Source organism: Malus domestica, chromosome 17, assembly GCF_042453785.1.
Source record: "Malus domestica chromosome 17, GDT2T_hap1".
Taxonomy (NCBI): domain Eukaryota; kingdom Viridiplantae; phylum Streptophyta; class Magnoliopsida; order Rosales; family Rosaceae; genus Malus; species Malus domestica.
Genome location: NC_091677.1, coordinates 15,571,302 through 15,643,390, shown reverse-complemented (window position 1 = coordinate 15,643,390; position 72,089 = coordinate 15,571,302). Strand labels below are relative to the sequence as shown.

Genomic DNA, 72,089 nt, shown 5'->3' with positions numbered 1-72,089 from the left:
TGTTTGATTTAAGTGTTAGGGGGGGTAACCAAGTTGTTTTGCATAAAATTCGTAGAAGTTTATCACCCATTACTTCTAGTGTTGTTCCTTGCTGTTTTTAAGCTGTTTTGGAGTGTTTTACTGTGTTTTGACATAAAAATCCAAAAATCTCATAAAAATTTGAAAAATTGTTTTGAAAAACCCAAAAAAAGAGTTGTTTTTTTGTGTTTATTTATGTCTTAGGGTACCTTCCAACACAATGATGAGGATTTGGTTTTTAATTACATGACTGTTAAAGAGAGTTATAAACATGGATAAAAATTTGATTTACTCTTTGGTGTATGCTTGGTTGTGGTTATAATTTATGAATTCACATGCAATCATAAAGGAAAAATCAGTTTTTGTAACATGCTTGAAGGAAGGAACTCAAATGAACGCTACAACCTTGAGAGACTTGAGGCTAAACGTTTATTTGGAGAGTTAATAATCTGTGCATCATTATTTTCTAAAGTCGTTGCATGATCTCATTATTCTTTGCTTGGTTTCTACTTAGAAGGCGTTTCATCATTTAGTTCCAAATGCTAGAACTCATGCCTATTTCATTCAAAGCATGCTATTGATTTGCATAACACATATTCAAGATGAAGTTGTGTAGTGACCACCAAAGCCAAATTGCCGTGCCTCTATTTCATTATGTGTTTAAGTTTAACCCGTTGAAGCTTGTTAAGCCTATGTTCTTTGTTAACCCACACTATCTTTACCTAGCCCAGTTTTAGGACCATCCATACCCTTGATAGGAGCATATTTATGCGCCTTAGTTTAGCCTGTTCTTGTGCATTTATAAGTGTTTTTCCTTAGTAAAGTAGTCTTTTAAGCTAGTTTTATGTGTTTTCAGGTTTTAAAGGCATATTACATAAAACGAAGCATTTTGAAGCCTTTTGGAGCACATTTGAGCTTGGAATGGATGTCATATGCTTGGAGCCAAGAGGATGGACGAAATTGAAGATTTGAAGATGATGTTTCCTACTTTAACAAAGTTTCCTAGTTGAAGTGGGAAAGTCCCTAAGTGAAGATGGAATCCTAGTTGAATTAGGATTCCTAGTCAAAATGGGTTTCCTAGTTGCATTAGGATTCCTTGAAGATGAAGATTCCTACTCAAACAAGGTTTCCTACTTGATGTAGGAAAGTCAAAATCCAAATGGTCTCAAGTGAAGCAACAAAGAAGTTTTCCAAGTCCAAGAAGGAAGAGGAGTCCAAGATGAAGAAGGAATGACAAAGACAAGGTTTCCTAATCCAAATAGGCAAAGTTTCCAAGTGCAATGAGGAATCCTTATCCATTTAGGGCACCTTATCCATTTAGGACACCTAAACCTTATCCTTATCCCTTTGGTGCCGCACCCTAGCTTCTAGATACCCTAATTCCTTGCCTTGCAAGGCATTCTAGAAACCTTATCACCTTATCCCATTGCTGCCACACCCTTATCCCTTTCCTTGCAAAATCTGATTGTTTAGACCTATTTCCTTGTGGATTTGGATTATCCAAATCCATATCTGATTACCCTAGGGTTTTAAGTGCCTATATATACTCATATTAACCCCTAAATCAGATGACCACTCACCACAATTCATAAATCACGCCAGAAATCTGCCCTAGCCTTTGCCGCACCCTTCCACCACCATTCTCCCAAATTTTTGCCTAAAAACAACCCTAGCCGCACCACCCATCAACCCTAAAGCCTTCCATACCATTCCCCATCCATTCTACACCACAAATAACCCCAAAAACCTGTCTAAAGTTCTCTGCCGCAGCAAGGAGGAAGGAGGATTCTTGGATGCACTTGCTGCCACGTTGGAGCATTCTAGGTGTTTTCTTTCCTTTGATTTTAATTTCTAAACTTATGTATCGTTGCTTTGCGAGTATGAGGAACTAAACCCCCCTTGGCTAGGGGGGATTCGAAATACATGTTTATGCTTGCGATATGATTTGATTACTTCTAATTGCGTTTCATAAGTTGTGAATTCAATTTACTTATCTATGTGAATTACATTGATTTGTGTGTGTTGGTTGAGAGTGCACGCTTAATTATCATGCATAAATTGAATGCTAGGATATAAGGAAATTTCACCTAATCGTTATGGACTTATATTCACAAGTAGTAAAGGTTGATGATCTCAATCGTGTTAAGTAAATTCTTGGCATAAGTTTCATGCAATCATAGTAACAAGTGCTTCGTCAATGCTTATGGTTTTCATAGAACTTAATGATTCTTGCTTGTATCTCTATTATGCAATCATGTAGGGGACTTGTGGTGAATGCTTTGGGTTGTCGTATGCAATCTTTACCTAGCCCAGTTTTAGGACCATCCATACCCTTATTCTTGAAGCATAGTAAAACATGAATTAAAATGAACTCTTTTTTATCAATGTATTGCAGAAAGCAAGTATGGGGGAAGTGATTCTTGTGTGTGTGTGTGTGTGCCAAAGTCCTTAATAAGGCACGGGTAGAAAAGAAAAAAAAAGAATTGAAAAAGTATGAAAAAGAGCTCTAAAGTGTTGTTTGTTAAAGAAAGGGTTCAAAACATTGAATTCGGCCCTAAGTATTGCATGAATCTTCCCTTTGCATTTAAAATTTGATTCTGCATTCTAAAGTGATTTCCAAGTGTTTATTTCATTGATTTACTTGCTATCGCTTTAAGAACGTTTGTTATCCTTATCCTTTCTTTGTTAACCATTACCCCCAAGCCCTGTTACAACTCTTGACTTCAATCTTGAGTATTGTGTGTTTCAATTTGTGGAGTTCGAAATTGGTATGAGCATATGGTGTCACTGGTTCTCGCATCTAAGTAGTAGCATTCCATTCATGAGATCATATCTAAACATGCTTAATAACTCCAGAAAATTGCTTTCTTTGTTATAACATATGTGAGTCCTAGTCTTTCGTGTTTACATCAATCTTCTCACATATACTAGTGTAGGGTGTGTAGTCAGAAAATGTATGTGAAAATAGAGAGTATCTTGTACGGAATTGAGGAAATTCTCTAAGGCATGTTACTACATTCAAAACATTGTTTTAATTGGTTAATTGTGAACTAGTAAGTGGTGACTGTGATTAAGTATGTGCTCAAGTGTAAATATGACCAAAATATGTGGGAATGATGATTTTTAACATGTCATGTTTCATTAAAAATCCCTGAGGCAAATGTTGGAAGGTTTAGGTTGTGTTTTGTTTGTTTCGTTTGTTTTGTTTTGCTCGAGGACTAGCAAAAGCTAAGTGTGGGGGAATTTGATAGGAGCATATTTATGCGACTGAATTAGCTTGTTCTCATGCATTTATGTTGTTATTTCTTAGTTAATTATGTATTTTAAGCTATTTTCATGTGTTTGTAGGTCCATAGGCCTTATAAAGCAATAAGATGCATTTTGGTGCATTTTGGAGCAGTTTTGGGCTTCAAATGGATAGCATATGCATGGAGCAAGGTGGATGGACGAAATTGAAGACTAAAGAGGCTAGGAATGTGTTAAAGAGAAAGACTAATTAATGTAAAAAGGATAAAGAGCTCAGCCACAAAGGGGTGTCACTCCACCATTCACCTTTCCATCATTGTTGTGCACCACCATTGCACTCCCTTTGGATTCCTATGCCATGCATCATCATCCATGTTCCCTCCATTGACTCATTTGTTGCATCATTCTATTTCCTTTCCTTTGTCTACCATGTGCACAATATCCTTTCACCTTCTTGCACTCCTTGATTCACCACTTACTCACCTTCTCACCCATGCCATGCATAATCACCCTTGTCCCCTTCATGCACCATTACACTCATTATCCACCCATGTTGTGCATCATGAGTCTTGCTGTACCTTTGACTAATTTCTGCACCATTCCACCTCCCTTTCCTTTCTCTACCATGTGCACAATCATTCATGTTCCCTAGTTGCAACACCGCTCCATTTTACCCCCTATGCTTTACATTATTACTTCACTTTCACCTTTGAATCATTTCAAACACCACTCAATGCAATTATTGCTGTAACACCACTCCATTTTACCCCATGCTTTGCATTATTACTTCATTTTCACCCTTGAATCATTGCACACACCACCAATTTCCCTCCATTGCCGTGCACTTCCTCTATAAAAGGAAGTGTGTGTGGCAACCATATAGTTGAGTTTTTGCTTGATCATTCATCCCCATTTCAATACAACCTTCACCCAAACACATCCATTCATCTTTACATCCATTCCTCTATATAAACAAACCTTCAAACACTCACCAACACCTTGTGCCCTAGCAAAGGAAGGGAAAGAAAGTGCTCGGACGTGCTTGCTGTCCAACTTGGATTGTTAGAGCATTTAGGTGTTTTCTTTCTTTTGTTTCTAATGTTTAAATTCATTTCCTTTCGTTTTGTTGTAAATATGTGTGGCTAAACCCCTTTTGGCTAGGGGTGATTTCAAAGCCATGATTATGTGTGCATTATAATTTGATAAATTCCAGTTATGAACTCTTAAATCGTGAATGCAATTGGCTTAACTATTTGATTGATAACTTATTTGTATTTGTTAATTAAGGGTCGACACTTAATTGGCATGCATAAATCCGTTGCTAGAATATAAGGAAGTTTTACATAATCGTTACAAACTTATATTCACATGTAGTGAAGGTCGCTTATAAACGATCGCGTTAAGTTCAATTCCTAACATAAGCGACATGATGTCATTGTTGCAAGTGCTTTGTCAATGCTTATGATTTTCATTAAACGTAATGATCTTTGATTGTATCTCTATTATGATGTCATGTAGGGAACTTTTGAAGAATGTTTTGGGTTGTCGAATGATGTCATCCAATCCAATAAAACAAGGAAAATTTGAGAGTTAATTAGTGATGTCACGGTTAATTTGGAGCATTGTCGTTCATAATTCAATGAAGTAGTAACTAGAAATCAAGTTATTTGCATACATGTCATGTGTGGAGAAATGCCTCTAGCTATCCCATCCATCATCTTATTTCTCAAATTTGTTTTACAATCTGTCTAGTTTTTCATACTTGTTTGTTTGTTTCATCTTAATCCCAATCAAAACCCCCATTTTAGTTTCTTGTTTCAAAGTGTTTCAAATCTGTTTTAGTTTGTGTTTTTAAGTGTTTTGATTCAAGTAAAAGTCAATTTTAGTTCAAAGTCATTCCTAGTGTCTAGTTTAAGTTTATTTGGTGGTTTTAAGCTATTTTGAGTATTTTAAGTTTGCTTTGAGTCTTGTGAGTCTTGTTAAGTGTTTTTAAGTTTAGTTTTATGTTTTTGAGTCAATTTAGAGGTTATTAGCAAGCCATCCTAATCCTCGGTCTAGAATGATCCCTACTTATACTTGTACTACAATTGTCAAAATAAGGTTAAATTTGTGTGTTAAGTTAATTTTCGCATCATCCTCCACCCCAAACCTAGAACCCCCCTTTATTAATCTCCCATCTCTCTTCTCTGGTGAGACCAACCCAATCCCTCACTTCCCCAGCGAGTCCACTCCCAACCCTTCTCTTCTTCGATAAGATCACCACCAATATCTTCTTTTTCCAGTGACTCCACTCCACCCATCTCCTCTCTGACGACCTCGACAACCCCAACGCCTCTATTCACAGGCGAGCCCACCTTGAATCCTCTCTTTTATGGTGACCCTACTCCAGGACACTTCGACATCAATCGCACTCTATTCCTCGTTGATAGCAATGAGTTGGTTACTAAAAAACCCCACTTCATTCCTCGTTGACGGCGACGAGTTGGTTATTCAGAAAGCCCACTCCATTCCTCTTAGCCGGTCAAATTCATCGGTTTAATATGGGTGTTACGAAGAAAGGTCAACAGAGGCGAGAAATAGGGGTGGGTTGGTTGGGTCGACGAGGAAATCATCAGATTAGAAGGGTGATGGCGTTGGATCGGTGTGTTCGACGTCAGTTTGGGTAAGTTATTCATTTAATCTTTTGGTTCCATTCGCCATGCACGTCCGAACGCAAAATGAAATAACCATTCCGTTCCATCATGCGTGTACCAAACATAACATAGAATCTCTGTTCCATCCTATTTCATTCAATTCCATTTCATCTCGTTCTGTCCCGTTTATGTACCAAACGACACTGTAAGGAACCAACCCTTGTGAATTGAGATTGTGAAGAAAGTCATTAAGAACTTGGGCCTAGCCCAAATTCTCCACTTGAAACCAAGCAATCTTGCGTCTATAATGCCTTGGTGCCGTTTGATTAAAATCAAACTGGTGATAATTAAGCAAAGGAAACTATACAAGAAAGTTGAAAATGTTGCAGTCCTATTAGATTAGGAATGTGATTGTGTAAATCCTAGTATATCTTGGAATATCTCTTGTATTCCTATTAGGAGTATATTACCTATTAAATGTTGTAATTCTAAAGGGTAAGGAATTAACCTTCCCTACTACTATAAATAAAGGCACAATGGGGTGGAATAGAATACGCCCACAATTACACATCTCTCTCTTTCTCTATCTATGCCGCACCCCTTTCTCTCTTTGGCCTCCATAATTGTTCAGTAAATTATGCCTACAACATGTTATCAGCATGCTCTTAACGCTATGCTAAAGAGAGTTTATTCTTCAATCAGGGGAGTATTAGGTTTTAATCATTCTTTTTATGATTAATTTATTGGATTGATATACATGTTATTGATTCAATTTAATTTTTCTATGTTGAACGTGATACAACGCATTGGAGATGCAATTCCGGCTTTCTGAGAAGAATCTTCTACAAATTTAAAGGCTTTTGTTGTTTTCTGCCAATCAGGTACGCTTAAAATAAAATAAGATATTTGAAACGACCTTGAAGCATGAAAACGTTCCCCATGATGCATGAACCCCCCTATGTTTATATTTTCCTTCCAATATATATATATATTGTATATGTTTTATATATTGTCAATATATATATATATATATATATATATATATATTTGTTTCATGCATTACACAATTATAAAATTGCTATGTGGAATTTATGAGTCAAAGAATCGAAATAAAATAAAAGCATGATTTTTTTTGGGTTCTAAAACCCTAGAAATCGAAAAGAAAGAAAGAAAAGAAAAAAAACCCAAAATCGCAACCAGGCCACGACTGGAAGTCTTGACTCGGCCAAACCAGTTGAGACTACAACTCTTGAAACTTGGGCTCTCGGCTAACTTTTTTTTGGCCCACAAAATAGGCCTAAGTCCTTGGTATTGGGCTTCACACCCACAACCTTTGACCAAAAAGGTAGCGCATGCTGGGCTTTTCATAACACACAGCCCGCGTCACAATTGCAAGCCAACAGCTTGCTTCACACGTTGGGCTGCAATCAACTTTCCCAAACCACTAGCAGCCATCTGGGCTGCCGTGCAGCCCTGGCTTACCCTTTATAGCATGTTGTAGGCTGTGCATCTCACAACCATCCAATAAGTGTTGGGTTGTGGTTTTCTTGGCCCAAAAATCATTTTCGGCTTGTTTTTTCTTTTTAGCCTATATTTTTGGTGCCCTACTCACGGCACCCAAGCCTAATGTTATTGGGCTATGGATTTTTGAATCCAATGCTAATTTTTGGCATTTTAAATAATTTTAACCCGAATGTTATAATTATTTTTGCTTCTACGATCGACCCTGTTTGGTCCTGATCTATTGAATTAATTAAAAGTGACATGCAGTCCATTAATCTGATAATGAATCCAAAATTATTGACCTGAAGATCACTTTTGGACATTAACGATTCAATATTTTATTTCTTTTCTTTGAACCGTACCGAAATCCACTACATTTAGTTGTATATTGCATTCTGTGTTCTTACAAGAACCTCTCTTTTATGAACTAAATGTTCATAAACTAAATTGAACTTGTAGTTTCAAATTTAGTGCCTTTGAAACCCGAAGTTTTCATAAAACAATACACCCATGAAAACCATGTCTTAGAACTTGAATATTCTAACTTTGATGCTTATGGATGATTCATTTCCATAGCAACAATCACAATCTTGTTCCCTCCAATTTAATGGATTATCGAACCGTCACAAGTTTGGTTTTCCTAATTTGGACGTTTTCTAAGAGAAACCACTTTATGTGGGGTACAAGACGTGAATCTCCACTTGACTATTAAGAAGCTGAGAAACCATTGAAGCCAACAATGGCATGGAAGAGCTGAATAAGCCTTCGCCATGATCTTCATTCAAAGACTTATGCTCAAAGCATTACAAATGGAAATACCTCCCGATCGAGGATTCCATGGCTCTTTGGCTTGCTCATATGGACTGTCTAATCATGAAAGACATTGCTTGAAACACACCATGATTACGTCCATGAATGAGTACAATTCTGAAGTTTATAAATTCGATCGAATTTTGACTAGAGAATACTTTTCTCGTCGTTCCTTGTTTCTAACTCAACCCTGAAACAGCAGTGTAGAAAGCTAAAGTTTACCAAATTCTTGGATCTGATTACTACCACAAACGTGAAAGAAAAGTATGGACCTAGTCCGGCTGGAGTCTACCTAATAGCTTGACCCAGTTCAGTCAAAGCCTACCGAATGGTGATGCACTGCTTTGGTAGGGATACATCGAATGACATATTCTCTCATAATCCAATTTCGAGTTTATTTTTACAACATATGGTAGAATCAGGGCCTGCCAAAGTGTGGCATCATGCCCGAAGCATGATCCTTGGTACCTAAGACCTAAAACTTTATGAATAAGGGAAAATATTCCCAAACCTCAACCCTGCATAATCTATTTTCGTCTCGATAGAATAGATCATTGATTATGCACCTGTTCATGCCCCTACCAATGTTGTTGATGAGTACCATTCTAGTAGTCAATGTGAGACTAATTTTGCTTCACCAAACATTGTTGGAAGAGCAGAATTTTGACATGGATTGGCCGAATGCCCTTAGTAAACCATGTACTTTGTGAACATTTTTTTCATGTTCTTGGATTCACATTTGGTGATTGTTTTACTTATGGATAAACTTATTGATATTGTCCTTGAATATGAGTTATTTGAATCATTTTTCTTAATACATGTGACCAATTCAATTAAACATGTGATTAGGTAGAAATGTGGGAAAGTTAGTTGTTTAGATAAATGCATACTACGCAGACTAACTTTACACCTAAATCACATCTCTAACAACGACTTCAGGTCTATCCAACCTGATTAAGAGCATTGGCACGCTCCTCGTTGTATGAATGGTACTGCATCACCATTTAAGGGACTTTAAATTCTCCCTGACATTGAGTTTTTAAGGATATTCGAGATGACAATGATCATAAATGAAACCATTGAAGAAAACAGAGTGAAATATCTTTGCACCACCTCCAAAAATAAGCTTGAAGCTTTGATTTGGGGCCAATGGATTGTCTCCCAACTGGAAACATACCATATGTGGCTGGCCTGGAGCTTGGTGATTGAGCAGTTTACTTATTTTGGCATGACCTTTTGGGACATTTAGGTCGCACAATAATGCTACGACGCATCTCCTTACCTGAAATAAGGATCTTATGCCTACAAGCACACTTTGCCAAAACCCACTTATTTTGGGAAATTTGATTTCTAAATCATCCCTAGCAAAGATACGAAATCACCCTTTTTTTCATAGTGGATTCAAGGGAATATATGTGGACTAATCCAACCAAAATGCGAAACATATAAATTCTTATGGTTTTGGTTGATGAATCGACAAACTGGTCACATGTTTGTCCACAAACATTACTGCTAAACTGATAGGAGCATATTTATGTGACTTAGTTAGCTTGTTTCTTGGCATTTATGTTGTTAGTTCATAGTTATTTTAGTATTTTAAGCTATTTTCGTGTGTTTGTAGGTCCAAAGGGTTAATGTGGCAAAGAAGTGCATTTTGGAGCATTTTTGGGCATGGAATGGATGGCATATGCTTGGAGCAAAAGGAATGGACGAAATTTGAAGTTTGTGCATCATCCTCTCCCTATAAATAACCATTTTAGCACACTCATTTCACCCAACACATCCATTCACCTACCACTACATCCACTCATTTCACCCAACACATCCATTCTCCAAACATCCATCCACTACACCCATTACATCCACTCATTACCAAATACTTATCCACTACACCCATTACATCCACTCATTACCAAATATCCACTCATTACCATAACCCACTACACCCATTACATCCACTCATTACCAAACATCCACCTACTACACCCATTACATCCACTCATTACCACAACACTCACCCACTACACCCGTTACATCCACTCATTACAACTCCATACACTCCTCTCCCTAGCCTATAAATACATCCACCCTTCACCATAATTTGGGGGCCATCATCCAAAGACACCACATCATCTACACAACTCTCCACCCTTCACCATAACTCACCTATATCCATCCACCACCACAAGAGACCATCCATTCACCACTCACACCTTGGTGCCGCATATTTGCAAGGAAGGAGGATTGCTTGGAGTTGTGCTAGTCATTCAATTTGGATTACTGGAGCATTATAGGTGTATTCTACTTTGGTTTTCAATGTTTAATTTCAATTGTTTCTGTTTAATTGCAAGTATGAGGAACTAAACCTCTTTTGGCTAGAGGAGAATTCGAAACCATGAATACATTTGCAATATGAATTGATTTCTTCCAATTGTGATTTGATAAGTTGTGATTGCAATTCAATTATCTATTTTATTCATAACGGATTTGTGTATGGTTATTAAGGATGCATACTTAGTTTTCATTCATGAATTTGATGCTAGGATATAAATAAGTTTCACCTAATCGTTACAAGTTTATATTCATGAGTAGTGAAGGTTGCTTGTCACAATCGCGTTAATTGAATTCTTGGCAAACGTATCATGCATTCATAGTTACAATTGCCTCGTCAACGCTTATGATTTTCATGGAACGTAATGATCTTTAATTGTATCTCTATTATGCATTCATATAGGGGACTTTTAGAGAATGATTTGGGTTGTCGCATGCATTCATCCAATTCAATGAGTAAAGGAAAATTTGAGGGTTAATTTGTGTATCACGGTTAATCTGGGGTGTTGAGCATCATAGTTTATTGAAAAGCAATTGGAGATTGATTTGTATGCAAGTGTGTCATGTGTGGAGAAAGACCTTCTAGCTAGCCCATCATCCATCCAAAACAACCAATTTCGTGCAAATCTATTTAGTTCTAGTTTCTGTTTTGTTTTACTTTATTTTCGTCCAAAACCCAATCCCCCTTTACTTTAGTGTGTCTAATTAGTTAGAATCTGTTTTAGTTTGTGTTTTTAAGTGTTTTGAGTCTATAGAGTCTAGTTAAGTGTTTTTAAGTTTCTTTTTGTAAGTCAGTTTAGTTTAGATTAGCAATCCCTCCTAATCTCCGATCCAGAACGATCCCTACTTATACATATACTACAATTGTCAAAAGAGGGTTTAATTTGAGTGCTTAACTTTCACAGCATCATAAACCTCATGACCCATTAAGGGTTCACCACCCTACTTATCCCTTAAGGTCCGGGAGACTGGATAATGCCGAAGAGTTTAAATCGACAGTTTTCGATAAAGTATTGCATGTATTTTGGGTTTATAATTGAACATTGAATTCCCATGTTCACCCCAAAGAGCCTCGCCTAGTGATCGTAAAGCGCAATTTAAACGATCGCCCAAATTTTGGTAAACGTACCAAGTTTTCGATTTTCACCTAGGGTTATGCAATCCTTGCACACAGTTATGTTGGTCTGCCTTAAGGCCCATTGCCACCAAACCTATATGACGTTACAGTTGGTTACTGGGTACGAACCTAAGAATTTTCGTATTTACGCATTTGGGTGTGCATTCCATGTGCCAAGTTGCTCGCCGCAATGTACCACCATGAGTCCTCAAAGAAAGATTTCTATCTTTTATCGATCATGATTCTCCTTCACCTTCGCTCTCTTAGAGCCCTTGCATGCAATCTCTTTACTGCTCATTTACGAGTTGTCACTTTAATGAGACAGTTTTCCCAACGTTAGGGGAAGATAAGAATGTCAACGTTCCTGTAGAACGACGCGAATTTACGTGGATGTTGCCCACTATGTCTCAACTAGATCCCCATACCGCACAAGTGTGATAAGCAAGTGTGATGAATTCTAGATTTCAGAATGTTGCTCCAGACACATTCCTTTGATCTAGCTAAAGTGATGAGATCATATACCAGTTGCAGACATGCCTGCAAAGATAGACGTACTTAACGAACGTCGAGTCAACATCCTTTGAGGGTGTGCCGCCCCTGTTGGATGGTTTGGATGCCCTTGTTAGACGGTCTGGTACACTGACGGATAGCCAATCAATCTATCTTGGCCCGGAGCATGATAGATCATTCGGTTCGTAGGATTCACTTCCTTAGAAGAGCAAGATACGGCATAATAATAAATCTAAACTCAATCGTTGTCTCAAATCATTTTCATCTCATGAGATTTATCCGGATTTCTCCCGAGACTTAAAGTTCTTAGTCCAGTAAACTAGTTTGGATGAGCTAAATGGAATTGAAATGAGATTATCATCAATGATGTTTTCACTTATATGGTAGCTACCGACATAAATGAAAAGTGACGATATCGAACTGTGTTCCGTTGATTAAGTGACAACGTAGAACTGATTGGACAACTAAAGTTACAATCCAGGTCAAATTCATTACCAAAGTGTGTATTGGACCTGTCATTCCTACCCTGTCCAAGGTAACCCTGTTGTGTTACAAGTGGGAAAGGAAGTGTTATGAGATGAATGAAATAGTGCAATATGATGCACGCCATACGGCGTAAGGTTTCTCTCAAACGTCATGTGATTAATAACAGCATTATGAAATGTGGTTAGTGTTTTCTCCATAGGGATATAGATACGGAGATTTACATGTAAGTTCTCGAAGAATTACATGGACTGTTTCAAATAGTTCCAAAACCACGAAACACCCTTTGAACTTGTTTTGAGGCGTTCACTTAGGTACCATTTGGTACGTGGGACGGGACGGGACGGGACGAGCCGTTCCGTCCCACGTTTGGTGCGCCTAAAAACTGTGGAACGGGTTGTCCCATGGGACGAAATTTGGTTGATTTTTCGTTCCACCTCTTCCCCCTGGAACGACCCGTTCCACCTCTTCCCCATGGAACGACCCGTTCCACATTCGTGGAACATAAATTTATAACATTTTATGACAAAATTTCTCCTTATCTTTTTCAATATTTACATCATCCGTTCCGTCCCGTCCCGTCTGTGTACCAAACGATACCTTATAGATTGAAAAATCCGACGGATGTGGTATACCCATCTAAGTGATTATTTGATCAGTCATGGATGAATTATGGCATGTTAAACTATGAAGTCTTATTCCAAATTGCTAGAGTTATAGTTTATGTCGTTGACACGAATCTCACTAAGACTCTGGAAGAGCTTGATAAAACTACCTCGCACCGGAAGATTGAATTTAAGATGAAGGATCTTAAGAAAACTTGTTTATTCCTTGACCTAAAGTTGAAGCATTGTTCTGACGATATTTTGGTCTACCAGTCAAACTACACCCTGAATGTGTTACCCTTGAGTATACCTATGATCGTCCACATGTTATATGCAAATGAGACCCTTGAAGAGTTATGGAATCTGAAATTCCATATCTAAGTTCAAGTTTGTGCTTCGTTGTACTTAGCTTATTGTATTTAGATAGGACATCTCCTTCACTATTGATCTTGGTAAAGATGAAGCACCACACCTACACACAACCACTGAATTGGTATTAAAGATGTACCCTGAAGGTACTACATGGGCAAATCCCAAAGCATCTTAGCGGATCCAACCCTTCTGATCCTCGAAATGATGTTTGCCTTATTTGTTATGCTGACGCATGCTACTTATCAAACTCATACAAGGCAAAATCTCCAAATGGTTATGTCTTTACCGTTAAGGATATCGCAATATCTTGGAAGTCCATGATATGACCTTAGTTGTAAAATCTTCGAATCTTTCCAAGACTCACTATACTTCACTATGCCACAAGTGAGACATGGTTAGGAGTTCTTGTTGAGAATATTCGAAGTAATTGCTGTTTTTCATCCATCGTTGAGTCCCAATGACGATCTATGAAGATTATGCCGTATGTATAAACTCGATCAAGCCATGTTACATCAACGAAGTCAACACTAACACATATTGCGTCCACATCTACATCAGCAAAGCATCACGAGATTGAAGTCATGCAAGCCGATCCCAGACAACCTTGCCGACCTCTACACGACGTCACTGCTGAAGTCAACCTTCCAGAAGCTTGTTCGAGGAATTGGTATGCCTAACTATTCATATGCAATGCTTGTAGTTCTCATTTGGAAGTTATGTCAAACTCAAGGGGAGTATCCAGAAGTATACTCACTTGATCTTAATATACTATTTTTCCCTACGATTAGGAGCATTTTTCCCACTAGGTTTTTGCTACCTAACTAGGTTTTAATGAGGCACCCATCCTGGGCTGATCATACCCTTGTGAGCTATTCTACTTGCATCCAAAAGGCGTATAATTTTGACTTAATGCAACTTCTCACTTTTCTCCTTAGTCTATGGGTTTTTCTCTTACCTTGGGTTTTACTATAACGAGGTTTTGTGAGTTTTACTTTTTATTCATTTTTCTGTTGATTTGAGACCCGCATTCACTCATTGTGCTAACGACTTCATCAACTGTACTTACTTCATCATTGAAGACCTGATGCGCTATTTACTTTAGTATTTACACACTTAAAGGGAAGTGTTGCAGTCCTATTAGATTAGGAATGTGATTGTGTAAATCCTAGTATATCTTGGAATATCTCTTATATTTCTATTAGGAGTCTACCTATTAAATGTTGTAATCCTAAGGGGTAAGGAATTAACCTTCCCTACTACTATAAATAGGGTGGAATAGAACACACCCACAATTACACATCTCTCTCTTTCTCTCTATATATGCCGCACTCCTCTCTCTTCGGCCTCCATAATTGTTCAGTAAATTATGCCTACAACAGAAAAAACGGTACACAGAGCCTTAAAAATGATATTGGTGTATATATACACACACACACACACACACACATTTCAACGCCATATTAACAAGTTATATTTACATATTGATACCAAATATTGATTTCTTATTAACATTTATCAAATATTGATGATATGAACGATATCCACTGAATTTGAGCACTTCCAGCGCCACCGATGTTGACGAACAAGATCGGAAGTAAATTTTTATTGCATCTCCTTCTACTTTCTAGCAGAAAAAGCATCAATCTTTGTTGAAACTTGTATCTCTCACGGTAGAACTTTTCTAGAGTAATGAATTTGTGACTTTATGAAGGTAGACGTATGGATGAGTCGGTCGTAGGAGATGCAGTACACAATTTCAGGTCGTGCAAAGGTAATTTTTTGGGTTATTAAATTTATTTGTAGAACCCCAAACAAAAAAAAATCTCAGTGTTTGATTTTGGTTTTAAACTTTTGAATAGTTTTCACTGAGTATTATAGTCTAATCGTATTCCTTTACTTATAAGTGAGAGCTCTGAGGTTCGAATCTTGTGAATAACCAGTTTAATACCAATTTATTCTCTCACTCGGTCTATCCTTTTAATGTAAATATAACGTTATGTTAAAGATTTTTTTGGATTCTCTCCTCTATGAGAGCTATTCCCTCCGTCTGTGGGGGTTTCTCTCTCCTTTTGTGAGAGAATTTTAACAACTTCAATTTCTCACTCCCCCTCCTGTTTCTTCCTTCCCTCTCTTCAACTTCTCCATCCGATTGCCATTTTGAGAGTCGGCAGCTTGGAATTTTCTTTTTACTTTATGCATTCTTTTCACACCTTAGTTCCTATCTTACAATCCTATCCCTCAACCCCACCCCCTGCATTTTTCCATCACCAACCTACGGATCAGTCAATTTCAACCACTTTCTTACACACCATCTTCCTTCTTCCTCACCCAAAAAGTAGATATTAAGGTTTTGGACTCGATCTGGAATTTCGATTGTTATACTTTAAGATTTGATTCTTGCTGAGGGTGTGCTTGCCATTTTTGGGTTGATTTTGTTGTGCCTTGGTCTTTGTCGATCCACTATGGATTTGGTTTCTCCAAGGCAGCTATTCTGATGGGTGTTGGCCAGAGACATGCAGCGTCATGATGTTTCTACTTTATGGGGACTAAGGTTTTTTCAGATGTTTTTACTTTTGGGCTTACTCCTTTTGATGTCTTATTGTTTTCGTTTGCTACTAGTGCCCCTCTTAGTCCTTCTCATATTTGTGGATTTCACGTCTACAGTGGTGGGTTGGATTGTTCGAAAGTCATGTTTGACTCATCCTTTGATCACTTGAAGATGAAGCATATTGCTAGTTCCGGTTGGATGCTGCAATACCATCTTCTACAAATCTCCTGTCGAGGATTTAGTCTCCTATTTGGTTCATCGGTTTTCGGCGACGGCTGTTGCCGGAAGATTAAAGAAGTTGCTAGGATTTCTTTGTCTTTTTTTTTCTTCCTGTTATGGGCTTCATTTTCTTTTGTTAGACCTCATTTTCTATAAACTTACTTTGTCAAAAAAAACAAAAAACAAAAAGAATTTTTTGAATAGTTATGGTCAATTTGATATGTGAAATCGAATGGGTCCTTTGATTTATGCAGGATTAAAGGTTCCGCCCCGACTGTATAATAAAAGAAAGAGTTCAGTATAAGAATATGAGCATAAGTCTGAATCTATTAACTTAGTTATTTGTCTTGAGATTGAATGAGAAGCCTTATTGGGAATGGATTTTGTAATCCATATTACACTGGACTACTATTTAAGGGATTAGTTTCTTACAAGGATTCTAATAGGGGAATCCTTATGGGATTTGGCAAAGATTATGTTGTGTATATATAGTGGCCTCTGCTCTCACAGTTGATATGCTCGATTATGGACTAAGACCTATTATTAGTTAAGAGCAAAACCGATTACTGGAGAGAGGAGAAGGTGCACTAAAACCTTACAGCAAAACTTGGACATGGTTGCTTCTTCGAGTTCATCTGCAAGTATGATCTTCTCCATATATTAGTTTAATGAACATCAGTTTGTGTTTTGATCACAGTAATTCATATTACTTGTTCTTGGTTTGTGTTTCATCTAACATTCAGCCCCTATAATGTGTGTATTCTTCCCCCTCGCACCCAACCCTCTCTAGTAAATGTAGGAAGTATCTCTCGTGCAATACGGATTCAGAATTTTGTTCATGTGAAGATAAAACAATAGAATCAACTTATATATAGTTTATGAAATGTTAATGTATGGTCACTTATCATTGAATTTAATATTAAATATGAAGATTAGATACATGTGCTTCAATTGTTTAAATCTCATCATTTAATATCAAATGTAAAGGTGAGTGACAATTAATTCTCCATATCACCGATGATCACGAATAACATTTCTAATGGGTAGATTTGCAGTTATGGTCTCTTGGCTTTCAAGGGCCCCTTTGTTAGTATGCTCTTCGGATTTCGTCTCATTATTTTTACCAACAAATTGTTCTAACATTACCTTTTTTTTCAAATATTTTTCCTTACCATTTGGAAAACGAATTTATATAGTATGTTAATACCACTACAAGAAAATTGGGTTATACTACGAGTGGACTGGGGACATTTAATGTGCTTTTTCTTTTTCTTAGCACAACAATATATTTTACATTAAAGGAATGAGAAGTACGGTTAAATAACATAATGGGCAACCTAATTTAGTATCGAATTCGCCATTTACGAAATTCAAACCTAAAATTTCTTCTTTATAAGTGAAGAAGAAGATCATCAAATCGAGTACTGAGTGGTGGGACTTTTTTAAGTTAATAAGTCAATCAATTGATTAATTGGTGAGTTAAATGTGGGTCATCCTCTGCTCTTTGGATCCAATTCTTGCTACATTCAACTCGGTATTACAGTGCAACACGTTGTAATCTCGTTAATTAGTTCACATCCTCCTCTGCAAAGCAAAACAAAAAATTACCCAAGATATCCAGTTTGGTACTTCAACTTACACAAACGTGGCATGTGGGCCTTTGCTGATCCTTAGTTTCTAGAACCAAATAGTAAAACACTAGTCGTTCAAAAAAAAAAAAAATAGTAAAACACTAATACTGTTAATGAAAACCGAACACATAATAAAACAAAAATCCCACCACTACCAGAAAATAGGACTTGTCCTACAAAAACTTGCTCGACCGAGAAGAATTTTGTCGGGTAAAAGCTCTTTACCGGATATATTTTTCTGTTGGTAGGGCAAAGTTAATCAACATTTCGAGTTTATGGAAATCTTTACGAGGCAAAACAAGTTCAAGGACAAGGTTACATCCGTCGAGCAAGTTCTTAGCGCTAAGAGAAATAAAATGGCGCGTAATACTTGAAGGTTTGTACGACGACAAATTGGAATGTCGACTAGGTCAGCTTTAATCGACTGATAGTTTTGTCAATTCATTGTTTCCCTCCGTTGTGCAAAGGCTTAATTAGGTCTAAGGTTTAGGGCGACCAACCTTTCCCAACGAACTTCCACCAAACTAGCCCTACTATTTGCTTCAATTATGAGAACTAGGGAGCAATATTCGTGATAGAAATCAGAGGAGTGGGTGCAAGAAGAGGGATGAGCATGGTAGCCAATTGTGGGGGTTCGCATTGGGCATCTCTAAGATTTCTAATGGAAATAGTAAAACTAGTAGTTGGAAGGGATATAAGCATGTTTGCATATACTTCGAGATCTCCTAGGCTAGGAATCATCCAAAAAAACATTCGGGGTTAGATAATGGGATGAAATCATTTGACCGTTAGAAAAGAAAAATCACAATTTGAAGGTCACTTTAACTCTGATTTTTTTACACAATCCTTAACCCCGATGAACGAACCCGTATCATCAAATTAAAATATTTAAACTAGTGGATACAAAAACAACCTACATTCTACTTAATGGAAGTATAGAATAAACTCTAAGTGTATTGGAATCCATTCTTTTGACGAGACACACATTCTACAAAACTACTTTCCACGATCCAATGGTCAAACATGTTTCCATATACTTCGTGATCTCCTACACCAAGAATCACCTAAAAAAAAGTTTGGAGATGAGGTAATGGGACAAAATCATTCAACAGTTTGAAAAGAAAAATCACGATTTAACGATCGTTTTAACTTCAATTTTGTTGATTTTTTACAAATGCAATCCTCTACCCTAGAAAAATACGATGAACGAACCCGATTATCAATTTAAAATCTTTAAACTAGTGGATATAAATCCAACCGTGAATCACACAAACATACAAGACACAAAGATATATCGTGGTTCACCTCAAGTTAAGGTTACGTCCACACTAGTGTTGATTCCGTTTCACTATGTAAATGAATGCTGAATATACATGGAGGCCATAGAGGTAGTGTTTGCTCTCTTTGCTATTCTGTTTGCTCTCCCATTTCCCCTATGTGTGTTTCCCCTCTGTATGTTTTCATCTCCCTTTAAGTGAGTGTGAGGGAGCCCTTTTATAGGATAAGGGTTTCCTCCCCTCTTACATAAATCATGGGCTAAGTAATGAAGACCAAATACTGAGGCCAAATATATAGTATAACAGGAGTCCCCAAGTCTTCAATCAAGAGAGTCTTTTGGCTGGAGACTTCAAATCTAATCCATGTACGGGCCGAAGTGACTAGATGTCGTCCAGAACTAGTACTCGACATGAGACAGTGCTTAATGTCAAGCAATACTCAACTAGAGGTAGCACACGTTGCGAGGTTGCTCAGCTAGAGGCAATGCTCTCGAAGAGGCGGTTGCTCGGCTGGAGGATGGTGCTCGTTGCGAGGCGGCTCGGCTTGTGGTGTTCTTCATCACGAGTATGCACTCAACATCAGCGTGAGCTCATTATGAGTTAATTCTCGACATGACTCGGATTCGCTTGTTGGGTTTGTATATGGGTCTATGCGTTGGTTAGAGACTTCAAATCCAATCCATGTACGGGCTGAAGTGACTAGATGTCTTCCAAAACTAATACTCGACATGAGACGGTGCTTAACTTCAAGCAATACTCAGCTAGAGGTAGCATACATTGCGAGGCTGCTAGGCTAGAGGCAGTGCTCTCGGCGAGGCGGTTGCTCGACTGGAAGCAGTACTGTTGTAAGGTGGCTCGGCTTGTGGCTTTCTTCATTATGAGTATGCATTCGACGTCAGTGTGCGCTCATTATGAGTTAACTCTTGACATGACTCGGGTCTGTTTGTCGGGTCTTTGAATCGGGGCCATCCGTAAGGTCCGTGAGTTGGGTCCGTGAGTCGGGGTTCTAGCTCAATGGTGTCCAAGCACATAGATGTCCAAATGAGCGAGTGTCTGAGCAAGTGGGTGTCCGGTCAGATAAGAGATCACCGTTCGGACTAAATCTTTGTCACTATAAGCATGTGGCTCATTGATCTATAAGTTGATAAATAACAATGTTGATCAACGAAGTCATGTCAATAAATAATAGTATAAGCATGAATGCATAATTAATAAATCAATCACAAAGTTTGGCAAAAGTATAATGTCATACTATGCAAATTGTGTGGTAAATGACTTGTTTCATATGTGACACAGTTAAAGGCATCACAATATCACTAGGCAATGAATAAATATTGCATAAGTAATTGCCTAAATATGTAGGTCACTAGTGAAATATGATAGAAAGCGTTATGAGCATACATGACTATTGTATCATGTAATCTTAATATAATGACAATAGGGAGACACACAATGTATTATATAAATATATTTTCATTCAAATAATGAGGATACCTAATTTGGTCAGACCATGCCACGAGCTATGGGAAATAGTCATGTGATAAACCATTAATAATAATGTAAAACATATTATTCTAACATGTCATCCCGTTCATTTAGGCAATAATACTGGTGTTTCCACTGTTTTTGTCAAAAAACAACTCCTGCTTTTCCATTTGGTACTTTTCAAAAAGCAGTTTCCCTTTTCAAAATGATAATACTGATAAGGGTCTCGGGTTGCAAACATAATAGTAATAAAATAATGATAGTATTTGATGTGACTGGCATAATAAACACACAGCAGTAGTGGAAAAGCAGAAGTTGGTACTTTTCCAATGGGGACGCACTATATATGTATATATACATATATATATATATATATATTGCTAACTGTAAAGGAAATGTTGTAAAGCAAACGCAGATGTAAAGCAAATGCATGATGTGGTTTCCTGTTAAAGAATATACATACAGATGTAAAGCAAACGCTGCAGTAACAAGACCAACACAAAATAATAATAAATTATTAAATAATAAACTAGTTAATGAATTAGAATGAGACTCATCTTCTTTGTTGGTTTTCCACTGGTGGTCGTGGCGAGTTTACAGCGTCTTCGTCTGGGTTTCGTAGGCCGATCCACGGTGGTGCGGCACTTTCATAAAATACAGCCAATTCACTGCTGCACTCCAGACCACCAATCAACCAAATAACAACATGATCCTTCTTGTTGGTGTGAGATTCGAAGAAGAGGTAAAACATCTTAGCAGCATGAGAATGCTCGATCTTATATTAATCGGCATGTGGCCGAGGTATTCGATGGAGACACCGGAGTCTATGAGGTTGGGGAACCTATCAGCCTCGATGCATCTGCGATTGGCGTGGAGCAAGGCAGCGGGGCCTAAGTATGACTCAGGGTTCCACCAGTAGCTAAGGCAGGATATGCTACAGCAGGCGCACATAATGCACTTGTACATCCCATCTAGCTTCGCCCTATCCTTCTTGCTCTGCTTTATCTCCTTCCCATCCAACTCCGTCGCCGGGCTCTTCTGTTTCAGCCACGGCTCGATGCTCTTGTACTAGTTGTAGAAGTTCATCATATCCACCAGCAGGTCCTTGATCACAAACATGTGTGGCAACGACATGATCATTGAGGTGCCCGCCTCCGAGGACACTATCTTCGTCAGGCAGGCCAAGCCATTGCAACCGTCGATGTTCATGGCGCATGAGCCGTAAATCCTTTCCCGACAAGATCGCCGGAAGGTGAAGGTGGGGTCCATCTCGTTCTTAATCTTAATAAGGGATTCGAGCACCATAGGCCCATACTCCTTGAGGTCAATCTTGTACTCCTTGAGCTTCAGCTTTTTCATGTTGTCCGGGTTCCACCGGTAGATTGAGAAGGTTTTAATGTCAGTTTTGCCTCAGGCTTTGAGGTCCACCTTTTGGGCCTGCGCCTCTGACGTTATAGCCCGGACTCAGACGTAATGAAACGACGCCGCCGTCGTCGATCCCGACGACGCTGCAGAAGCTATGGCCTTCCGTATCAACCCCGTCGCAATTGTTGCGTCTCCGAGCTTGAACAACTGTAGGCAAAGAGAAAGAGAGAGGCGGAAGACATGGGTTTTGCAATGACTGTACATGTGTTTGGTTCTTGGGTTTTTGCAAATTCACGGTGGAGGTTATGAGGTTTGATGAAAAAATGAAAGAGAATTGACATAACTTTTCGTGACAATTCCCACAGACGGGCCAAATGTTGATGCGCAAAATCGATGAGGACTTTGGTACAACAGAAAGTGTCAAGTTTGTGACCTTCGTTAAATTGCTCCGGTCACTAGTGTGGATAAGTATGTAAATGGATAGAGACAGGGAAGCAAACACAAGATGTACGTGGTTCACCCAAATTAGCTACGTCCACGGAGTAAAGGAGTTCTCATTAATTATGAAGGGTTTACACAAGTACATAGGTTCAAGCTCTCCTTTAGTGAGTACTAGTGAATGATTTAGTACAAATGACATTAGGAAATATTGTGGGAGAATGATCTCCTTTTATAGAAGAGAGTTTCTAGCTTTGTTTTGACATTGACACATGTCGTGTTGGGATTGGCTTCTGATGTTGACACGTGTCATGCTATGATTGGCTTCTGATGTCAACATGTGTCACTCTTTGATTGGCTTTCTGGTTGGAGGGAAACTCTTTTGTGCCCTTGACGGTATAACGTTAACCGGTACTCGGTAGTTTCGGGATTAGTCAAGTATTGTACAAACAGAAGTATAAAATAAATTCCAAGTGCTTTGTAACCATTCTTTTGATGTGATGCATTCTACGATACTAGTTTCTACAATCCAACCGTCAAACATGTTTGCATATACTTCGAGATCTCCTACCATAAGAATCACCCAAAAAAAGTTTGAAGATTAGGTAATGGGACAAAATCATTCGACGGTTAGAAATGAAAAATCATGATTTAATGATTGTTTTAACTCCGATTTTGTTGCTTTTTAACAAATACAATCCTCAACCTAGATAATACGATAATGAACCCAATCATTAGTTTAAAATATTTAAACTAGTGGATATAACAAAAGCTTACATTCTACTTAAGAGAAGTATAGAATAAACTCGAAGTGTTTTTGCAATCCATTCTTTTGACGGGACATGTATTCTACGAAACTAGTTTCCACTATCCAATAGTCAAACATGTTTACATATACTTTGGGATCTCCTATGCCAAAAATACCAAAAAAAGCGTTCGAAGATAGGTAACGGGACGAAATCATTTGATGATTAGAAACAAAAAAATTACGATTTAACAGTCGTTTTAACTCTGAACTTGGCTAATTTTTACAAGGCCCTAAATTGAGAGTAAAAACACACACAAAATTGGCATGGCCATCAAATTCGATGATTTTTTTGACCCGTTTGAACTTAATGTTCAAAAGACGAAATACTTGTCTTTGTTGGGTCAACTTTCTAAATTCTATCGGCTAGCAGTAAACATTCGTCGGGCAAAGCGAAAGAAAACCCACACAAAAATTTTCCAAAAATTCAAATTCGCCTTACAACAAAGGTAAATCGACAAAACCAAAATTTTATCAGCCAAACTCTATGTCGCACCAACTTTTTGACTAAACTAAAGATTTTAGGTGACCTTGCTTGACAAACTCTTAGGTCATCTTCAACCGAATGAGGGTCAGAGGGCTCGTTTTAGCTCTATAACCCTCAAAGAAATTAATATTTTAATGAACAGTGCCAGGCCATATTTCTTACCGTGTCCAACTGAGGGGCCGAAGGGCCATAGGCCAAAAATAGCCCCATGACAAAAAAATTCTCCAACCAAGAGGGCCAAGGGACGGTAAGACCAAATATAATTTATTATTTTAATTTATGAAGATCCTCCCTGTTAACGGTGGGTCCGAAGTCCTAAAATGAGAGTCTATTGGTATCAAAGTTTACTGTCCGTATCGCCAAACGCGTCCCTCCAATAATCCCGTTTCTACCCTGTCAACCCTCGAATTTACAAATTCCAAATAAACACAAAAATAAAACAACAACAAACTAATCCCACACACAGAGACAAACAGAAAATTACAATATTTTTATATACCAATAATCTAAACAAAAATGCTTACATACAAAATACACAAAAAATTACAAAATTTTTATATACCAATAATCTACAACCTCAATTTTATTTTCCTTTTTCTTTTTCTTTTTTCTACTAAAAATCTAAAAATTAGAGATTAAGAAAATTAATGAGAAACAGAAAGAAAAAAAAATGAAATTTCAAAAGGGCACTCGCTCCAACACCTAAACAAAATTTCACAAGAAAAAAATCAGATCAAACGCATAAAAGTTCGAGATATACAATGCCAATAAACATGAAAATCTTAACCAATCAAACTCCAGGGAATCAAAACCCACCAATAACGAACAAATGTTGAATTTCAAAAACTAATAACACATTACTAAACCGATTTGTATCCAGAAATCGGATTAAACCCAGAAAATTATACTCATAATTAGATCGACCCAAATTCTAAAAACATGAAATTGCAGAATCAAAATCAAACCCAAAACTAAAAACAAAAAACAAACTAACCTCAGCGGCGAGGTATTCTAGCACAGCGATAGCGGCTCTCCCGCCGCGTACTCCGTCGCCCGATCCGCCAGGTAAAGATTTAAAATGTATAACCCTCAGACTCGTCTTCTTTCTTCCTCCTCGTGCCGTGCAACACTCAAAGCCTCTCTGCTATCACTCCCTCTCTGTCCTCTCTCTTTCTGAACTCCTCTGTCTGTCTGTCTCTCTCTCTCTCTCAAATCCTCCCCTCTCTGTCTCCCATTTCTCAACTATAAGTCTGTTTCTCTCTTCCTATTTTTATTTTATTTAGAGAGATTATATTCAAACACTCTAAATTACTTTTCCCACACTTTAAATTACTTTTCCCACACTTTTTTAAATTTTTAATATTTTTTTATCAAGTGTTAGTAGGGTTTAAAATATCAAAAAATATAAAAATAAAAAATAAGAAGGTGTGGGAAGTAATTTGGGATGTGAATATAATGTCTCTTCTATATTATTTTTAATTTGAAATTGTTAGGATTTGATTATTCTATGATTTGTGGATTGATTATATTAGGATTTGATTTCAAATTGTGATTGATTATGGTGTGATTTGACTTGGAAATACGTTGTGATATGTGGGTGGGGTGAGTACAGTGGTGGTAGCGGTGGTGGGGTGGGTATGGTGGTGATGGGGTGGGAGTAGGAGGTAGTGAGGTGTATGGTGGTGGTGGGGTGGGTGTGGTGGTGGTGGTAGGGTGGATACAATGGTGGTGGGAAATTGATTAAATTTGAGAAATTTGTAAGAGATTTATGAAAATTTGTGAAATTTGTGGGAAATGTTTACATTTTAGAAACATTTGAAATATTATAGGAAATTTTTGGAAATTTGTGAAATTTGTAGGAAATGTTTTAAGTTTAGTAAAATTTTAGAAATATGAGAAATAGTAGGAAATTTTAGAAATCATGATTTTTTTTCATATATGTCTTCATGCCTAATCATTATTGGCAGCTCTGCCTTCGCCTCTGCTTAGAGTGAGGGGTTGACCCCAAAGGCCACTTAGGAGACCAACAAGATCCAAACAGCCACTGCCAAGTCGGCCCCCGGTGCGAGTAGTTATGTGCCATTAACCTAGATGGCATGATTTGCCAAGCGGCCTCATAGTCGCAAACACCACAAGCATGTGGCAACCCCTGGCATAGCCTCATCCTACCCTTCTCAAGGCAGTCCTAGTGCACAGAACGATTCAGCGGCCGTGGAAGAGGTGGGAGATAGAGAGCTCCCCATCGGCCCGAGGACCAAAAAAATCGGGGGATTTGTAGGTTGTTGGCGATCAACTTGATCACTAAAGTTACACATAAGCGAATTCGAGTTGCATACCTCCCTAGTCACCATTGAACAAGTGACAAAGTCAAAAGTTTGTTGACTCACAACATGGGTGCCATCTTCCGTAACAAATGCCACATGGCTGTTGATTGCTGGAAGATGCATAGCCCTCAAGTTCGTGAAAGGTGAACCAACAGCTTTTGGTCAGTATACAATAACTTTTTTTTTAAAAAAAATCCTTTACTTATTTGATGTGGTAGAAAACTAAACTATTTGGTTATTTTTTATTTTTTATTTTATGGAATTCATGCCAACTCCGAGTGGGATGAGCATAACAAGGCTTGTCTCAAGTACATAAATCGGGTGTAGATGGAGCAGTGTAAGGAACGGAAGTATGAGTTACACAAGTACTACTAGATTTGTGTGTCACATGAGGCAGCTCCTACAAGTCCACCCTAGGAATTTGTGGAGAAGGTGGGCGAATGGCAGTGGTTGTGCACTCATTTTCAGAGTACAAAATTTCAGGTAATTAAATTTTATTTATATTTCAATATTAGTTCAATTTTATATTTTTTTAGTTAAGTTTAATTAATATTTTTAATTGACATAAAAAATCGGCGACAAATAAAGGTAACCTGGAGAAGAAGTCATACCTTCATCACTTTGATTCTCGACCCCTATCTTACTGGGTCGAGAACCAGTGGGCGACTGGTTCACATTTCCCAAAGGTCGAGGTTTGGGGGGAGACGCATGCCAATTATGGCAACGAGGTTGCAGACAACATTTTTGTAAGTATTTCTTTCTATATTTTAATTGTAAGTTTCATGACAATAAATAATGTTTAAATTATGATCAATAATCTTAATTGGTTTCCCTTGCTCAGAAATTGAAATTCAATATATACTAAAACCCAAAATCAACTAAATTATTGTTCATAAGCACAGTCTTCTCCTGATTTTACCCTTGCATTTTTGCTCTAATTCTGATTATGTCTTCAGCCTTATCATATACATACTGTATTTCTTTCTAATTTTTTTTTCCTTCTCCTTTTTCTCTTCCTTCTTGCTTTTCTCCTCGTGACTCAACTAGCGACGACTGACCACAAAAAAACCAGAAACAAACTATCCTCACACTCAATTTAACCTTCAAATCGATTTCTAGAAATTCTTAGCTGTTTTCGATTAAGCAGTTAGGGTTCTGGTGCCCTAAGACCGACGAGCTGTTTTTGGCCAAATACTGGCGAATCGAACTTCCACGTTACCACCAATCATCTCTTATTCACTTTAGGGACTAAAAACACCCATTGCATGCCTCGATTTGTGACGGTTCCAGCGTGATATTTTAGAACCATCGAGCTTCATGGTTACAACATATGATAGCCCAATCAATTGCCTAGAACGGGGATTTAATGGTTACAGTCTCACTAATTCAAATCTTACAGGTATGCCTAACCATGTTATGTCTTGTTTTAAATGTCGGATAAAATTTTGAATAAGCTAAATAAGGAGTGCTGGGGTTTCTTTTGAGATACAGATAGGAGGATTTTTCCCATTGCTTGGGATAGTGTGTGCACTCCCAAGAAATTTAGTGGCCTTGGAGTTACGTATCTAGATCAATTTAATAATGCTTGTCCAGTTAAGTTGGGTTGGAATAGGGGTGGGCAAACGGGTATAGGAACCGCGGGTCGGGGTGGGTAATCACGGTTTGGGGCGGGTACGGGCCGGTTCCTAATATTTTAGAGAGCAAACGGGGCGGGGCGGGGCGGGCCGGGCCCTTTTCATTTACGGGGCGGGCCGAGTCTAGATGCTTAGTAAAACGGGTACCCGGACCGGCCCGTTTCTAATTATAATGAACGGCCGAGATTGAATGATAACCTATCATCCAATCTCAACCGTTGGTTTCTGCCCTAGTTTCTACCAAGTCCAACTTTCCAGAATTCACTTTGTCTCAGCCGCTCTATCTCCCACAATCTCTCTCTCTCCCCGAACTTTCTTCTTCTTCTGCTTCTTTTGCTTCTTTAAGTTCTTAATCCCAGCTGGGTTTTGCTAATTTTCTCTGCATTTTCGCTCTAAGGAGTGGACATGTGAAAGCGTCATCTTCTCAACACCGAGGAGGTAAGGCTTTCATCGAGGATCAATTGAGAGAGCTCCTAAGAGATTGATTGAGTTTGCTTGATGGGATTTAATTTTTCAGTTTTTTTTGTTAATCACCCGAAGTTAGAGAGATTGGTTTTTGGGAATTTGGCTGTTTTTTTGTGAGTTATTTCCTGTGTGTGTTAATATTTGTGGAAAAGGGATAGTGAAATCTGGGAAAGGTGGCAAATTTGGAGATGATGAGATTGGAATCTGATTGTGGTGAAGGTAGAGAAAAATGGGGTTTTTATAATTTGAAAAGAACAATACAATTAATGTCTAGAAAACTATGAATTTGGTTATTTCTAATTTAGTGTTGGCCTCGCGATTCAATAGATAATTTGCTAATGAATGATTGAGATGTAGCTAAAAAGCTTCTAATTTGGTTCTAGATATTCTTCTAATTAATGACATTTTCATGAGAGTTATTTGGACAAAGCTAGAAAGCCATACACAGAGACCACAGAAAGTCCGCGATTTCGGGTAATGAGGTTATCTAATTTTGATTGAATTTGTGGAGCTTATCCACAGAAGAATGCATTAGTTTGAGTTTGTTTAAGTCATTCACAAACTTGTGCTACTGAACTTATGCAAATTATGTTGCCGCTATAAGTTATCGTGAATGCTGCACAAGAGGGTAGCAATCTTACTTTGTGGGAAAACACCTGTAAACTAGTGATGGAAAGCTGCTAACTTTTTTTTATGGCTCTTCACATTTTCAGTAACAGAAAGAGCAGAACAAGAAAGAGGAACAAACTATGGCTGCAACCGTGTTGTTTGCATGCCATTCCAATGTAATTGTAAGCCACTGCTGTAGAAATGATTATCCGTCGTTACCCAAATTGTTCTTGGGTGTTGGACACAGAATCGTGGATCAAACCATTGCCAACAGAAATCAAAACCATCAAAGCTTTGAAAATCTGTTTGCCATTTGAAAAATTGGGTATTGAATATTAAAATGGTGTGTTTTGTTTTGTTCTCTTCCATTAGGTAGTCCGAGAGCAGAGAGGGATGCAATCCGAGACGGAGCAGGTGCCACCAGAGTCGGAAAGCATGGAGGTGTTGCTTGTGAGGATGTTGGCCATGGTGAGAAACGTGGCGGTGCCGGCGCGGGGCTCGGTGGAGAAGCTGTGGTGCGACGACGAAGGCAGCATGGCGGTGGTTCTGGAGTCCTTTCCGTAGCGGTTTCGCAAAAAAATAAATAAAATAAAATAACCAAGGACCGGTGGACCCGGCCCGGACCGGTGGACCCGGCCCGGACCGGCCCGTTTGAAACGGGCCGGGTTCGGTCCGATTCCTGTAATTAAATATGATGTACCCGACTCGGCCCGGCCCGTTTCTTTTAACCTCCGGTTCCTTGAAAATTAGGTTCGGCCCGGCTCGGCCCGGCCCGTGCCCAGCCCTAGGTTGGAAGGTTCTAACGGATGAGAATAATTTGTGGGTGAGGTTGGTTAAAAGTAAGTACCTTCGAGAGAAGGGTTTTTTGGGAAATAAAGTTAGACAAAATTATTCTTTGGCTTGGAAGAGCATTTTGAAGAGCAGTGATGTCATTTTTAAAGGGATTAGGTGGAGAGTGGGTAATGGCCATGACATATTGTTCTAGACCCACAATTGGGTTTTTCTTTATCCTCTCTTCCATATCTTACCTGATATTGATTCTCAAAATATTGATTGGAACTTGAGAGTGAGTGATTTCATTATTAATAATTGTTGGGACATGGAGAAACTGGTCCAAATAGTATGTAATGACGTGATGAAAAAAATAGGCAATATTCTAATTCTTATTCTTGACACCAAATATAAGATCATTTGAGGTCCTACCACTAACGGTAAATTTTCCATTAAATTGGAAACTTGGATCCAAAATGGCTCTCTGGTGCAGTCAATTAGACATAAGGTGATCAATAAAATGTGGAAGCTCAATATTCCTCCTAAAGTTAAAATGTTTGCTTGGTTGTTTATTAGAAAAAGATTACAAACGAAGAAAAAACTAAGTCTTTTTTTGTCTAATAATGATAGTCTGTGCCCTTTTTGCAATATGGATGAAAAGAACCAAATGCATTTATTTTGTTTAGTGTAGTGTTTCTCGTCTCTTTGGAACTTGGTTTCTAACGCTCATGATGTTGTTTATACTAATAACTTTGTTTCTGTTGTTGAGTGTATGAGTTCTCTAAATCATGTGGATAAGGAAGGTCTGAGTGAGCTCAGTTTGTTTTTATTATTATGTTGGCAAATTAGGCATGATAGAAATAATAAGGTTATAAGAGGAGTTATGCCTACTCCATAGAGATCTAAATTCTTGGCTCTGCCTTTGGGTGAAAGATATTCTAAGTACAACAATAAGTGTTGTTTGTACCATACTTAGGGCTTCCGTATTTAGACCTCATATAAATACTTGGGGGACTCAAGTGTAATTATGTAATAAATGAAGGGGTAATTATGTAATAAGTGAGGAGCCCTTAGTCTATAAAAGGGACTCCTCACCCTCACAATGAGAAGGCCTGAGATCCTCAAACAGAGGCTCTCATATTCAGAACTTTCATCCTCACACAGAAGCTCTCTCAAACCCTCTCTTTCTCTGGGGGACTCCCCCTTACCCTTGTAAACCCTTCACAATTAATGAGAACTCTTCTACTCCGTGGACATAGCCAATTGAACCACGTACATCTTGTGTTTGCTTCCCTGTCTCTATCATTTACATACTAGTGACCGGAGCAATCTAGCGAAGGTCACAAACTTAACACTTTCTGTTGTACCAAAGTCCTCACTGATTTTGTGCATCAACATTTGGCGCTGACTGTGGGAAACACTCCGAAAATCTATGTCAGTCCTCTTTCAATTTTTCACCTCCGCCGTGAATCTGCAGAAACCAAGAACCAAATCGACCAACCCATCTTTCCAAGAAACCAGAAATTCCCTCTTTACCAAATCACAACATGGAAAGGAGCTGAAAGGAGCTTACTTTTTCTTATCTGCAACTACATATTCAGGAGAACTCTCTCTATAACCACCTCCCTCGCCTTTTCCCTTCACTCTTCCACCTCCCTTCTTCAAAATTCCCCAGCCATGGCCGAAGATCCCAGAGCCATTGTATCATGGCGGAGCATCCTGAGCCTCAATGCCTCCTGCTGCGCCCTCATCGACGCCACGGACGACCACGAATCGTTGTGGACGACTGCGCAGCTCAACTTCAGCAGCAGCCATGGAATTCGGTGCAATTTCGCCTACGTTCCGATGGTAGAAAGGGGAGAAAAAAGGAACTAGTTTTTGTCAACCTCAGCTCAGCTGTTGAAGCATCCTTTGGCTATTCTCGCATGTGTGCCCAAAGACGTTGCGTTATTTGCTGCCAGAGCCATTGCTGGAGCCGCCGCTGAGAGCGTCACGGCTCCGCTTGACCGCATCAAGATTCTTATGCAGACTCATAGGGTGCGAGTTGGGCAACAAAGCGCTAACCAGGCGATCAGTTTTCTCGAGGCCATAACAATGATAGGGAAGGAAGAACGGATTAAAGGGTACTGGAAAGGCAACCTTCCTTAGGTTTTTTGCTAGTTAAATTTCTCATTTAGTTACAAATTAATTTTGAAAATTCGCCAGAGAAGTCGAGAAAATCTTTCATAATAGGAAGCAGATTGGGAAGGAGGGTAGTCCACTTCGCAAACCTATCCATCAAGCTTCTGATGCCCAACAACTTCACCAGCATCATAGAAATTGCTTTCAAAACTATCTCATCGGAATCGTCCAGCAGGACCACAATCTTTCATATAACTGGTACACCAACTTGGGCCAGCTCTTTAGGTTCCCGAACCTTACATTTCTCGACCTTTCCTACAACGATTTCAGCACTCTGCATCCGTTTGCTTTCTCTAACCTCAGCAATTTGTAGCACCTCGATATCTCCAGCTGCAGAATTTCTAGAAGTCTAAAGCCCATCTCTTTTTTACACCGAGACCGAGTCACCTTCTTTCAAGACCGAGTCACCTTCTTTCGAGACCGAGTCGGGCACGTCGTGGGTCACCGACATCAAGATGCAAGGGCCCGTCTACACCGTCGTGCTACCCGGCGACCTCCACGTGGCTATAAAGGTGTTGGAGAACGCCAGGGACGTTGATTACGATGACGCGGTGCAAGTGTTTGAAAATCTTTCAAGATTGAAACATCCCAACCTATTGCCTCTCTTCGGTTACTGCATCGCAAGAGTAGAGAAAAGAAAAAAAAATGTGAGAATAATGGAGAAAAGCCGAGACAGGAAATAAAAAGCAAGCATGGCTGCCCAACCATTCCATTGTCTAAAAAGAGGGTGCGATGTCGACCACCCACATGCAAAAGCAAAGAATAAAGGGAAGCTTTGCTCTGCGAGAGCACATGGGAAAGCAAAAGCAAAGCAGAAAAACTAAAGCAAAAGCAGAAAGCAAAAGAATATAAAAAAGCAGACATAATTGCGGTGGTGATGGCATGCAGAAAAGAGAATTATGGGCGTGACCCATTGAGCAGAGGGTCAGATTTATTTTTGAATGATGTGATTTATTTTTCTTATCTTTCGGAGACATCTGTATAACCCCATTAGAGGGTAATCGAAAAAAAAAAAAAACAAAAAAAACAAAAACGACAAGCCCAAAATAATGGGCTGGAATGTTATGTGGAGGGTGAAGGTCCATATGCCCAAAAGAGCCAGGCCCTCTATTATCACCAACCAGGCGATCAAAAGTACGTCCAGTACTACAAAAAAATTATTCGGCAGCCTGACGCTATTATCACCAACCAGGTGATCAAAAGTACATCCAATACTCTAAAATTATTCAGCAGTCTGTCACTATTATCACCAACCAGGTGATCAAAAGTACGTCCAGTACTACAAAAAATTATTCGGCAGCCTGCCGTTATTATCACCAACCAGGTGATCAAAAGTACGTCCAGTACTCTAAAATTATACATGAGCATTACTCATGTCAACCATAAATAAACATTCATGAGCATCACTCATGTCAATCATACATAAACATTCATAAGCATCACTCATGTCAACATTCATAAGCATCACTCATGTCAACACCCATGAGCATTACTCATGTCAAATCTACATAAACATTCATGAGCATCACTCATGTCAATCAGCTTCGAAAGCTTCATTTACAAAGCTCCGACTTCAAAAGCTTCATTTACAAAAGCTCCAAAGCTTCACCTACAAAGCTTCAGTGCATGGTATACAAAGACCGTCTCCGAACAACCGCCACTTCGGCCCATACATGGATTGAATTTGAAGTCTCCAACCAACAGGCTCTATTAACTGCAAACTTGGGGGACTACACTATGTACCATATATTGGGCCTCATAAAAAATATTTGGGGGACTTAGCCCATTATTTATGTACTGAGGAGCGTACCCTTATTCTATAAAAGAGACTCCCCCACTTTCATTAGAGAGCACTCATTATTCATGTACTGAGGAGCGAGCCCTTATTCTATAAAAGGGACTCCCTCACCATCATTAGAAAACATCGCTGCCAGCTGAACAACCGCCTCACCGTGAGCATCACTCTTAACCCATCATTTATATATTGAGGAGCAAGCCCTTATTCTATAAAAGGGACTCATTAGAGAGCATCGCCACCTGCTGAGCAACCGCCTCGCTGCGAGTATCAATTCTAGCCCATCACTTATGTATTAAAGAGCGTGCCCTTATTCTATAAAAGGGACTCCCTCACCATCACTAGAGAGCATCGCCGCCTGCTAAGCAACCGCCTCGCCGCGAGCATCAACTCTAGTCTATCACTTATGTATTGAGGAGCGATCCCTTATTATATAAAAGGGACTCCCTCACCATCATTAGAAAGCATTGCCGTCTGCTGAGTAACCGCATCGCCGCGAGCATAAACTTTAGCCCATCATTTATGTATTAAGGAGCAAGCTCTTATTCTATAAAAGGGACTCCCTCACTTTCAACACCACAAAGCCGAGCCAACCAAGGCAACATAAGTCACAAGCAGAGCAGCCTCGTAACATGTGCTACTTCTAGTTGAGCATCATTTCAGATTGGGCACCGCCTCATATCGAGTATCAATTCTAGACGACATTTAGTTACTTCGGCCCACACATGGACTGAATTTCAAATCTCCAGCCAAAAGACTTTCTTGACTGAAGACTTAGGGGACTACTGTTTGTACCATACTTAGGGCCTCCGTATTTAGACCTCGTATAAATACTTGGGGGACTCAAGTGTAATTATGTAATAAATGAAAGGGCAAATATTTAATAAGTGAGGAGCCCTTAGTCTATAAAAGGGACTCCTCACCCTCACAATGAGAAGGCCTGAGATCCCCAAACAGAGGCTCTCATATTCATAGCTCTCATCTTCACAGAGAAGCTCTCTCAAACCCTTTCTTTCTTTGGGGGACTCCCCCTCACCCGTGTAATCCATACATACAGTTAGACAGAAATACAATCAACATCAGTGTGGACGTAGCCCAAACATTAGGGTGAACCACGATACATCTTGTGTTCTTTACTTTCATGCAGATTCACGGTCGGATTTACGTTGTTCCAAGACCCCTTCGGTTTTGTGCATCAACAAGTGTACTAAGAAGATTTCAAATGATGAATTGACAATTATTAAATGGCATCCACCGGATAAGGATTTTGTTAAATTAAATTTTGATGGTTCTGTAGTCGGGGTCAAGGTAGCGGATAGCTTCGCCATTAGGGAACATAATGAAATTCTTACTGCTGATGGGGCTTTAAATCTTAACTGAGCCATTATTTTCGAAGTTGAAGCTAAAGGTCTAAGAGAGGGTCTAATGTTTGCCCTTAGAAAAGGTGTGTCAAAGATCATGGTGGAAGGCGATTCTAAGCTGGTCATCCAGGCTGTGCAGGGAGTGTGCTCGATGCTGTGGAATCTGGAGCATACCATTGAAGATATTAAATGGACATCGACCAAATTTAGTATTATCTATTGGAACCATATCTTTAGAGAGGCAAACTTTGTTGCGAATACCTTTGCTCATTAGGGTCTTCTAATAACTGGTTGTCATTTGTGGGAGCATTATGTTCCTCATTTTGCTTTAAATGCTCTTCGTTTTGATTATGGTAGGAATGGTTGTATCAAAGGGTTTTCTATGTATGGTTCTTTTGGCTAAAAAAAATAATAGCATTCTGTCATTTGGCTAGCTAAAATAGAAAAAAAAATTAGCTATTATTATTGAAGATCTTCTAATGATTCTTACCATTCTATTTGAAAGATTTTAATATTTTGAAGTAATTTGTCGTACTAATTAGTATTTGGAATAGATTTAAATTAAGATAAAATATTTCACAGCAAAGTACAATGGCGGAGCTAGGAATTTTTCACCGGGTGGGCTAGCTTAAAGATTTTAAATCTTTATAAACAAAGAAACTTGATACTGTATTTTTCACAATATCAGCTAGCTTAAGAAAATTTTCAAAAGGTGAGCCAAGAATTTTTGTTATTAAATAAATACGTGTTAAAATTCAAACAAATTCAAACATATACATTTACAAGAAGTGATGAGAAAAAGGATGTAAGAAGAAGAGATGATTTGTAAACTGTATTATATAATTTTATATAATTAAACTGTGAGAATTCGGATTAATGACTAAATATATGGTGGGCTACATTCAAAAATCAATTAAATTTACATGTAAAATTTTATTTTTCACCAGCTACCTGGGGCTATAGCCCAGGGTAGCCCTTACCGTGGCTCTGCTAGTGGCAAAGTATATTTAAAAATTGATCTTTGTTTGTCAAACATTTAATATAATAGCACATATAGTATTATGCTCTTTTTGGTTATTTTACACAATTACAGTTGTTTTATAAAAAGATTTACCAAACACTGTAATACTTCTTTTTTTGCCAAAAGTACCTTTACAACTATAGTTTACCAAACACATTACTGCTTTATTTCACATCTGTTTATTTTCACAACACAACAAAATCATTTTTTTTAAAGCACAACATTACTAAACTAGTCCTAAGCTCAATAAGTTATTGAAAAAATATATAAAAAGTTTAGTCTCATCAAATATGGCAAAGTCACAAATAGATCTGTAGAAAAGTTTTCTTCTTTGAATACAATCAAGCTCAACAACATCTTCTTTCTCTTTTGAATATTGTATAGTTGTTTTTCGAGACCTTTTGTTTTGTCACAAATTACAATAATATATTTACATCATGAGAGTAAAGAAATGCATGGTTGCGAACTCTTCTTTCCTAAGAGCAAGTCCACCCATGGTGGTTGCTCGGGGGACAGGCTCCAGGAAAGGGCCCGAGGGCCGGTCGGTAGGCCTCCAGCCTTGGAGAGCCCAAGTGAGGGTGGGAGCCCGAGGGCCGAGGGGGGGTGGGGAATCGACAGGCCTGTGGCCCGAGGCTCGTGAAGTCAGGCCTGGGTCCGGCCCTTTTTTTTTTTTTGTGTGTCAAGCGCGTGCCCCTCACTCACGAGTGGGGTCGTGTCGCCCGACAGGAATTCAGGGCACGGGCCCGTGGGCCCAGAAAACCCAGTTACCGTTGGGAAGCCACGTGGCTTCCCACGGTCCGTTCGATCCCAACGGCTCTTTAATACAAGTCGTCCGATTTGCAACGATAATAAAAAAAAACCTGATTTTATATCAACCATTCGATCTGATATCAACGGTTGATATTAATCTGTTTATAAATTTAAAAAAAAATAGTTTTAAAATTAAGAAAAGTTTCCATTGTGACACATGGCACAATTTGGAGTGTTGGAATTCAAATTTTTTAAAATCCAACGGCAGAGATTAATTATTTAAATAAAAATTTTAAAAAAATGTAAAAATCCGAAAAAAGTGTAAAAAATTTGTAAAAAATTGTTTTTACTTTTCTATAAATACCACTTCTTCTCCATCTACCTTACACCACAATTTCATATTTTCTCAACTACTTTCAATCAAATTCCTATCTTTCTCTCAAAGTTTCAATCCAATTTTTTTCCACAAAATGACTACTGATGCAGGTACGAATTGGTCGCTTCTTGAAGATGTTGCGTTGTGCACTAGCTGGGTTGAAGTTAGTCATAATTCCCTTACGGGTAATGAGATGCAGTTGCGAGAAATGTGGAGTTTAATTCAGACCAAATTTCTTGAGCAAATGAGTGGGAAAAGAACCAAAGAATCGATGGCCAGTCATTGGAAAATACTTAGCCATTCCTTTAGTACGTGGAGAGATGCCTTGACACAAGCTAGTAGTAATGTTTGAAGTGGGGCAAATTATGCGGATGAGGTAAGAATATATTATAATTATTTGTTTGTATTATTATTTTGTTACCTAATTTGATTATAATTATTTGTTTGTATTATTTATTTGTTACCTAATTTCATTATTATTATTTGTTTGCATTATTTATTTGTGACCTAATTTCATTATTATTATTTGTTTGTATTATTTATTTGTTACTAATAATTTCATTATTATTATTTGTTTGTATTATTTATTTGTGACCTAATTTCATTATTATTATTTGTTTGTATTATTTATTTGTGACCTAATTTCATTATTATTATTTGTTTGTATTATTTATTTGTTACCTAATAATTTCATTATTATTCATTTGTAGCAACTTCAAGCACAAGCATGGTATGCTGCCAAAATCAAATCAAGAAACAAATCATTCCACCAGTGGGAATGTTGGAATATTGTTAAAGATTGTCCTAAATTCAAAGTTGTGCCTATTGGTCCAGAAGTATGCATGAACAACACCCCTTTACACAGCACCTTTGTACACAGCACCCCTCCACACTCTACACCCGATCATGGCTCCCATGTTGATGAAGAAGATGGAGAAGAAGTGCCTGAAACGCCCATTCCTGAACAAGCATCGGGGTCGACCCGTTATCCAATTAGGCCTCAAGGTAAGAAGGCTTCAAAGAGGAAAGGGAGTGCTTCCAAGAATGATTATGGAAAGTACATGCAAGAACTTGCTCGTCAAGGTGAATTGACGTTGGCGCAGGAATTGGCGAAATATGAGGCTGAAAAGGCTAGAGATGAGGCAAAAGTTGCAGCTATTTAACAAGCATTTCAAGCTGAACAGAGGGAAAAAGAGCTACTTAGGCAAGAAAGGGAATTGCTTAGAGAAGAAAGAATAGCACAACGAGATCGTGACATTATGAACACGCGTTTAGAAGGGATGTCTTCAAATTCTAAATATTTTTGGCAGTCAGAAAGCGGATGTGGTGCAAAGGAGGCGTGCAAGAGAAGCGAGATCAAGACAAGATGATCCTAGCACAACAAGACAAGATGATCCTAGCACCACAGATTGGTTAAGTGATGATGAATAAGGTACTTTTTGTAATCGGAGCCCATAGTTTTCCAATCACTTTGGGTTGTAATTTATTATTTATGTTGTTTCCAATTTATTGAAGTTAGTACTTTATTTAAAGTGAGAGTACATTTATTTAATTTCGTAATATATTTATCCTAATAATAGAATCTTTATTCATCAAATTGTTCACATATAATGAAATTATAAAACACACCAAATAAAACTAAAAAACTCACCAATTGGAATTACATTAACACACCAAATAAAATTACATAAACATACCAAATAATAAAAAACTCACTACAAAAAACACACCAAATAAAATTACATAAACACACCAAATACAAACAAAACATACTAAATAAACTTAAGTATCTTTAGCTTGTTTCAATGCCCACCAGTGCTCTATCAAGTCAATTTGCCGATCATGGTGCATAAATGACCTTTGAAGTGCAGTATATCGTTGAATGACCATTTTCATTGTAACGTCCATCCCTTTCTAATGGCTCGTGTTGCACGGGTTCTTTGGTGGCATCATGCGCACAATATATCCGTGTTCTTGAATTATTCATCGTGTCTGGCTCTAGCTCATATTCATCAACCGCATCATAATCGAACTCATTTTCCATAATCATGTTATGAAGAATGACGCACGTCATCATGATGGATCGAAGTGACTCTACATCGAACATTCTGGCAACACCCCTGACGATCGCCCAACGAGCTTGAAGGATACCAAAACAACGCTCCACATCCTTCCTGCACCTCTCTTGACAGCTTGCAAAGTATTTTTCTTTTGCACTTTGCGGACGTGACACTGTTTTGACAAATGTTTCCCATCGTGGGTAAATACCGTCAGCTAGGTAGTATGGCCCGTCGTACCTACGTTTGTTGACGACGTACGTGACTTTTGGTGCCTTTCCTTGCAGGACGTCTTTGAACACTGGGATTGGGCAAGGACGTTGAGATCATTTTAAGCCCCCGGAACCACGATAAAGGCGTGCCATATCTATGTATCAAAAGATGTCATTGCCTCCAAAATGATAGATTTTGCTCCTTTTTTGTCCCTATATGCGCCTTACCATGCACTTGGACAGTTTTTCCACATCCAGTGCATACAATCAATGCTTCCTATCATCCCAGGAAAACCTCACATCTCGCCCTTCTTCAGAAGCCTTTGCAAGTCCATGTGAGTAGGTTTTCGGAGGTACTCTGCGGTGTACAAAGATTCGACCGCTCCGCAACATCTCATCAAGGCCTCAAGAATGGTTGATTTCCCCATCCTCGTTATCTCATCCACTTGGTCTGCAGATGCTCTATACGTAAGCATCCGCAAAGCAACAGTGATTTTTTGTTGAGGCAGGAGACCCATAACACCACAAGCATTCTTCTTTTGCACAAAGTAAGAATCATGGTTGCAAACATCAGTCATGATTTTGTTGAACAAATGTCGTTCCATTCTAAAACGGCGTCTAAATTACGTATCAGGAAATGCACTGTTATGGACAAAGTAATCGTCCAACAGCTCTTCACCCCGTCGTTGCCTACTTCTATCAAGGTTTCTTGAACTGCTGGGCCTGCATATCTGAGCAATAGTCTGGATGACTTGACGGGAATGTGAGGCTCTGGCCATTCTTGTTTCGTCATCTCTCCTTCTACGCTCCTCATCCTCTTCCATTTCATTTTCGGTTATCTGAAGGTTGAACATTCCTTCAGATTGGTTAAACAATTTTTCCTCTTGCTGATCGATTTCCCACATCATCCTTGATGAAGAAGAAGACATTGTAAGGATAGATGGTGAAGAAAAAGCAGAAACTATGAATAATCAGATAGAGATGTTGAGAAAATTGGTGTGAGATTGGTGAGGATGGATGGTGGATTATATGGACGATTTAGAAATGATTAGATTGTAGATAAGGCCACATGGCATGCCGTCATTCATTAAAAATCTGATCGAAATCTATCCTCAAAGATTCTGAAAAGATAATGACACGTGGCATGATCGTATTGGATAAAAATCTTATCGAAATCGATCTCCAATAATTATATTTTCGGATAATGACACGTGGCGCAATTTTGAACGAGTTAAAATCTGATCGAAATCTTTAGACAAGATTCTCAAAAGATAACGACATGTGGCATGATGACATTGGATAAAAATCTTATCGAAATCCATCGCTAAATAATTGTTTTTTTTTTATAAAATGACACGTGGTGCAACGAGAACGATTTAAAAAATCTTATCCGAAATTACAAATAATTTTATTTTGTATTATTTAAACAAACAAAAAAAAACTAATATTTTATTGCCTATTGCCAGGGGGAGGGCTCCACGGGTGGAGATGCAAATAACAATTACTGTTCATTAAGGGCATTTACTATTCATTAAAGGCAGTTACTGTTCAATAGGGTGGATTCAATAATGGATTGACAGAGGAGAGGGCTCCATGGTAGAGTTGCTCTAATACTTGGTCTTCCTACAAAGTTTAACATAACATGCCGCTTCCTACAAAGGCTAAGCAAAAGTCGCCCAACTACTTTGATTAGAAAAAGTTTGACGGCTGTCTAACTTTCCAGCATGGATTTAAATATCGAAAATATCGGCGAAATATCACCGATATTTTCGTTTTTTTTGACTTACCGATATTTTAAGGAGTATCCAATGAGTTTTCGTCAAAATATCGCGATATTATCGATATTTTCGATAATATCGCGATATTTATCGATATTTCTTATAATATCGCGATATTAGCTAAAATATCGCGATATTAGTCCAAAAATTCCTTAAAATTTGGAAAAGACTCGGTTTTGAGCATAAAGGGGTTCGAACCCCTCCCACTTAACTTCTTAATGCCTTAACCACTGTACCACTTATGTTGTTATGATAATAAGCTACAATATTTATATATATGGTTTATTTTTACAAGAAACAAATTTGCACATATTCCAAATTTTTTGTGGTATTATATTTTAAATTGTGTCAATTAATTACTTAGTCAATGGCAAGTGGTTTTTAATTTTTCTATTTTTTATTTGGTCAAGGGCTGGAAAAAATTCCGGAAAATCCCAAACCAAACCGAAAAAGTCCCAAACCCAAACCGAAAAATCCCAAACCAAAACCATCCTGAAGTTCGGGAATCCCATCCCGAAAAATACCGAAATTTTCGATATGGGATTGGTTTCCAAATCCCATTTGTTTGGTAATCCCGAAAAATACCGAAGTATTCGGTTTCCTATTGACTTTTGGGTTTTGGTTATTGAAAACCATTGCCATAGTTGGTAACTACTCTTCAAAATACACTCACTCTACACATAGAGATGATGAAGATAGTGAAAATTTTGAACCTCATAGGAACTCTATGTGGTACTAAGCCACTCATGTATCTTACCATGCAATGTATAAAGTGTAAAATATTGTACTAATTCATTATATATAAATGATTATGGTGTGTTTAGACTTCTTTCATTAATTTCTACATATTTTCTACAGTCACAATGTTTGTCAGCTCGCTATATAATCAACTTGATAATGTTAAATTCATCATGCAATGCATTTCCTTCCAATTTTTTGTGATAAACTAATAGATAATTGACTAAATAAACATCCTGCAAAGTTTCAATAAAAATTTCCAAGTTTTTCTTACAATTTCCGTGGTTTCCATGTAATTTTTATCGATATCGATATTATCCCGATATTTCCATCGATATTTCCGTATTTTCGGACTACCGATATTTCCGATATTACCGATATTTTCTTCCTTGCTTTCCAGGGGGCTCTCTGACCATGACTACTTTCCTACATGATTATTGCCATTATTTTACTTGTTGGTCCGATTAACACTCTTTGTTTTGGTTGACAACGGGTATACAACGTGATAGAAAACAAAAATTATATAATAATATCACGAGGTCGAGCGACTTAACTATACTAGCAGTCAGTAACAGACAATAAAGAGAAGCTTTCTCAAAAAGGATGAAATCCAAATTGCAGTATAAACACAATGGGCAAAGAGCTCATCTACAAAACTCGTTTTGCGACGAATATAGATGCCAAACTTCACAAGACTAACTTCAATAAATAAGATCACGACAAATAATACTCCAATAACTTATTAAAACATACATTAATTACGTGCAATGGTCCATGGTAAAATGAACAATACGTTACTAATTTTGTAAAATATTAATTTACGACGGTCCATGTCTTTTATGGTTGACAAAATCTCTTGGTGCACATGAATGGATGGAGATCAAGCTGTCCATTATTTTCCCTTCATGCATGCTCCTAAGATCCCATTGCCAGCATGCGGGTGCCTTTTGGAGATCATATTTTTGCTTTTAAATTAATTATTATTTCCCTAGAGTTTGTTTAGCTCTTGATATAAATGTATGAAAAAAAAAATCAGAGAACTGATTGCATCAAAATAAATGCATTTATAAATTTTGTGTTCTCCTGGCGTATATATCATTTGCTTAAACTAAAAAAAAAAAAAAAAAAAAAAAAAAGAAGCCAAATCTCGAGAAAAAATAATCCAATCTTTATCTTTGGATTGTGTTCCTTGAGGTGCAAGGAAGCTCATATCTAAAATAATGTCTTGATAATATAGAGTTGTGATTGGTGGTGGCCCTAGGATAGAAATAAAATGGTTATGTGGTGAGCAAGAACAATACTGGCAGTGATGTAGTGAATAGTGGTTAAGATTTGTGTATATATCATTATCCAGTTATACTGGTAGCTGTTTGAAATTAAATATGAATATTTTAATGCAAATTATGCATAAAGAATCAATTTTCAATTCAACTCATCGAACACTAGTCTAAAATAGTATTTGTTTGTTTATACAACAATGGGGAGACGTATTCTTTTGAGGATGTGAAGAAATATCTCATGTAAAAAATTTAGCACGTTTTGCCAGTGTTTATATAAAGAGTTAAATCACTTCTGATATTCTATTTAGTTTATTTTTATGATGAAAATCAACTTCATTCAATTCTCACATCAAAAGTTTATTAGGTTTTGCCAAGATTCATAAGATTTGAACAACTTCTCCTATTTCTGCTTAGTTTATTGTGAAAACTTAACCTCATTCAATTTTCAACTTAAGTATAATGAAACTTGTACACTGTTATATCAAACAAGTATTTAACTATTTATTAGAAGAATTGTTGCGTTCACAACTTCACGTGGATTTAGCGACGCATTCAAAGTATATACAATCTCATTGGCAGAGAGAGAGAACAAAGTAAAAAATGTGGAAGCTGAAGGTAGGGGCAGAGACAGTGGGAGGAGAAGGTGGCGGTCAACGGCTGAAGAGTGCGAACAACCACTTGGGCCGCCAGGTGTGGGAGTTCCATCCAGAGACTGGAACCCCAGGAGAGCTTCAGCAAATTGAAGATGCCCGCAAGGCTTTCTGGAACCACCGTTTCGAAAGGCGGCACAGCTCGGACCTCCTCATGAGAATTCAGGTTCTTTCATCTGGGTTTTTCTTCATTTTTCAATTCATTGACACTTTTTCTGAAGAAATTGAATATACTGGACACGGGTGAAAAAAGGTTAATTATTTACTGAAATTTGAATGCAAACTGTTCAAATTATGGTTGCGGTGCTCTGGATCATTGAATTATGTATAAAATCAGTTAGAACTGTGCTCTATTTGACAGTGCTGTTGAACAATGCGGTCGGGTTTTTCACACAGTATTGTTGGAACTAGGATTTCATTTGTAGTATTAGGCATTGTAAGTCTGAATGATGTTTTTCTTTCGGGTGATCTGTGTTTGAGGTACCGTGTTCTCCAATTGAGCTCTTTGAGGTGTTTTTGTATAAAACTTAAAGTTTTCGGTGTGTTTTATCCATTCTTAGAGTTATTGTCCTCAGTTATGACTAATTTGTTAAACCCTTTCCAATATGAGCGAAGAATTTTAGTGGTTTTGGGCCAAATCGTATGAGTTTTGAAGTTAAAATGTTTTGTAACACTACTTTCCATTTTTTATGTATGTGTTTTGTTCTTATTTCTGAAATGTAGTTTTCAAAGGAGAATCCATGTGCCACTAATCTACCACAACTCAAAGTTAAAGATCAAGAAGAGGTGATGGAAGAGGCAGTGACAACCACATTACGAAGGGCTGTTAGTTTCTATTCAACAATCCAGGCGCATGACGGTCATTGGGCTGGGGATTATGGGGGTCCCATGTTTCTGCTTCCTGGTTTGGTAAGGGAGAAAATAGTAATGACTGTGTAATCCAGAAGATGAAAATAGGAAAATCTGTATGTCATGATTAAACATGAGAAATAAGTTTGACATTCCTAAAGATGGCTGCATATTCATTTCGGAACTTCACAGCCTTTCTTCTTAGTGAAAAATGAATTAACCAAGATTATTATTTTTTTCTTTATTATTTGGTCCATTCGGTAGTTGTTGGGTGACCAAGTATTACTTACCAATTGCAACAGATCATTACACTTTCAATTACTGGAGCTCTAAATGCTGTGTTATTGAAAGAGCATCAACGTGAGATGTGCAGATATCTCTATAATCATCAGGTAAGAACAGTTTTCATGAAATTAATGCCTTTTAAGAAAGCTTCAATTTCCGCATAGAAAAATGAAGAAATTCACTGATGAATTGTTTTTGCAGAATGAAGATGGGGGATGGGGTCTGCATATTGAGGGGCCAAGGGGCAATCGAACTAGCACGCAAGTGGATATTAGACCATGGTGGCATGACTGCAATTACTTCATAGGGGAAAATGTGGCTTTCAGTATGAACTCAGTGTTTTTCTTGTTGGATTCTACCAAGGGTGTAGTCTTTTGAAAATATTAGCTGACTCTTTGGTGGGTATAGGTACTTGGGGCATATGATGGTCTGGGAATAATCCACTTCTGCCTGAAGTATGGCTATGTCCTTACGCTCTTCCATTTCATCCAGGTCTCTGCATCTGTTTTACTGGAGTTTAGTTGTACAGGTAATTATTGATGACGGTTCATTTTGCACATGTTTTTAATTCTTACCTGGATGTTTTATACAAGTTCTAGGAAGATCTATACTATCCGCACCCAATGGTACAAGATATCTTGTGGGGGTCTCTTCACTATGTTTATGAACCTATTTTCACACGTTGGCCAGCAAAAGAATTGAGGAAGAGTTCTTTGAAGACTGTAATGCAGCATATACATTAAAAAGGTCGTACCCAGTGCACAAGGCTTCCGCTTTACGCAGGGTCTGGGAGAGGTGAATGTCGGCTAGCCTTACCCCCATTTATGGAGAGGCTGCTCCCAAGTCTCGAACCCGAGACCTACCGCTCATGGACGAAGGCACTCAAGTGCGACCTCTAATGCAGCATATACATTATGAAGATGAAAATACTCGGTACTTATGCATAGGGCCTGTTAACAAGGTATGCATTCAGAATAAATTTTATGCATATGATCATCTGTCAATAAGGGCGTCAGGTAGTCGACAGCCGGCACTCCATGATCACGTCGAATCCTTATGAAAATGAATTCAGAACAAAATTGCGCTAAAGCTAAGGCGTCACCCGTAAGTGGCGCGCTGTGTGGCCCGAGCACAGTGATAAGTGAGCAAGGGTCGCTGTATCTCCATCGGCACCCGGATGCAGTGTTAAATGAGCAAGGGGGCCATAGAAACTTCTTTTCGAACGACTCCACTCAAAGTTGTTTGGGAGCATATGCTCCTATCAACTTTACACGGGACACACAAAAGAAGTACTTTGATCCTATTAGACGGGGGAGGGTGAAGAAGCTAGGACAGAAGGGTAGAGTTCAAGAGAGCAAAATGCGTTTAGGAACGTGGAATATAGGAACCTTAACGGGAAAATTTATGGAAGTAGTGGAAGTTATGGTGAGGAGAAGGATAAATATTATGTGCCTACAAGAAACTAAGTGGGTTGGTAGTAAGGCAAAAGATCTAGAAAACTCAGGGTTTAAACTTTGGTATTCGGGCACAAATAGAACGAGAAACGGTGTTGGCATCATCGTGGACAAGACCTTGACACAAGATGTTGTAGATGTCAAGAGGGTAGGAGATAGAATCATGGCAATCAAAATTGTAATAGGACAAGAACTTATCAATGTGATTAGTGCGTACGCACCTCAAGTAGGGTTGGATACGAGTTCGAAGGAGAAATTTTGGGAAGACCTTGGAGACTTGGTGCAAGGAATTGCTCAGACGGATAAGTTATTTATAGGAGGAGATTTAAATGGACACGTGGGTAGGGAGACAGGCAACTATGGAGGTTTTCATGGTGGCCATGGTTTTGGGGAGAGAAACGAGGATGGGGAAGCTATCTTGGATTTTGCAATGGCATATGATCTCTTCTTAGCCAACACCTTCTTTCAGAAGAGAGAAGAACATGTGATCACCTACAAGAGTGGGTCGTCAAAAACACAAATAGATTTTCTTCTAATGAGGAAAGAGGATCGTATAACTTGTAAGGATTGCAAAGTTATACCAGGAGAGAGCGTGGCTAATCAACATCGCTTGTTGGTGATGGATGTACATATCAAAAGAGTGAGACAAAGGAACAAGGCTTGGAAGTGCCCAAGGACTAGATGGTGGAATCTAAAAGAAGAAAAACAAGCCATTTTCAAAGAGAAAGTAATCACCCAATGTGTGTGGGATAGAGATGGGGAAGCTAGCCAAATGTGGGATTCCATGGCTAGTTGTATCCGAAAAGTAGCAAAAGAGGTATTAGGAGAGTCCAAGGGCTTTGCCCCACATCAAAAGGAATCTTGGTGGTGGAATGAGGAGGTACAAACAAAGGTGAAGGCTAAGAAGGAATGTTGTAAAGCCTTATACAAGGATAGGACTGATGAAAATGGTGAAAGGTATAGAAAAGCGAAGCAAGAGGCGAAGAAAGCTGTGAGAGAAGCTAAGTTAGCGGCTTACGACGATATGTATAAACGACTAGATACCAAAGAAGGAGAGTTGGATATCTATAAACTAGCTAGAGCAAGGGAAAAGAAGACAAGGGACCTAAACCAAGTGAGGTGCATCAAGGATGAGGATGGAAAGGTTCTGGCTACAGAAAACGCGGTTAAAGACAGATGGAGAGGTTATTTTCATAATCTTTTCAATGAAGGACATGAAAGGAGTGCTTCTTTAGGGGAGTTGAGTAACTCAGAAGAGTGTAGAAACTACTCTTTTTATCGTCGAATCCGGAAGGAAGAAGTGGTTGTAGCTTTGAAGAAGATGAAGCATAGAAAAGCAATAGGCCCAGACGATATACCAATCGAAGTGTGGAAAGTTTTGGGAGAGACAGGTATAACATGGCTCACTGACATTTTCAATAGGATTTTGAAAACGAAGAAGATGCCAAATGAGTGGCGAACGAGCACTTTGGTGCCTATCTACAAGAATAAGGGCGACGTACAAAATTGCATGAACTATAGGGGTATTAAGCTAATGAGTCATACAATGAAGCTCTGGGAGAGAGTCATTGAGCATAGATTGAGGCAAGAGACACGGGTTTCGGACAACCAATTCGGGTTCATGCCAGGGCGCTCAACCATGGAGGCAATCTATCTCTTACGAAGATTGATGGAAAGATATAGAGATGGGAAAAAGGATTTACACATGGTCTTTATAGATTTGGAGAAAGCGTATGATAGGGTCCCAAGAGACATTCTTTGGAGGATTTTAGAGAAGAAAGGAGTACGAGTAGCATATATCCAAGCTATAAAGGATATGTATGAAGGAGCAAAGACTGCCGTAAGAACTCATGAAGGACAAACTGAAAGCTTTCCCATAACTGTAGGATTACATCAAGGCTCATCCTTAAGTCCTTACCTTTTTGCGTTGGTAATGAATGAGTTAACAGGACATATTCAAGATGATATTCCTTGGTGTATGCTTTTCGCAGACGATATAATGTTGATAGATGAAACTCAGGAAGGGGTAAATGCAAAGCTTAACCTTTGGAGAGAAGAGTTGGAATCTAAAGGTCTTCGCCTAAGCCGATCAAAGACAGAATATATGGAGTGCAAGTTCAGTGCAAATGGAGGCCAAAACGAGTTAGGGGTGAGGATCGGAGATCAAGAAATACCAAAGAGTGACCGTTTTCGTTACCTAGGATCTATCTTGCAAAAGAACGGAGAATTAGATGGAGATCTCAACCATAGAATACAAGCTGGATGGATGAAGTGGAAGAGTGCATCCGGCGTGTTGTGTGACCGCCGTATGCCACTGAAGCTCAAGGGAAAATTTTATAGGACGGCAATAAGGCCGGCGATGCTGTATGGCACAGAATGTTGGGCGGTGAAGCATCAACACGTACACAAAATGGGTGTAGCGGAGATGAGGATGCTTCGTTGGATGTGTGGGCACACGAGAAAGGATAAGATTAGGAATGAGGATATCCGGGGTAAAGTAGGAGTAGCCGAAATTGAAGGAAAGATGAGAGAAAATCGGTTACGGTGGTTTGGACATGTGCAAAGAAGGCCTACTGACGCTCCGATTAGAAGATGCGACTATGGGACAGAGGTTCAGGGCCGAAGGGGTAGAGGAAGACCTATGAAAACTTTGGAAGAGACTCTAAGAAAAGACTTAGAGTACTTGGATCTAACGAAGGACATGACACAGGACCGAGCACAATGGCGTTCTATGATTCATATAGCCGATCCCACTCAGTGACTTGGATTTTTCAAGTCTCCAACCGATAAGTTTTCCTCACTCAGGAAATTAAGGGAACACTACCTCAACCTACATGCTCCACTCACAAAGCTTTAACAAAAGAAAATTCAAAGAACTTAGCGAAGAAGGCTTTGGTGTATTTAACACAATACGTTGAAATGAAGGAAAGCTTATTTATTGATATCCCCGATAAGCTACAAATATGTACATATACATAAGTCAAAATAAACAAACAAGAGGGAGCCTTCACAAAGGTTGCTTAGGAGAAGTCTCAGCAGTCGGTAGAGCCCCAGAAAGAGAAGGCACCGGAGGGGGATCATTCGGAGCCTCAGTACTGGACAGAACCCTAGAAGGAGGAGGCATCAGAGGTTGATCATTTGGAGCTTCATTACGCGGTACAGCCCCAGAAGAAGAAGGCAATAAATGCCTTTGGAATAAACCCACAAATCTCTGATGATCAAGTAAAACCTGACCATCAGATTCCTTCATCTGGTCAAGCTTCCTCTTCATGTTTGTAGCTGTTAAGGATTCTCATGCTTGAGTCCTCTAATCTCCTGTTTGAGACTCATCACTTCAGCCGCCAATGATTCAACTTGGCGGGTTCGAGCAAATAGGCGTTGGGCCATATTAGACACAGAACCTGCACACTGAACACTGAGAGCCAGAGAATCCTTAACAGCTAACTCATCAGACCGTTTGGAAAGTAGTCTGTTATCTTTGGGAGTGAGAAGGTTCCGGGCCACCACCGCAGCGGTCATATCATTCTTCATCACGGAATCCCCAACGGTAAGAGGACCAGTAGGGGAGACGAAGGATGGACGCCATATGTTGTCAGGAGAAGGCGGGGCTGCCTCTTCAACAAGGTTCAAGTCAAAACGACGGTCGGAGGGGCCAGACATTTTCAAAGGTGTTGAAGAGAGAAGAGGTCAGACAAATCAAGATCTTAGAAGTGCAAGAATGGAGCTTCTACTGGTGGAGATTCAAGTGTGCTTTGGAACTTAATGCCAACCTCTATAAAAATCTGCACTCGACGGAGCTTCAGAAATCGAAGAGGCGCCTGCTCAGAAATCGAAGAGGCGTTTGCTTTCTCAAAAGCAAGGCTGCTCAGATACCACGAGGGTTGATCTCAGAAATCGAAGAGGCGTTTGCTTTCTCAAAAGCTGGGCTGCGCAAAGACCACGAAGGCCGATCTCAGAAATCGAAGAGGCGCTTGCTTTCTCAAAGGCTGGGCTGCTTAGAGACCACGAGGGCCGATCTCAGAAATCGAAGAGGCACCTACTTTTCCAGCCTTGTCAGCACCTGTCACACGCACACTCAGCTTTGCGGAAATTATGGGCATTCGGTCGAAGACTTCTGGTGAAGTAGAAAGCACATGAGTCGTACTGTTCAATCACCCACTTTTCACACGCAACAGTAGCTCATGGGTACCACAGATAACTTTGCCAAAGTTCTCTGCCAAAGTTGAACACGTGAAGCTTGCAGCTCCCACTACATCGCTCTGACCAAGAAGGGTAAAAGAATAGCAAAGAAACAACACTAACAAAGTTTAGACACATAAATTTTGAAGGTCTAGCTACCATATTATTACCCACAAGGGTAAAGGAACAGTACCACTGCTGGATAATCGGAAAGTCCCTGTGTGTCAACCTCTGTGCTTCGTGGCAAGGTAGACTAGCAAACATGCCCAACCTTTAATCACATTCGAGAAAACACTCCCAACAAGATTACTTGCTCCAAAATCGAAGAGGCACCGTCCTCCGAATCTCGAGAGCCAGACTCCCAACATGACTACTTTCTCAAAAATCGAAGAGGGTAAAGGAACAGTACCATTGCTGGATAATTGGAAAGTCCCTGTGTGTCAACCTCTGTGCTTCGTGGCAAGGTAGACTAGCAAACATGCCCAACCTTTACTCACATTCGAGAAAACACTCCCAACAAGATTGCTCGCTCCAAAATCGAAGAGGCACCGCCCTCCGAATCTCGAGAGCCAGACTCCCAACATGATTACTTTCTCAAAAATCGAAGAGACACCGCTCTCCGAATCTCGAGAGCCAGACCCCCAGCATGATTGCTTTCTCAAAAATCGAAGAGGCATCGTTCTCCGAATCTCGAGAGCCAGATCCCCGATAGGATTGCTTGTTCGAAAACTGAAGAGGCAACACTTTCCCAACTTCAAGAGCCGGATCTCCTTGGATAAAGCTGTCTGTAATCTTCACACGTAACATCAGCTTTCCAGATACCACAAACCACTTTTTCAAAGTGCTCTGACAACGTTAAAACATGTGAAGCTGGCAGCTCCCACTACCGTGCTATGACCAAGTAGGGTAAAAGAATAGCATTACTACTTGTTGTTAAGGAGACTCCTATATATGTCGACCTCCATCCCCAACGGACAGGCAGACCTGCAAAAATGCTCAACCCTTCCTCATATCTGAGAGGGCACTCCCAACGAAGCCTTTCGAAATATTCAGCTTTCTTTCCCCCCGATAATACCTCTGCAAACAAGCTATACTAGAGCAAGAATATCTCATATCATCAGGGTTAAAAGCAAGAGTATCCCATATCATGCTTTTTCCCTGTCTTTTTCTTTGACCTTGTTCTTACCTGCAAGACAAGGAGAAAGAGAGCAATCAGTCAGTACTTGGAATCAAGCTTCTAGCCAGGAACTGACTGCCTGGAACCCCTTACCTGATTACTTACCTGACATTGCTCTCGAGTACTCATCTTCAACATCTTATGCTTCCAGGGAAGATACCGCATCTGCCTGAGGAACAGATAGGGCAAGGGAGAAGGATACAAGGAAGCATGTGGAGACAAGCGTAACAGCACAAGTGCCGATACATCCATTACTCTGTCAAAGCAAAAGTATCCCATATCAGCAGGGTCGAACGTACTCTAGATTTGATGGACTTGTTTTGACCCTCAAATTCTTCAGTCGGCCTTATACTCTGGAGGAAACCAGAAAACCCTCCAGCTCAGTTCAAGAATAAGCCTGTGGAAAGTTACTTCTTCAAAAGCAAAAGTATCCCATATCATCTCTTCTCATTTTCTTCTCTTTATCCTTCATGCTGCCTGCAAGATAGGGAGACTGTGAACAATCAGCCGGAGCTATGATTGCTTACCTTGTCTGTCACCTCTTTCAGCAGATCCCCTAGCTCGGCGACTTGGGGGACTCCTACTACATGGTTTGTATCGCGCTTGACCAAGCCTGAAACTACAAGTAAGCTTCAAGTGAAATTGATACATTACCTTGTGCATCTCCACCAGTTAAAGATACCACCCCTGGATGGAGGAAGAGTACTTCCAGAGAAGATGCCCCATCTACCTATGAGACAGATAAGGCATGTCAAGACGATACCACACTCCGATACTTAGAAGTTTCGTGATTACGAGATCATTCTCCCACAATATTTCCTAATGTCATTTGTACTAAATCATTCACTTGTACTCACTAAAGGAGAGCTTGAACCTATGTACTTGTGTAAACCCTTCACAATTAATGAGAACTCCTCTATTCCGTGGACGTAGCTAATCTGGGTGAACCACGTACATCTTGTGTTCGCTTTCCTATCTCTATCCATTTATATACTTATCCATACTAATGACCGGAGCAATCTAGCGAAGATCACAAAAGCGACCGTTTTCGCTACCTAAGATTTATCGTGCAAGAGAACGGAGAATTAGATGGAGATCTCAACCATAGAATACAAGCTGGATGGTTGAAGTGTAAGAGTGCATCCGGCGTGTTGTGTGACCGTCATAGGTCACTGAAGCTCAAGGGAAAATTTTATAGGACGGCAATAAGGCCAACGATGTTGTATGGCACAGAATGTTGGGCGGTGAAGCATCAACACGTACAAAAAATGGGTGTGGCGGAGATGAGGATGCTTCGTGGGATGTGTGGGCACACGAGAAAGGATAAGATTGGGAATGAGGATATCCGAGGTAAAGTAGGAGTAGCCGAAATTGAAGGAAAGATGAGAGAAAATCGGTTCCGGTGATTTGGACATGTGCAAAGAAGGCCTACTGACGCTCCGGTTCGAAGATGTCACTACTGGACAGAGGTTCAGGGCCGAAGGGGTAGAGGAAGACCTAGGAAAACTTTGGAAGAGACTCTAAGAAAAGACTTAGAGTACTTGGATCTAACGGAGGACATGACACAAAACCGAGCGCAATGGCGTTCTAGGATTCATATAGCCGACCCCACTTAGTGGGAAAAGGCTTTGTTGTTGTTGTTGTTGATCATCTGTCAATAGATCCATACATATATCGACAAGGTTGCCATTGGAATTGCTGAATTGACATGTTTCTTTGGTTTACAGATTCATTCAGTATGTAGTTGTGTGCTTCTTGATTGCCTATTTCTTAAATGATGTAGGTGTTAAATATGCTTTGCTGTTGGGCAGAAGATCCAATCTCAGAGGCATTCAAGTTGCATCTCCCGAGAATCCCTGATTACTTATGAATCGCTGAAGATGGCATGAAGATGCAGGTCAGTTATAGCATTAAATTGTCTCGAACTGATTTTAAGAATTTTCCCATCTCTTCCCGACTCCCTCTTTCTTACCTGAAGCGATCTCAATTTGGTCTGGCATCGCTAGAGTTTGTTACAAACTTACGACTTTGCTGACATGCTGCTGCTTGTTTTTTTTATCTAATGTTTTTTTTCCTTTTACTGCAGGGCTACAATGGAAGTCAAGCATGGGATACTTCTTTTGCCATTCAAGCGATCATATCAACTGACCTTGTTGAAGAGTATGGACCAATTTTAAGAAAAGAGCATCAGTATATCAAAGATTCCCAGGTTTTCGTGAGCAGAAAATTTTACTGTATCATTTAACAATTATGCTCATTATCCTTGCTTGACTAGTACTTTTGCTTTGAAGGTTTTAGAAGATTTTCCCGGAGATCTGAACTTTTGGTATCGTCACATTTCAAAAGGTAATCTCAACAGCTGATCATGGATGGCCTATCTCTGACTGCACAGCAGAAGGGCTGAAGGTAGCTTGAACACTCAGCATGTCACATACAGACATTCCTTTTATTACAAATTTAATATTTACTTCTTTGTCCAGGCTGCTTTATTACTATATAAACTTCCAGCAGAAACAGTTGGGGACTCATTAGATATAAAGCGCTTTTATGATGCTGTAAATGTTACCCCTTCCTTACAGTTAAATCACTGGCTATACGGGAGTTGAATCTTACCAGACATAATGTGTCAACCTGTATTCTCTTTATAATTTATATTTTCAAAAGAACCCTCTTGTCGATATGTCACAATTCTTATCAGCAGCTCGAGTCTTAATTTGTTGACAGAATATTTACATATTCCTGCATATTGGTTTTATGAGTATTTAACTATTCCCCTAATCTTTGGATTCTTGAAGTACTGCAGAATGACAATGGTGGTTTTGCGACTTATGAACTAACTAGATCATACCAGTGGTTGGAGGTAAGTATCATTTATATGCTGCCTAGCCTGCTCATGTTTTTTACCATCATCTAATATGAATCCATAATGCATATGCTTAACTCTATCCTATTTTTAGCTAATCAACCCTGCCAAAACTTTTGGTGACATTGTTATTGATTATCCATAAGATTTCTGTACACTTTATTTTGAATTTATCCTATATCATGGAAAATGCCTTAAGTCATCTTGACTGGAACGGGGATGAAGATATGTTGAATGCACCTCAGCGGCAATTCAAGCATTTGCATTGTTCAAAAAATTATGTCCAGGGCATAGGAGTGAAGAAATAGAAAACTGTATTGCTCGTGCTGCAAAGTTCATTGAAACGGTACAAGCAACAGATGGATCTTGGTTTGTTTCTGAATTCAATTAAAAATACGTTTATACATATATACAGGGCATTTCATTCGTGTTTGGATGTATGTTGGCTGAATGGTTTTGGTTGTATTGACTTCGATGTGTAGTCCAAGTGATCCACGAAGTCAATGCAATCCCGCTAGCAGTGGTCTTTGGCATCCACGACTTGCACAATTGAGAACTCATGCATGCATACACATTTATTGCGTGATGCTCTCTTGTTAGACAGTCAGACATGTAAATTACGGTCAAGTTTAAAACACTGCATATTCGAACATCATTCCATCTTGCCAACAATCTTTATCAACAGTCGAACGACATAACATGTTAGACTGTTTGGTAGGACAGAATCTCACCTCTTTCTCCCTCTCTAGTGTTTGACAATTTAGAAACTTAGTGATCTTGAAAGTAGTCGCACCAATTTACACGGAGATTTATGATAGGTATGGTTCCTGGGGAGTATGCTTCACCTATGCTGGGTGGTTTGGAATGAAGGGTTTGGTTGCTGCGGGAAGGACATACGAAGACTGCTCTAGCATTTGTAAAGCATGCGACTTTTTGTTATCCAAAGAGCTTCCTTCAGGTGGATGGGGAGAAAGCTATCTATCATGTCAGAACAAGGTTTAATGATTCCTCAAATTTGAAATATACTTTCTTTGTCTTTCATACCCACGGAGCTTGCTACATTCCTTCAGTCAGTTGCTGGTTTTCACTCGCATACTTATTTGGCAAAATGTATGATCTACATTACACTTGCATCACTCTAATGCCGACTGTTTATATGTCAGGTGTACACAAATCTCAAGGACAATAGGCCATAAATAGTTCATACTGCATAGGCTATGTTGGCCCTCATTGGTGCCGGGCAGGTACATTTGGATATCAAATTCATTTCTCCTACTTCCCATGTGATTTATTGAATTTATCCTTCCTAGTTCTTCATCCACTTATCAAACTGGCTGCTGGCTGCTGCATAACGAATCAATGCTTCTGGCTGCTGCATTTTGAATATGCTTCTGGCAGCTGCATAATGAATCAATGATTTGCAGCTAAACATAGTTTTTGGAACCTTTTACGAATAACTGTATGAACTTCCACATGTTGCTGACTTTAATACCTGTATTTTCTTCTCATGTTCGCCTCTTTGAAAGGCTAAGAGAGACCCAACTCCGTTGCATCGGGCAGCTAGGGTACTAATCAATTCTCAAATGGAAAATGGAGATTTCCCTCAAAAGGTAATCTAGCAACTAGAAATAGAAATCCATTATGTTTGGTTTGATTATAGACATGTTAACTGCAATTTTCAACACATCTAGCCAATGTAGAAGAAAACTGTACAGAGAGAAATGCAGGTGTAAAGACCTTTAAAAAAGAAAAAGATATATCGTGAATCCTTGATTACCCCCTGTGAATTCGAAACCGCATAGCTAATATTCAACCTATTTGTAACTAGCACTACCCGTAATGTTTTCATTCCCCATACAGGAGATCACTGGTGTCTTCAGCAAGAACCGTATGATCAGCTATTCAGCCTACCGAAACATTTTTCCCGTCTGGGCCCTCGGAGAATATCGTTGCAAGGTATTGGACGCCCCCTGAATGATGTCTATTTATTGTTTTATTGTTCAACGCTTAGTCCTCCGGATAATGAACTGATGTTTATAAACCTGTATGAGAGCTACTTCAACTCAGCTCAAAACCATGTAATTCTATTGCCAACATACTTCAAATAATCTTATGTTTATTAATTTCAAAATTGTCTTTGATCTATTCAGAGATAAAAGAACACTTTGAATTTCGTTATCCATTAGTTGTAATCCTGACTAGTTCGATCATGATTTTCTGTAATGAGAAAATGTAATAATACTTCAGGGTTGAATTTATGTGAACCTACTGTCGATGCAAATTTCCGCCGTCTTTAGTCTTGACGAAAATGTACATGCAAAACAATTAACACATTTGATCAAAACCTAAGCCTCATGTCCCACGAGGTTTTTTTGTTTTTGGGGGGGGGGGGGGGTTAGGTCAACGGATTGACCTCTGATGCCTAAGTTTCTTTGAGAGAGTAAAGTATTTAGGGCTTTTTTAAAGTTGCAAAAACTCTCAAAATTTGGTAGAATATGGGGTATTTATGGGGATAGGGCCGTCCATAGTGTTTAATGGAGAAATATTCTCTAAATATTCTCAAGATAATAAATAGGAAATAATATCTTCAGATAATGGTGTAATTATCCCTAATTGATTTAAATTAGGATTACTTACTTGATTGGAGTCAATCTTCAATGGAAATGTATTAAATATAGGATTTGGGTAATTAATCCTTATCTTTAATTCTTTGCCAAGGGCAGGTGAGCTGTGGACAGTCGTATTTAGCTGCTGAGATCTCCAGGAATGTGAGCTGCGTGTTGGAGCATCTGAGAAGCATGCCCATTTATTGTGGGCAATCTTGTCTTTCTTGAATAAAAGTCAACGTGTCGCCTCTAGAATTTTTGGGTTTATTTTTGGCTCCATAAATGCCTCCACACCTACTGTGCTGCATGCAGGAAAATGATAGTAGGTGTAGGAATCCCAAGCTGCTTAGGCTTGTAGAATTGTTTCCCAATTTGAACTTGATCTTCCTTCTTGATTGGGAGATAGACTTCTTGTAGAAAAAGAAAAATAATTGCCCCCAATACCTATTTAATTCTGCCTTAAGTAGAGGATTAAATAAATTTGGAGAACAATTGTCACATCCCGGCCCGGGCCAGGCACCACCACATCCCGGGCTCGACTCTACCGTAGCACGATATTGTCCGCTTTGGGCCCCAACCACGCCTTCATGGTTTTGTTTTTGAGAACTCACACGAGAACTTCCCAATGGGTCACCCATCATGGGATTGCTTTCGCGCGAACTCGCTTAACTTCGGAGTTCTTACAGAACCCCGAAGCTAGTGAGCTCCCAAAAGGCCTTATGCTAGGTAAAGATAGGAATATACATATAAGGCTTACAGGATCCTCACCGTAGCACGATATTGTCCACTTTAGGCCCTGACCACGCCCTCACGGTTTTATTTCTGAGAACTCACACGAGAACTTCCCAGTGGGTCACCCATCAGTGAGCTCCCAAAAAGCCTCGTGCTAGGTAGAGATGGGAATATACATATAAGACTTATAAGATCCTCACCCCTGGGCAATGTGGGATCTTACAACAATCATTATTCCAACAAAGAAGAGAAGTCAGAGGAAATTTTTATTGCCCTTCCCCTAGTGTTATTCTTTTCTTGCCTTTGTAAAGAGTTGTCTCTTGTTGTTGTTCTTCTCATCCGTGCAGCACCAAGTTAAGAAAAATTTGAATTTTCTTCTTCATGAATTTTTTTGGAAGTTTTGGGACTTGAAAAATTGGCTCAGTGGGTGCCAAAAAGGTTGGTGACACATGGCATGGAAGTCGGGGGCTACTGTGCACGAATGGCTAGCATAGTGGTGCAGTGCGGGGGTAGGCTGGTGCAACCCATGTGGATGGGCACTGGGGCTCATAAGGGCCGGCTCGAGATTGGCCCTTGGGGCTGCTGGGGATGGGCCCATGCAGCAGACCGGCGTGAGAGAATGAGAGTCCAGCTTGGGTCGGCTCTTGGGCTTAGGTGGCCTGTGTAACATCCCACATCGTCCATGGGAGTGGATCATGTAAGCCTTATATGTATATTCCCATCTCTTACTAGCATGAGGCCTTTTGGGAGCTCACTGGCTTCGGGTTCCGTCGGAACTCCAAAGTTAAGCAAGAAGGTGGCCAAAACACTCCCATGAAGGGTGACCCACTGGGAAGTTACTCATGAGTTCCCAGAAACAAAACCGTGAGGGCCTAAAGCGGACAATATCATGTTACGGTGGTAGAGCGAGCTCGGGAAGTGGTCCGCCCCGGGCCAGGATGTGACAAATGGTATCAAAGCCAATCTCTGGCTGGAAGTGTGCCGACGAGAACGTCATGCCTCTAAGGAGGGTGGATTGTAACATTCTACATCATCCAGGGTTATGGATTCTATAAGCCTTATATGTATATTCCCATCTTTAACTAGCACGAGGCCTTTTGGGAGCTCACTGGCTTCGGGTTTCGTCGAAACTTCAAAGTTAAGTGAGAAGGTGGCCAGAGCACTCCCATGATGGGTGACCTACTAGGAAGTTGGTTATGAGTTCCCAGAAACAAAACCGTGAGGGTGTGGTCAGGGCCCAAAGCGGACAATATCGTGCTACGGTGGTGGAGCGAGCCCGGGAAATGATCCACCCCGAGCCGGGATGTGATAGCCTGCCTCTGAAGGAAGAGATAAAGCGGATAAAGGATGAAGCGTTGGCTTGCCCGATCGTTGTTGTAGAGCCTGCCGCCAACGAGGGTGGAAAGAAAAGGCTTTCCTTACCTCCTTGTGAGCCTTCGGCTGAGAAGAAACCAAAGACTTTTTCTGCTGCTCGTGGAAACTCGTCTGCTGCTGAGAAGCTTGTCATTGATCTAACTTTCCCCCAGGGGCGAAGAAGGCCGTTGAGCATGAGCCTATGAAACCTGCTGTTTCAAAGGTGACCGTGTCCATTGCTGAGAAACTTGCCTAGCGGAAGAGTTCGGTGATGGCTCTAGTGTCCAGGTTTGTATCGAAGCGTTTGTCGAGAGCTAAGTCTAGTTCCGCTTCTGAGAGGCTCGTTGCTATGAAGAGCTGGAAGGTGGATTATGCTGCTCAGAACCGGCTCTGAGAGTGTGCAAATTGTGCCACCGCACAGGGCCCCCAATTCGGAAGGGCCCTCAATTACGATTTTATTTTACCTGTAGACGTAGTATAAGTTTTTAAATTTGCAAGGATGTACCAAAGTCTTCTCATAGCCCAATTGTCTTCCGCTTCTTATCAATAATCCATGTCCACGAAACAGGGTTTGACTGTAATTGGTTCTTTTTTTTTTGTGTTTTATTTTAATTTTTTGGGTATTTAAAAGCATGGTGTTTATTTAATGTTTTATTTTAATTTCTTTTGTGTTTTATTTTAATTGTTTTGGTATTTAAAAGAATGATTTCTGTTTTAATTTTGTTTAATTTAAGGCATGGTGTTTAAAACCCAAAAACATAGGGGATGTAAATAGGTCCCTAACCGCCACACTAAGATTTTTTTTTTCCTTACATCATCTCAATTATATGTGATCATAATTAAATGTAAAAGAAAACATAGCAAAAAAATGTTAGACCCTTTAAGGGCTTTTTATTGGGTATGTTAAAATAAAGAGTTTCGAACCCAAAAACATAGCACCAATTTTTTTTCTTTTACACAACAAATAGATATCTAACCACAGCACAACATTTTTTCTTTAACTCAATCTATAAATAATCAAAAAAAATTAAAATGTAAAACAAAACATATCAACCAAAATTCTATACTTATTAAGGGCCTCCCTTGGAGTCTCACACAAGACCCTCAAAATCTCAGAGCCGGCCCTGATGCTGCTAAAGTGGCACCTGGGCTTATTCATCATTCTGTCATGACAAGCTCGTCTATTGAGAAGGGGAAATTTGCTTGCACGGGCAGTTGTGAGAGATGCACTGAGTCTAAGGCTGGAGAGTTTCCCGAGGTTTGTGCGCTGCTGAAAGTGACCTGTTTGAGGACGTCGATGCATGCGCCAAGTTTGTTGACAGTGTTGGGAAAGTTGTCATTCGCTCAGACTCTTTTGCGAAGCGTTCTGCCTACTTGAGGAGGTCCTCCCTGATTGCTACAATGTACAAGACTTTGATCCTGGCAGCTGAGTCTATGCGTGTTGATCAGGATGCTGTCAAGTGTGCTAAGGAGGCCAAAGTGTCATTGGTGGCTCAGTTGTTGAAAAGATCGAGAAGCTAGAATTTGAGCTCGTCATTTTGAAGGGGTCTAATGTCTCTACCCCCACTTCTTTGCAGCTGGAGATCGCTCATCAGGAGGTCGCCTATTTGAATGCTAGGCTTAGTGCAACTCAAGCGATGTTGGAAGCTGAAGAGAAGGAAGTCAGTCGTGTTTCTATGGTCGTCGAGAACCTTGAGCGTGTCAATTCAGAGCTACGATCTGCTTGCTTTGCTAAGGACGAGGAGCTTATCTTCATGCATGCTGAAGTGTCTCGTCTCAAGGACGTTGCCAGTAAGCTTGAGTCCAAGGAGATGGATCTACAAGGTGAATTGTCTGCTAGCAAAAACCTGAAAAAGGAATTGGATGAGCTGCAGGGTGCTCACATTGGGCTTGTTGAGGAGAATGTGCAGTTGAAGAATGAGAAAGCTGGTCATGAAGTGGCATTTACTTCTTGTCAGGCCGATTTCTACAAGTTTGGCTATGTAGACCATCTTCAAGGTAGGCCGTCAGATTATAAGTTTTCTTAGAATGACTTCGAGACTTTTTCCATTTCTCCGTTGATCTGCTTGATTTCTCATTTGAGGCTTCCTTTTGTGGAGCAGTTGAGGGCCAGGTAATCTAGGTAGGGGCAGCTGAGGATGAGCTGATGGAAGCGATGTAGCTGTTGAAGGTGTGGCAGTCAAGGAACCTGTGGTTGTGCAGGCTACCAAGGAGTAGCCTTTTTGCTTATACTTAGGAGTTTTCTTCTTTTCCTTTTTGTTTTGCTTTGCTTGAACTTTGTTATCCTTTGAGTCGATTTATCAATTTGCTAGAAATTTAATAAACAACTTTCCTTGTTTTTGCTTCATCCTTCTTTTCCGCCATGCTATTTGTGAAGCTTTTCACCATAGGACGGGTGGCCGGGTGGGCTGCTTTAGTGAAGCAGTCGATCCTCTTTCGCCACTTAGGTTTTAGCTTTGGCTTTTTGGGCTTCTGGAGCCTTGCCTGCTAGAAGCGACTTGCAAAACTTTGCCGTAGGACGGGCGGTTGAGTTGGCTATTTTAACGGAGCAGTTGATCCATATGGTCATTTTAGGCTTCAGTTTTGGCTTTGATGCTCATAAAGCTTTACCTCTAAGAGGAAAAATGTGAAATTTTTAACTTATAGAGTCGTTGGTCGAACTCGTTGCCTTTGTTGAAAGCAAGCGAGTTCGCGTAGCTACTATAGTTGTGAATCTCGGCTTTGGATAGCTTCGTGAGCTTTAGCCCTCCCGGGGCGTATTGTGAAAATTTTAACCTATAGGGCTAATGGTCGAACACGTACTTTGCATAGAAAGCAAAAGAGTTCACATGGCCACTATGGTTGTATTTTGGCTTTCGAGTGGCTTTTTAAGCTTTGGCCCTCTAGGGCATGTTGTGAGATTTTTTACTTATAGAGCTGTCGGTCAAACTTATGCTTTTCGTAGAAAGCAGAGGAGATCCGCATAGCTATTATAGTCGTGACACTCGACTTTAGAGGCTTCTTGAGCTTTTGGCCCTCTCGGGGCACGTTGTGAGATTTTTTACTTATAGAGTCGTCGGCCAGACTCATGCTTCTCATAGGAAGCAGAGGAGGTCCACATAGTTTCTATAGTCATGACACTCGACTTTATTCCAGCAAAACTTAAACCGTAGACTGTCGGTTGGAAGCGCTGTTTTTAAGTAAGTAGGCGAGTCTGCGTAGTCATAGCAGGCGTAAGTTTTAGCTTACGGATTGCCTTAGGCTGCCAGCTGTTGGGCCGTCGACCGAGCATCTTACTTACAGAAGTAGACGACCTGCGTAACCACTTCAAGCGCTATGGAGTTCGATGGTTGCTCGTTGTTCAGTGGTGTGATATGCTTATAGAACACTGGGGATCTTTTCTGGCTACTTGCTCTTCTTATTTAAGAAGGTTTTCTGAAGGCAGTCGAGGATGGTTTTGTTCGACACCTCGGCCTGCCCATTGCCCTGCGGATACTGGGGCGTGGACATGTGCTACTTGATGGCATATTTTTCGAAAAACCTCGCCAAGTTTTTGCCTATGAACTGTGGACCATTGTTGGTGATAATAGAGTGTGGGATGTTAAAGCGGCAGATGATGTTCTTCTATATGAAGTGCTCTATATCCGTTTGGGTAGTTGTTGTCATAGGTTCGGCTTCGACCAATTTTGTGAAGTAGTCGGTCGCTATGATCATCATGCCTCTGCCCATAGTAGCAAGCGACAAGGGTCCTACCAAGTCGATCGCTTACTACATGAATAGCCATGGGCTCATCTGTGGGTAGAGTTCGCTGACAGGTAGTGCGGGCATGGGCTTGAAACGTTGGCAGCTGTCGCATCTTTGTACATACTCCTTGGCATCTTGATGCATGGTTGGCCAATAATAGCCAGCGTTGAGAGCTTTTTGCTCCAAGGAGTAGCCCCTATAGTAGTTTCCATAAACACATTTGTGGATTGAGCTAAGAATCTTTAGGTTGTCAGGAGGCGATATGCAGCGAAGATGTAGTCTTAAAAAAGATCTTCGAACGAACATGCCATTCCACATGTAGTAACGTGCTGCCTTCATCTGGAGCTTCTTGGACTCCAGTCTGTCTGCGAGGAGTGTTCCATTGACTATGTAGTCGATGATGGGATCTTGCCAACTCGGGGTTATGTTGATTTGCACCACCTCGACTGCTGGTTCTTTATCTATGCTTAGCTTTTCCAAATATTCGATTGGGATAGAGCGCCTGAGTTGATGGTCTAGTACGAAGCATAGTCTTGCTAGTGCATCCACGTGGGCATTTTCCGTTAAGGCTTCCTTGGATGCTTTGCTACGTACTTCCTTGAAGTTTGGTTGGTGATCAGTTGGGAATTGGAATAGATTGCGAGTTTTTTCACCACTAGGTTTTTTGCCAATCGGAGACCTGTTAGTAAGGCTTTATACTCTGCTTCTTTGTTTGACACCTTGAAGCTTAGAGTGATTGCCTGCTCGAGCATTGAACCATCCAGAGTAGTGAGAATTAAGACTGCCCCCGATCCTTAATGGTTGGATGATCCATCGACTTACAAATGCCAAAAATGTCCATTAAGTGGGACTGGTACAGCTATGGCGTGCTCGGCTGCCTCCAGGGCATTTTCAGGCTGTGTTGTTACATCTTTCAGGCTTGGGGTGAATTCTGCTATGAAGTCCGCCAACGCCTGGCTTTTATCACCGTGTGGGGTTAGTATGCTAAGCCATATTGGCCAAGTTCCAACGCCAACTTCATCACTCGTTGAGAAGCCTCTGGATTGTGCAAAACTAATCGTAGTGGGTACTGGGTCATGACGATGGTCAGATGCCCTTGAAAGTAAGGTTTGAGCTTCTGAGTTGGAACAACTAGCACCAAAATTAGCTTTTCAATCTTCGGGTATCTGGTTTCCGCATCAAGGAGAGTTTTGGATGTATAGAATACGAGCAATTAGGCCCTCAGCTCTTCTCGTATGAGGGCAGAGCTTACTATTACTTCTGATACTGCTAGATAAATGTACAAGTTCTCCACTGCTTATAGCTTAGATAATAGTGAAAGTGATGTCAGGTACTGCTTCAGGTCCTAAAATGCTTTCTCGCACTCATCGTCATATTTGTTATTCTGCACCTTTTTAATTGCCTTGAAGAAGGGCTTGCATCAATCGGTGGATCATGAAAGGGAACGATTAAGTGCAGCTGCTCGTCCAGTCAAACTTTGGATCTTCTTCATACTTGTGGGTGATTTCATGTCCAGAATCGCTCTGATTTACCTTGGATAAGCCTCGATTCCTCGTTGGGTTACAAGGTACCCTAAGAATCGGTCTGAGAAGATGCCAAAAATGCACTTGGCTGGGTTGAACTTCATATTGTATTCTCGGAAAATGGCAAAAGGTTCTGCTAAGTTGCGAAGGTAGTCTAACCGCTGCTTGCTTTTCACCATGATGTCATCGACATAGACTTCCATGGTGACTTCGACCTGCTTCTTGAACATCGTGTTTACGAGTCATTAGTAGGTTGCTCTTGTGTTCTTGAGGCTGAAGGGCATGACCTTATAGCAATATGTGCCTCACTCGATCATGAATGCGGTCTTTTCTTTATCAGGCTTGTGCATGGCAATCTAATTGTGGCCTGAGTACGCATCCAAAAAGCAGAGTAGTTGGTTTCTGGATGTTGAGTCAACGAGCAGGTCGATTCAGATAATCGGGTAGTTGTCTTTAGGGAATGCCTTGTTGAGCTCAGTGTAATCCACACATACTCTCCATTTGCCCTTCTCTTTTTTCATTAGTAGCACGACATTGGCCAGCCATACTGAATGTACCACTTCTTTAATGAATCCGACCTCCAGTAACTTGTTGATTTCTACCTCAATAATTGCTACTCGCTCGGGTGTGAAATATCACATTTTCTGGATCACAGGTTTTGCAACGGGATCGATGTGCAGCTTATGACAAGCTATTGTTGGATCGATACTAGGCATGTCAGAGGGTGACCATGCGAAGACGTCGTGATTTTCCTTAAGGAAAGCCGTGAGTTCTTCCTTCTCCGTCGGGCTTAGACGTGAGCCGATTCTAGCTGTCTTTTTTGGTTGGTAGGGGTAAAGAATGATGTCTTAGGAGTCCTTCTCGGGTTTCCATCCTGATTCATCTTTCAGGGAATTGTCAACCTTGACACCATCTTCTTGACCTCCTTGCTGTAATTGCTATTTGGCGGAGGTAGAATCGTCTTTCTGCACTTCAGCTGCTATTGCTGGGGCGAAAAACTTCTTCTTTGATTCCTTCAAAACTTGTACAATGCATTGCCTGGACATAGCTTGGTTGCCTTTGATCTCTCTAATTGTTCCTTCCGAGATGCAAAATCAGATTTTCTGATACTCGATCGAAGTCATAGCTCCAATCTTCACTAGCCAGGGTCGGCCCAATATCCCATTATAGGCAGATGGGTCGCTAAGGATCATGAAGGTTTGCGATCAGACAATTGGTGTAGGCCAATTGAGGTAAGTTCGTTAAATCTGGTCAAGACTGTTTTGCTGTGGATCATGCTTTTTGGGCCCATACATCCCACATCGCCCAGGGGAGTGATCCTTAAATGTATATTCACATCTCTACCTAGCACCAGGCCTTTTGGGAGCTCACTGGCTTCGGGTTCCATAGGAACTCCGAAGTTAAGCGAGAAGGAAGCTAGAGCACTCCTAGGATGGGTGACCCACTGGGAAGTTGCTCGTGAGTTCCCAAAAACAAAACCGTGAGGGAATGATAAGCCCAAAGCGGACAATATCATGCTACGGTGGTAGAGCAGGCCCGGGATGTCGTGGAATCCGGGCCGGGATGCGACACATACAATGGTGTGGGCTAGTTGTACAAAAATCACCAGGGCATCGTTATGGGGAAAATCTACTCCATCAGCATCATGCTCAATAAAGCCGACGATTAGTCCAGGTACAACATCTATGGCTTGAACCTGATTTACCGATCTTGCCTACTGGATCAACCTCTTCTTGGAGTTGTTGGTGGCCTCTAGATGCTAGGATTCAGCAAAGATTCCGTTGATTCGGATTATCTTGGCTCGGGGTTCGGCATCGACGTCTGCTTCTCACCTTGGCCAGGCAGCTAGTCTGTCAACATACTGGTTGAATTTGCCTTTCATCACAAGCTACTCAAGGTACCTTTTCCATGTGGTGCAGTCATTAGTTGTGTGCCCAGGACCTCTGTGGAATGCACAATATTTGGTCTCATCCATCTTGGAGGTGTCGCCCCTTATGGGTGACGGCAACTTGAATTATGGCTTGTCCTTAAAGTTGCAAAAGATTTGGTTGATCAAGACTGAGACTTGGTGTACGTCTTAGGTGATGTGCCTCCCTTTGCTGGGGACCGGTCCCTGTATCTGTCTTTTGGCTTGCTTTTGTTGTTGAACGATTTATTGCTCACCTTCTTCTGAATCGGTTTCGCGTCTTTGAGCGGCTGCTCAAGCGGCTTCTAGGAGCGCTTTTCTTCATCCCATAGGGAGTGCTTTCTGCCAAAGCATAAGAGTTTGCTAGGGACAGGTTCTCGCTCATAATCAATTTTCTGAAAAATGGGTGATTTGCTAAGAGCCTCTTTCGAAAAGCTGAGCATGCGATGCTACCATCGCATCCGACAATCTTCGCCTTTTCCACCTTGAATCTCTTGATGTAAGTGCGAAGTGACTCCTTCAGGTCCTTCTTCATGTTGAAAAGGTGGTCAAACTTCTTTTTCATCGAGTTGTAGGACGAATATTCCTTAGTGAAAACTAAGGAAAGTTTGTTGAAGTTCTGAATTAAACGTGGTGGTAACGTGTGGAACCAATCTTGCGCCTCACCTTGGAGCGTCGTGGCAAAGATCTTGCACATGAAAGCGTCATTGTTGGCGTAAAGGGTCATGGCACTTCGGTAGTGCATCAAGTGCCTGTTCAGATCTTCATCTCCCCTGAACGAGGTGAAATGTAGCCTGTTGAACTTTCACGATGGCTCCGTCTGCTTGATCTCATCTGTAAATGTTGACCAGGTCAGGTTGGCTACATCTTTACGGAAGACATCTTCATTAGTGTCAATGCGTTAGAATTCGTGTAACTGCTCTGCTACGAGCCTTTGTACTTCCTTTTGGATTTGCTTCTGGTGGGGGCAGCGGAGCCTCTAGTTGCCCCAGGTGTTAACCTGCCGGTCCATGTTGCTCTTCGACTAGTCTTGCTCATCTGTGTTGCGGTTGTGCTGCACACAGTTCGTCCTATGCTGTTCGCCACTGTTCTGGGCAGGGGCTGCCAGTGGAACTTAAGCTAGACTGCTCACATGCTTTTCTATGGGCGTCATGCGGCTGCCTACTCCGTTACCTAGTATAAAGATCTCATCGTGGGCCAAGCCTCGTGTGGACGCTTCTTCAGGAATGTCTTAAGTGCTCGTCGGAGTATGAACCTAACCTCAAATGCACATTGACTCGTGAGCCAGATCGGGAATGAACGCTTCTCTGCACATCTAGGTGGGAGAAGACGTTACCTAGAGGGCCCAAACGAGAGTGCACACTACCCAAATACACGATTCATGGCAGGCTGATCGGCTCTTTTCTGGGACATCGCTGGAACGAGTCAAGTTCTTCCGCCCTTGTCTTGCTTTGGGACACCTTGTCTGGGGCGCGCTGCATCTCGATGCGCTCGAGGAGTTGCTTCACCAAGGTAGTTTGCTGCGCAAGGGCGTTCGTCAAATTGGCGACCTACTAGGGGAGGTGGTGCTCGCCATTTTGGATTGGAAGAGTCTAGAAAATGTGCGTCTCCATGTGTGGTGGAAGTATAGTGGACTGCAGGTATAAAACTTGAGCCTAAAATGGGCATTCCTGCAGAAAATTGGGTTGCAAGTAACCTTGAATCAATCAAGGGACCTGAGGTTGGAATGTGGATCGTTGGAGGTGGCCTTGGAATGGATTGGGCCACATATCGGGTCGTCAGAGCAGGTCGCGGGGTGCGTTGGATTGGCGCCTGCTCGCATTGGGCCTGCATGGCCATAGGTCCTCTTGGCAGTTAGGCTGCCACATCATGGCCTGCTAGTTGGGTGGCTTAGGCTCGGGCCCATTGAGCTGCCTGGCTAGCAGCAACTGCCGTGTTCTGGGCTCGGGTTTGGGCTTACTGTGTAGTTAAGCCTACCGTTGCAATGGGCTGGGCCTCCTGGTGGCCTTGCAATGGCTGCTAGGTCACAGTGGTGATGGTGGTGGTGCGGCTATGCAATGGTGGTGCACTCATTAGTGGTTTCTGAATTTCCTACCATTGTATCTTTTCTCCAGGGATTGATCAAGAAACTTTTTAAGGAAAAATTAATTGATACAATGTGTGAGAAATTCAACGTAATAGAAAATTCAAGAAACAAATGCAAGAGGCTTCTTCGAGTATTTTGGATCAGCTCTCAATGAAAGCACTAATTTGTCGATGCAAATTTCCGCCGTCTTCAGTCTTAACGAAATGCACCTGCAAAACAATCAACACCTTTGATTAAAGATCTAAACCTCACGCCCCCACGAGGTGGGGTGGGTTAGGTAAACGGATCTCCGATACCTAAGTTAGTTTCTCTGAGATAGTAAAGTATTTAAGGCTTTTTTAGGGTTGCGAAAGCTCTCAAAATTTGGTAGAATATGGGGTATTTATAGGGATAGGGCTGTCCATAGTGTTTAATGGAGAAATATTCTCTAAATATTCCCAATATATTAAATAGGAAATAATATTTTGAGATAATGGTGTAATTATCCCTAATTGATTTAAATTAGGATTACTTACTTGATTGGAGTCAATCTTCAATTGTGAATGTTTTAAAGATAAGATTTGGGTAATTAATCCTTATCTTTAATTAAGGGCAGGTGAGCTGTGGGCAGTCGTATTCAGCTGATGAGACCTCCAAGGATGTGAGCTGTGTGTGGGAGCATCTAAGAAGCTTGCCCATTTATTGTGGGCAATCTTGTCTTTCTTGAATAAAAATCCATGTGTCATCTCTAGAATTTTTAGGATTATTTTAGGCTCCATAAATGAACATGAAACAGAATACATAGTAACAGAAGGAGAAAATTTAGCTCGGTAGGGATAAATGCAAAGTTTTTCTTATTCTTTAATTATTCGTAGATACATCGATGTAAACATCCGTGCATGAAGCAACACTTTGAATTTCGTTATCCATTAGTTGTAATCCTAACAAGTTCAATCATGATTTTTTGTAACGAGAAAATGTAATAATTCTTTAGAGTTGAATTTATGTGCAACCTACTTCGTTGTTGTTTGCCGCATTTTGGGTGGAAAGAATAATTGAGTTCGAATCAGTCACTGTTCCCGGTCTAAAGAAGGGTGAGATCAATGAACACGAAACAGAATACATAGTAACAGAAGGAGAAAATTTAGCGCAATAGGGATAAACGCAAAGCTTTTCTTATTCTTTAATTATTCTTAGATACATTGATGTAAACATCCAAGCATAAAGCAACACTGTTGAAGTTAGAAATGACCAGAAAACATGAAAGTAGTAAAAGTACATTTCAACAGGCGATTGATTTAGGCTTTGGAAGGCAACGGAACCCTCCAGTGGTATTCTGCAAGAGCCCAGAGTGAGTAGATAATTTGATAATTTGGATAAGGAGTAATTAGGTTTTCATCCTTATTTTTACTACTCTATTGATTAAAACCTTATTACTTTTCAATTTTTGATCAAGGTCCTTTGTATTAATAATATCATTAATTATTTCAATAATAAAATATTTTTTATTTCTAAATTTATTCATTTAATATTAAAAATGTTACAATTAGTATATTTATATTTATGGCTAAATTTTTTATCATATATTTTTATTTTTAGTTTGTACCCATTTTTAATTTGCAACCCTTTTTTAATTTGTACCAATTTTCCTTTCAGTTTTAATTTGTACCCATATATTAATTTCTTTTTGTGCCCATATTTTTTAAAGTTTTATTTGTATTGTACCCATATTTATTTATTTATTTGTACCCATTTTTATTTTTGCTAAATGTACCCATTTTGAAGAATGTACCCATGTTTTGATACAATAATTTTTTGGTTATTTTTATGAATGTACCCATGTTTACACACACACACACACACACACACAATAGTATATTTATATTTTAATATTTTTAATCCCACAAATTATGGTTTTTTATTTAAAATCTCATTACTATAAACAACTATAAATTTTAATTTTTAATTTAAAAAATATAGTAACGTACATAGAAATAAATTATCAATTAATTTCAGGGACTTGGATCAAAAATTGAAAACCAATAAGGTTTTAGTCAAAGACTGTTCATAACTAGGGACCGCATCCAAAGTCTCCCTTTGGATAATGTAGGATGCAGTTCTTACTGAAGGCTCTAGTGATTTCTTGTAGTATAATTCAGTGATTGATTACAAATTTATGCATATTCAAACTTGGAATGTTATTATGCATTTGATCTTTTTCCTCATCTTGCAATGTAAGTTAGGTCTGCAAGATGAAGTGGTTCGGGGATCTCTTTATGCTTGTCCAACATGAATCAGACCCATTATAGCCCACGTAGTGTGCACTAAATTTGATCAATTTCGTTCAAGATGAACGTATTCTTATACCATCACCACTAAGATAGCTTGTAAGAATTTTGCTAACCTAACAAAGTTTTCATAAGGCACTTATCTTAGGCTAGTCATATGCTGATGTGAGCGTTAATCGCCACTTGATTACTTCAAGTGTCGACTTTGTATTGCTCACCTTTTTTGTCCAAGACTTTGTGCTTTGTCCCGCGTTAGGTTTACCATTGTTAGGTTTTTGTGAGTTTATGTTTTCTTACATGCAACCATAACTTAGATTCGCATGTGTATTGCCTATACTGATCGAAGACTTGAGACTAGTTAGGAATGAGCACTAGCCTGGTTTCCCTTGATTTCCCTTCACTCCGGTGGGAGTAGGGTATCAGATCATTTGGTGGTAAGTGGAAGGGATGGCCTTCATGGTGTGGATCTAGTTTCTTCCTAGGATCACATTGTGCGGGGATGGTGCATCCAAATAGTGAAAAAATATCATGAGACTGAAGGGCTCTGCTACAACGGGCAATTTGAGGGTCCCCAAAGTTTACTTCCGAGTTCCTTCAAAGGCCATTAGGATAAACTTGGATTTCATCACGTCATCAATAATCTCATGCGCTCCGCCATGTCCTTGAAAAGCATACTAACCCTGGCACCGCCGTTCACCAATATGCGTCTTACCTATGCATAAGCAATTTGTAAAGTAATGACTAAAGCATCATCATGAGGGTTCCATACCTTTTTGAGATCTCGGTCTAAGAACATCATAAAATTAACGTCGATGTGGAGTGGTCTATTAAAGGAATCGACCATCTTCGGGTTTTTGTAGGCAATCTTTTGCTCATTCCTCGTGGATCCCACGTACTCTTGGGCTCCAAAAATGCAATTTATGTGGAGGGTTAGTCTTTTCACAGGTCTCTCCTCCCCATCGTCTTTATTTCTTGGAGTCATCCCCGTCGGCATCTAGCTTGCCTTCCTTTACCTTTTCTGCCACAAATTCTCAACAATGACAGTGATCGATCAGATCTTCAATGCACTCTTTGAGATTGCGACAACTTCTCATGGTGTGACCACATGCTTTGTTATAGCCATAATACTCTTTAGAGTTAGGGTTCGGATCCAGCATGGGGCGCGGTCTTTTAAAGAAAGGTTTGTCCCGGATCTCGTTTA

At 39.9% G+C, this 72,089-nt stretch overlaps 1 protein-coding gene, 2 long non-coding RNA genes and 2 pseudogenes across 3 annotated transcripts; 2 read left to right on the top strand and 3 right to left on the bottom strand.

Annotated features, from left to right (window-relative positions):
• Window positions 1-20,832: 20,832 nt before the first annotated feature.
• On the bottom strand, window positions 20,833-22,395 carry LOC103417399 (succinate dehydrogenase [ubiquinone] iron-sulfur subunit 2, mitochondrial-like; annotated as a pseudogene).
• Window positions 22,396-24,354: 1,959 nt separating this feature from the next.
• LOC114822774 (uncharacterized) lies at window positions 24,355-25,349 on the bottom strand. Its single transcript, XR_003770975.2, has 2 exons — window positions 24,878-25,349; window positions 24,355-24,585 (listed from the first exon to the last, which is right to left on the bottom strand). It is a non-coding gene; the product is annotated as an uncharacterized lncRNA (long non-coding RNA).
• Window positions 25,350-28,560: 3,211 nt separating this feature from the next.
• LOC139193764 (uncharacterized) lies at window positions 28,561-29,198 on the top strand. Its single transcript, XR_011578233.1, has 2 exons — window positions 28,561-28,934; window positions 29,020-29,198. It is a non-coding gene; the product is annotated as an uncharacterized lncRNA (long non-coding RNA).
• A 14,423-nt stretch (window positions 29,199-43,621) lies between these two features.
• Window positions 43,622-56,870, top strand: LOC103405689 (cycloartenol synthase-like; annotated as a pseudogene).
• A 9,918-nt stretch (window positions 56,871-66,788) lies between these two features.
• Window positions 66,789-67,262, bottom strand: LOC139193386 (uncharacterized). The gene has a single exon (XM_070816386.1). The coding sequence runs from the start codon at window positions 67,260-67,262 to the stop codon at window positions 66,789-66,791; it is 474 nt and encodes a 157-aa protein (XP_070672487.1).
• Between the last annotated feature and the right edge of the window lie 4,827 nt (window positions 67,263-72,089).

Bases quoted from the DNA above. Each gene is read 5' to 3' on its own strand.
- LOC139193386 (XM_070816386.1), bottom strand. From the start codon at position 67,262: ATGACCCTTTACGCCAACAATGACGCTTTCATGTGCAAGATCTTTGCC.